This window comes from Phascolarctos cinereus, unplaced genomic scaffold (genome assembly GCF_003287225.1).
Source record: "Phascolarctos cinereus isolate Bilbo 61053 unplaced genomic scaffold, phaCin_HiC Scaffold_726;HRSCAF=1367, whole genome shotgun sequence".
NCBI classification, from domain to species: Eukaryota; Metazoa; Chordata; class Mammalia; order Diprotodontia; family Phascolarctidae; genus Phascolarctos; species Phascolarctos cinereus.
Genome location: NW_027556098.1, coordinates 380,019,844 through 380,091,932, shown reverse-complemented (window position 1 = coordinate 380,091,932; position 72,089 = coordinate 380,019,844). Strand labels below are relative to the sequence as shown.

The 72,089-nt window shown below is 41.2% G+C and overlaps 1 protein-coding gene and 1 pseudogene across 1 annotated transcript; one reads left to right on the top strand and one right to left on the bottom strand.

The window, feature by feature from the left end:
• Positions 1–41,362: 41,362 nt before the first annotated feature.
• CDA (cytidine deaminase) lies at positions 41,363–67,578 on the top strand. The gene is given in 5 exon segments (XM_020973163.2): positions 41,363–41,464; positions 41,467–41,701; positions 51,335–51,446; positions 57,567–57,624; positions 65,310–67,578. Coding segments are annotated over 5 exon segments (606 nt in total). The 5' UTR covers positions 41,363–41,377; the 3' UTR covers positions 65,424–67,578.
• On the bottom strand, positions 61,583–61,982 carry LOC110198724 (small nuclear ribonucleoprotein G pseudogene; annotated as a pseudogene).
• Positions 67,579–72,089: the final 4,511 nt, after the last annotated feature.

The following is a 72,089-nucleotide window of genomic DNA, read 5'->3' as shown; positions in this document are numbered from 1 at the left end:
ATATGGCCTCTGTAATATTATTCTTTAAATTAATCAATTTATTTTTAGTTTTCAACATTCACTTCCATAAGCTTTTGAGTTTTAAATTTTCTCCACCTCTTCCCCACCAAGACAGCATGCAATCTGATATAAGCTCTACATATACATTCCTATTAAACATGTTTTCACGTTAGTCATGTTGCAAAGAAGAATTAGAACTAATGGGAAGAACCACCAGAAAAAAGAAACAAAACAGAAGAAAAAAAGAGCAAATAGTATGCTTTGATCTACATTCAAACGCCTTAGTTCTTTCTCTGGATGGCCTCTGTATTATTAAAGGGAATATGCACATTGATGAGATCACAGATCCAGAGAGAGAGACAGGAATGTATTATATTATACTTGAAATAATTCTATATGCAATTTTTCATAGTGGTCAGATAGTCAAGTCTTAATAATAGTCATATTTACACAGACCTTTCTATGTGCCAGGCCCTGTACTAAATGATTTATAATTATCATCTCCTTTAATCCTCAAAACAACTCTGGGAGATAGGTACTATTAATATCCCCCTTTTATAGATGAGGAAACTGAGGCAGGCAAATATTAAGTGACTTGCCCAGAGTCCCATAACTAGTAAGTGTCTGAGGTCAGATTTGAACTCAGGTTTCCAGACTCCAGTTCTGATAATCTATCTCCAGCACCACCTAGAGGTATTGAAATCAAGAAAACAGAAGTTCAAGTCCCAGACCTGACACATACGGACTCTGGACCGGCCATTTACCCTTCAGGTGTCCTACAAAACTCTTTAAAACTAAAAAGTTGCTGATCTTCAGTGATAGAGGGAGTTTTTTCACTCTGGTCCCTAAATTAATGAAATCACAGGTTCTGACCTGTATATAAATGTGTGCATACATACGTCCGCATATATGTGTATATGTATATATGTAGACACATTGTCTACCATATATCTATACAATATATGTGAGCATATACATATGTGTGCACATATATGTATATATTAGGCACACACATACTGAGTCTCTATGGCTAAAGAATTCCAAAGTGTCCAAACTGATGGTGACAGGTTTTTTTCTACGTAGTCAGGCTAATGCTCCAAAAGCAGGGGATCAATCATGCAGAAGGACTGAGAGAAAACTGAGCAGCTAAGTAGCACAGTGGGTAAAGCACTGGATGTGAGCTCAGATCCTGCCTCAAGCACTTCCAAGATATGTCATCAGGTAAACTCTTTTTTTGCCTCAGTCGCCCCATCTGCAAAATGGGTATAATAATGTCACCTACCTTCCAGGGTTGTGGTGAGGATGAAATAAGATAATATTTGTACAGCATTCTGTGAACCTTAGAGTGTTATGTAAGTGGTAGCTATTATTATTATTATTATAACTAATGGATCACCAGTATTCTTATACTATCAAGGGATTCAAAGAAAATCTCCACCATCCTCTGCCCTGCTCCGCCGGTTGGCTGGACCCCCATGGGAGATAGGAAATGTAGGCACGAGTCTTCCTAGAGGAGAAGGCACATCATCTGTTTAGTTGAATCTACTCAGGAGATACAGTGTTCACAAATAAGACTATTACAGCATGATTGGAGGACAGAAAGAATACGGGGAGGAACGAAAAAGACTTCTCATAAATGGTGAACTCTGAACTCAGTCTTAAATAAAGATAAAGGAAGGGAATAAACATTTACATAATGTCAACCATGTGCCAGGCGCTATGCTCAGTGCTTTTTTTTAGGCAGTTGGGGTTAAGTGATTTGCCCAGGGTCACACAGCTAATAAGTGTCAAGTGTTTGGTCTGAGGCCAGATCTGAGCTCAGGTTCTCCTGACTTCAGAGTTGGTGCTCTATCCACTTCGCCACCTAGCTGCCCCTATGCTCAGTGCTTTTTTGCAAATATTATCTCATTTCAATCCTCACAACACCCCTACAAGGTAGGTGTTATTATTATCCCTATTTTACAGTTGAGGAAACTGATGCAGCAGAGGGTAAGTGCCTTGCCCAAGGTCAGAGAGCTTGTAAGTGTTTGAGGCCGAATTTGAACTCAGGTCTTCCTGACTCCAGACCCAGGGCTCTATCCACTATGTCACCAGCTAAGAATACTAGAAGGCAAAAATCAAACAGGAGTGACTTCCAAGCATAGGAGACAGTTTATGCCAGGGGTGGGGAGCCTGTGGCTCCGAGGCCACCCGTGGCCATGGATGGCCACACAAGTCACAAGTTCTCCACCGTTTGTTTATGCAAACAAATGCTTGAAGGTGGAAGACGTATTGCTGACTTGGGAGAGTAAGTAAGAGTCCAGTTTGGCTGAAATGCAGAGGTTATGAAGGGAGTCGTGAAATAAGGCTGGAAAGATAGGTAGAAGCCAGATGGCAGAAGGCCTTGAGTGACAGATTTGTGTTTTATCCTCAGGCACCAGGGAGCTCACTTGAAAAATTTCATAATCATTAACTAAAGATACATTTAAATCGACAAACCTTGCAAAAAAAATAATTTATGTGCAATAAAGGATGTGGGGTTTCGGCAAGATACTCTAACCAAAGATCCTGCAGGAGCGATAAGCCTCCCTGAGACTACCCTGGTGTTCTTGATGAGGATATTCATGGTACCCTAGGGGTTAAGAAGAATTAGGGTTGCTTTTCCAGTACTTTGTGAGGCCCCTCCTGGGGAGAGGAGGGCAGCTCATTCTGTAACTTGAGAGCATCCTAAAGTCCCTTATCTTGAAATACCATAAAACTTCTCCCTAACTTGTACCGAAAGAATTGCTTTTGTCTCCCTTACCCTGTGCTCCCCCTGTCTTTGATCTGACCTGCGTCCTCCCCCACTGCCCTGTCCTTAATCTTTAACCAACCATAAAATCCTAAAAACCTTCTTGTCCTTAATCTTTAACCAACACAAGACCCTAAAAATCTATAGACTGTATAGCTTTCTGTCTATATAAGCCTAGTCCCCCCTTCCAAATATCAGTACCTTTACTCAGCCATGTTGTTACAGTAAAAGTCTGTGTGCTTTCATGTTAAATAAAGCTCCTGATGGCTGAAAGAGAAGTGTAAGTGAATTCTTTCACAACCAAACTGCTCTCCCAACTCTGACCTCAAAATTCCCACATCAGACCAGAATGAGAGATGAGACCCCATCATCTCTCATCTGCCTAAACAAGAAGGCCACGTCTGACTGGAAAATCAGACCTCCAGACCCTTCTTCTTGCTGCCCTGTTCAGATCATTTTACCTGCTGGCTCGTGCGCCCTCCAGCGGCCCATATCCACATGTGTCCTTGACCCCTCTTCCCTGATCATCTTCTTACCCCTGGATGTCTCAAATTGAGCCATAATCCGTCCCTCATGTGAATTAAACCATCACGAGTAAAAATATATTTCTTTTAGCATTTATTGGCCAGTCTGATTCTTCCAGGAAGCCTCCAAGGACCAAAAAAGAATTGTAATTGAATAAGAGTCTATGATTCTAAAAGTATCAGGGATGTCAAACTCAGGTTTTCACCCAAGACTACAACCTCAGAGTCACTCCTTAAGGTTACTTTTTATGTGCAACCCCAGTTCCAAAGTCCATTTTTATGAGACTCTCATTAATGGAACTCAATGCCCCACCCTCACACAACCACTTATAAAGTATATGATGGTGTAAATTCCTTTGATGAATGGGTAGGACCAGATAGCCTCAGAGATCCTTTTAATTCCCCATTTCTGTTATTCTCTGACTATGGTTTTCCTGCACCAAGTCCCTCTCCTCTCTAATCTGTCCTGCACTCAGAAGCTGAACTGATATTCCTAAAGTGTCTGGGGTACGTGGCAGTTCTATTCAGTCCAGGATATTCAGAGCCAAAGGCTAGGCTTGAGGTAGCCCCCTCTCTGTTGAGCATCCTTTTAAGGTCTCACCAGAGGAAGAAGATCCCATCTCTGCCCTAGTAACCCAATCGTCTCTAAGATTGAAGACAAACTCCCCTGGCATTTGAAGCCTTCCACATTTTGTCTCCAACCTGCCTCCCCAGACCGCTAACATATTACTCACCCTCTGATAACCCTACTTTCCAGCCAAATGTGCATATCATCTCCTGTTGTACAGCATCTCCCACGCCTGGAATGCTCTTCCTCCTCACCTCCACTAGGCTGCTTCCTCATCTACAAAATTAAGTAAATCGGACTAAATGCCCTCTAAGATCCCTTCCACCTCTAAATCTACAACACTGTATACTGTCCTGTTTGGAATGGGTTTTTCCCCTTTTCCTGTCCAACTTATCAGTCTGGTATAACTGATAATTATGATATTTTATTCTTAAATCAAAACAACTCCATTTAAAGATTGAAAGGGTGCCATTAAATGGTGCAGCTATAGATATGCACACCACTGGCTATTTCTGTGTTTTAGATGACCTTGAAGGTCACTTCCAGATTGAAATCCATGATTTAATATGACCCAGGGGAAGAGAAGACTTTTTGCTTGGATTAGCCTTCAGGTGCCTTATCCTTATATTAGATTTTCTTTTTTAAAAATTAAACTTTATAAGTAACTTTTGTTGTTACATCACCTAAAATTTCCCCTGCATAACTCCCTCTTTCTTCTTCCAGGAAGCCATCCTATAAAACAAGAATTCTTAAAATAAAAAAGAGAAAGAAGAGGGAGAAAAAATCAAAGTTGATCAGTACATCAAAAAAAAATCTGAATGCATATGCAATGTTCCATATTCATGGGCCTGCCACTTGTGCAGGAGGAAGAAGAGAAGGTCTCTTCTTTGGAGTCATGTATGTTCTTTGTAATTTTCCAACATTATTTTAAAAACTATTTTGTGGATTTTGTTCTTTACATGTACATTGTTTCAGCCATTATAGATACAGTCTCCTTCACGCTGCTTATTTTATTAAGTTCAAGTAAGTTCTTGTAAGTTCTTTCATGTAAGACTTTCCACACTTCTCTGTATTAATTATAGTCATTGTTTCTTAAAGCATAGTAATACGTTCAGGTACCACAATTTTTGCTTAGTCATTTCCCAAGGGATTGGCATCTACTTTGTTTCTAGTCCTTTGCTATTGCAAAAAGTGCTGCTGTAAATATGTTGGTGTATATGGGGACTTTCTTTTTATCAATCACCTTGTAGGGTATAAGACTAGGAGTGGAATTTCTTGGTCTAGGGGCATGGACATTTTAGTTACTTTATTTACACAATTCCAAATTGCTTTCCAAAAGAGCTGTATTAATTCATAGCTGCACCATTTACCCTTCTTTCCACAACCTCTCCAACACTGACTGATAACCATCTTTTGTGATCTTGGCCAAAGTGCTAAGTACGGGATAAAACCTCCATTTGATTTTCAATTTCCTCAGGGCCCAGACCAGAGGTAACCTAAACTATGTATATGCTTTTTTGTTTGTTTGTTTGTTTTGTTTTGTTTTTGGTAAGGCAATTGGGGTTAAGTGACTTGCCCAGGGTCACACAGCTAGTAAATGTCAAGTGTTTGGTCTGAGGTCGAATTTGAACTCAGGTCCTCCTGACTTCAGGGCTGTTGTTCTATCCTCTGCACCACCTAGCTGCCACCTAGCTGCCCCCTATGTATATTCTTTCGCCTGTAGTGCATGGGTCAGTCGTTCACCTTGAGGGCACTTGATAAGATCTAAATCACAGGAACTAGAAGGAAAAGAGATCATTTGTCCAATACTTTCTCATTTTACAAATGAGGAAACTGAAGTCTGGCATGGGGGGTGGGAGGAGAGGCAGGGATCTGGGAGTCAAGGTCTAACACCTAGTAAGCAGCATACTTAAGTGCCTACGGGTACCTCCTTAACTAATTACCTAAGTATCTAATTGACTGTGTAAGGTTCCTATTGGGAAAAAGTCATAAAATACAATAAGTGAAAAGCCACAAAAACATAAACTCTGTGAAAGGCAGAAGCCCAAACATGGTGACCTCTTAACAATCATAACTTAGATACCTAATTATATTTTAGACACTGAGTCATAACTTAAGATACTATGATCTATGAAAGCCATAACAAGAATATTGTGACATATATGTGACCAGTATATGATCGATACACAAACTTAGGTTTGGACATGACATTAGCTTACCTCCCAAGCTCATTACTAAGCCAAAAACCAAAAATATCCACCAATCAGTAGTGATGCACTTTGTAGCTCCTCCTCCCTTTGTCTGTTTTCTATAGTTCCCAAGGGGATTTGGGGGGATCCTAAGCAGGGATTCACTGATTGATCCGGCTGCTACCCCAGACGGAGGATGATTAATATCTTGGGAGGGATACATCATACTGCCCCAAATGTAAGTAACCCAAATTAATTAAACTACTACCTACAATCATCCTGGAGATACTTGGCCTCTTCCTTTGGTATCAAAAGAACACCCCACAGCTACGGCGGAGGTACAGTGTTCCCCAGCCAGAGGAATTCCAGATCTTACAACAAGCGAGTGAAGGGGACAGAAATGATAAATGTAATGGGGATAGTCTCCTGCCCTTCATCAGTGGCTGCTTGAATGATGGAACTTGAAGGCCTGTCTATCCTTTCTCTACTTTCTCCTTTAAATATTATTTTGTTGTGAGTGTGCCAAATACTTTTTTCCCAAACTCAGATAAAACCAGTCTCTCAGATTAATATAGGGTGAACCCTCCAAAAATGCACATCTCAACCTTTCTGTACTAGAGCAGAGACATCTTTATGAGTTGATGGGAACTCCAACCCTCTCTCCAAATCTCCTGAGAGTCAAACTTCTAATGATGAGCTGCTTAGCACTTAGTGAGGTTGGCCCTTAGGTGGCACACCTAGGAGTGGAACCCTTATAGCTTGGTAGGCACTTCCAGAGCTTGAGTGCCCCTAGCTGAGTGTTTGAGGGCTCAAGGTCACCTCCAGACCCCAGTAAAGCAATCCAGGAGAATAAAAGTGGAGGACACTTAAAGTACAGGTCAAGTCAGGTTACAATGAACATCAAAGTCAGCCTTGAAGAAGGCAAAGTAGAATGACAAAAAGAAGTCAGAAGGCCTGGTGCAAAAACCCAGCTCTGCTACTCACAGGATCAGAGCTCTAGAGTCATAAAGGACATTCACAGGGGTGAGCTATTAAGTATTTAACAACCAGCCCCCTGGGGAAAAAAATGTAGGCAGGCTGCACTTGTAAATTTAGTCCACATTATTAACATTCCCCTCCATCACTTTATTAAGCCTAGACAATCAATAAAACGATCAATCACACCCTGATTTGAAGCATTGGCTGATTTCCAAGGTGTGAATGCTGAAAATTTAACAGTCGCTCTCAAGAGGATCTAAGTCCATTCCAGCACACCCTGAGACCTTAGGGCCCATCTCATCCAATGCCCTCATTTGCAAAGATGGGGAAACTGAGGCCTGAACTGAAAAGTTTAAGATTGGACAATGCACAAGTTGCTTCCTCTCTCTAGACCTCAATTTCCTCCTCTGTCAAATCAAATCAGAGTATTGGACTGGCCAAGAGTTCTTAACCTGAGGTCCATAAACTTTTAAAAAGTTGCTAAATGATGGGGCAGCTAGGTAGTACAATGGATAGAGCTCCGGCCTTCGAGTCAGAAGGACTTGAGTTCAAATTTGGCCTCAGACATATAACACTAGCTGTGTGATTCTGGGCAAGTCACTTAACCCCAATTGTGTCATATTAAAAAAAAGAATAAAAAAACTTTTAAAAAATTGCTAAATGCATTTAAATATAATTGGATTCCTTTGTTATTCAATTTGTCATGTCAATTTGTAATTGTATTTTGCTTTATGCATTTAAAACCATGATTCAGAGAAGGGGTCCCTAGGCTTCACTAGATGCTGCCCAAGGGATCCAGCACTAAAACAAGGTTAAGAAACCCTGTACTAGGTGATCTTTAAGGTTTCTTCTGTCCTTGGGGCCTAAGATACTTGAAATCACCAAAGGACAGCTTTGGGGGGAGAGGGCACAGTTATGGCGTCTGGAGTGGGGAGAAGCCTAACATTGATGAGGAAGGGTAGGTAATAGGAGGGAGAAGAGCAGGAATTATGTTAATACTTTAATGGAAGCTTATCTTATCAATGTGGATATTCCCTCCTTAACCAAACCCCCCCCCCAGGCCTTCTCACCTAAAAATCAGGGCTTATTGCTTAATGGACCAAGCCTGTGTTTTTATCTCCTTTTTTTTTTGGCCCATGTTTTTATTTCTTTTTGTCCATAGGCTTTTACAAAGGACACCCTTCCCCCTCCCCAGTATCCTAGGGGTCTTTCTGTAGATCTTTTGACATTTTAGGGGCACCATGAGAATATTCAGGCTGTCACTCATGACAAGGGACCACACCCTCTGCCAATTATAGCTGGTTTTTTAGATTAACTATTTACTTTTACTATTTTTGCACAGATGTCAAGCATTGTACAAAAGAACAGTTAGTCAAAAGCATGGCAAGTACTATTTAAATTAGATTGGTGCAAAAAATTAACTCTCCCACCACCACCACCTTCTCCTCTTTGAGCCCTGGCTCTCCTTAGGAATACTAATAATTGCATCACCTGCATTACAAGGTTTCAAAGCAAGTACCATATAAAGGTGAATTGTATTATAGTCATCTCATCCATGTCAGTGATGGAGATCACTGATTTTCCTGCTGTATAGCTGTTCTGGGGCTTACGACATTGAGAGAGACAGGCAGCCATGCCTTGCCGAAGAGGATTTAGACCCAGACCAAGCTCCCAAGCTGGTCAGGTGATCTTCATTAACCTAGCTGTTTCCTGAATATTTGCATTTAGGATTACAGGTTTCCTAAATTGGATTGTGGACATTTAAACACACGACAAATGAAATGTGTGATTAGGGCGGCCAAGGTTTGGAGGAGGCAGGAGAAAACGAGTATTTGCTCTGAATTTTGTATTAATATTTATTTGAACTGATCCTATGGGAAGGGAAGGTTAATGGGTACTGTAGTCTGCTAAAAGATAAGCAACTATGCAAAGAGGTACAGAATTATGGGCCTCCCATATCTTTCCCCAGTGGTCTCCCTGATGCCATTCTGGAGCTGAGATCACTCATGGAAATAGGCTGCAGTTTATTTGTACTCAGCATTCATTCACCTTTCCACTGTCCTTTGGTTCAACCGCACCTTTAGTGGTTAGACGAAATGACCTATAAGGTCCCCACCAAATATGAATCTGCGATGCTGTGATTTCATTGTTCCAAGACTCTCCCTCATAGAGCATCACTGGGGACACAAATGTTGAAAAACTAGGTTTTTGTGCCATGAAACAGCTTTGAGTCTTCAGTGTCTGTCCCAAATATTTGTACCTGAGACATTAATTCATTGGACTAGCCTTCCAGTTACACGTCATGATATAGACAACAAACATTTTTCACACACTTCATTTTTCCTCTACGGATTGTTAGGCTAACCTCTTGAAAATTCATGGCTCTTTCTGAGGAATCTCTAATGTGCTCCTGGACTTGATGCAATCAGCAAATCTGATTCACACAGAGAAGCAGCTGGAGGAGCTGGTCATCTATAAAGAATCTTTTTTTCTGTTTGGGATCTTAGCGAGACAGCCTCCTTCGTGGGGGAGGAGAAACACCTTTGCCAAGCAAACATCATCCTGTTTTAGCCTTTCCCAGGCATGAATAATCAAAGTTTCCTACATATATGCCCTCTCTCATGCATATTTTCTGATCATATAGGTTCCCTCTCCCATCACTGGTGTGGAAATCTGAGAGACAGCATATCCTTTTTTCCTTCTTAAAATATTATTTTTTTATTCTAAACATTCCTTTCTTTTTAGATTTTGAGTTCCAAATTCTCTCCCTCCCTCTCACTCTCCTACCAACTGAAAAGGCAAGCCGTATGATAGCAATCATACATGAAAAGTCATGCAAACTATATTTCCATAATAGCCATATTCCCCCTCAAAAAAAATAAAAATAAGGAGAATGAGAAAATTTTGCTGTAATTGACACTGAGTTCATCGGTTCCCTGTCTGGAAATGGATAGCGTTTTTCCAACATGAGTCTTTTGGAACTGTCTTGGATCATTGTATTGAAGAGAGCAGCCAAGTCTTCCACAGTTAACTGACCATCATTACAACATTGCTGTTACTGTGCACAATGATCTCCTGGTTCTTCTCACTTCACTTTGCATCAGTTCATATAGCTCTTGCCATGTTTTTTTCTGAAACCATTCCCTTGTCATTTCCCACAGCACAATAGTTTTCCACCACAATCATATCCCATAACTTGCTCAGCTGTTCCCCAATTGATGAGCATACCCTCAATTTCCAATTCTTTGCCACCACAAAAAGCTTTGCTATAAATATTTTTGTACTTATAGTCCTTTTCCTTTCCCTTCTATCTCTTTGGGATACAGACGTAGCAGTGGTATTGCTGAGTCAAAGTGTATGCAGAGTTTTATAGCCCTTTGGGCCTTAATTCCAAATCATTCTCCAGAATGGTTGGACCAGTTCACTACTCCACCAACATTTCCTTAATGTACCTGTTTTCCCCTCATCCCATCCAGCATTTGTCCTTTCTGATAGGTGTGAGTGGTACCTCTGGAGTTGTTTTAATTTGGCTTTCTCTAATCAGTGGTGATTTAGAGCATTTTTCACATCACTATTGATAGCTTTGATTTCTTCTACTGAAAACTGCCTGTTTGTATCCTTTGACTATCAATTGGGAAATGGTTCTTATTTTTATAAATTTTACTAAGTCCTATACTCAGTATATATTTGAAAAATGAGGCCTTTATTCGAGAAATTTGCTGTAAAATTTTTTTATTTTACTTCATTGTCTATGGTACCTTTTAGCAAAATGTAGTTTCCCTGATTATCTCTTTTGATTAGGTCTGCTTTTGCTTTTGCTTTGTCAAGGATTGTGATTGCTACCCTTACCTTTTTTAACTTGAGCTGAAGTATATTAGATTCTGCTCCAGCCCTTTATTTTAACTCTTGCTAGATTCCGATTTCTAATCCATCCTGCTACTGACTTTTGTTTTAGGGTAAGCTTATCCCATTCACATTCACAGTTATGATTACTAATGTGTATTTTCCTGTATCCCATTTTATTCTGTTTCTTCCCTTTCTCTTTTTATCCTGTCCCTCTTCAGTAAATCTATTTTGCTTCTGACTACTGCCTCTCCTAATCTGCCCTTCCTTTTGTCATTCCTTACCCTTTCTCTTATCCCTTTCCCCTCCTGTTTCTCTAAAGTTACATTTTTATACACAACTGAGCATGTGTGTGTGTGTGTGTGTGTGTGTGTGTATATATATATATATATATATATACATATATATAATATATATGTACATATGTATATATTCCCTCTTCAAACCAATTCCAATGAAAGTGAGGTTCAAGCACTGCCTGCCACCATCACCACCCCATTTTCCCCTCCACTATAAAATACATACCTCTTTTACATGAGAAAAATTTCTCACTTTTACCTCTCCCTTCCCCCTTGTCCCGGTGCATCCCTCTTTCTCACCTCTCCATTTTTTTTGAAGATCATTCCAACATAATCAACTCACATCCATGCCCTCTGTTTATGTAAACTCTTTTTAACTGCTCTAATAATGATAAACTTCTTAGGATACACACACACACACACACACATATAAGAACATATATATATATATATATATATATATATATGTTACATATATAAGGACTTATATATAAGGACTAATACGTACATATTTATACACATAAAATCTACCCATATAGGAATATAAATGTTTTATATGTTTTATACATTATATATTTATATTTTTAAAATGAGTATTATAATTTTTAAAATATTTATATATTTTAAATGTTTTATATGTATATAATATATGTATTAGATATATAGATATATATATATATCATCTACCCATATCAGAATATAAAAACTTTATTGAGACTCTTATGATTACTCTTTCATGTTTACCTTTTTATGCTTTGAATTTTCTCTTCAGCTCTGGTCTTTCCATCAGGAATGCTTGAAAGCTGTCTATTTTGTTAAATATTCATTTTTTTTACCCTGAAGGATCATACTCAGATTTGCTGAATAGGTTATTCTTAGTTGTAATCGTAGATCCTTTGCCTTCTGGAATATTACATTCCAAGCCCTCCACTCCTTTTACATAGAAACTATTAAATCTTGTATAATCCTGACTGTGGCTTGACAATATTTGAATTGTTTCCTTCATGTTTTCTTCTATTTTTTTCATCCTTTTGACTTTGTTTTATTGTTCCTTGACCCCCAGTTCTAATTTTTTAGAAATTATTTTCTTTAGCAAGCTTTTGTAACTCTTTTTCCATTTGGCGCATTCTACTTTTTAAGGAATTTTCTTCAGTATTTTTGTGCCTCTTTTACCAAGCTAATACTTCTCTTTTCATACTCTTCTTACATCATTCTCATTTCTTTTCCAAATTTTTCCTCTACCACTCATCTCTTTTTTTAACTCTTCCAGGAATTCTTATTGGGCTTGTGTGCAATTAGCATTTTTCTTTTAAGCTTTGTTTGTAGCTGTTTTCGCATTCTTGTCTTCTTCTGAGTTTATGTCTTGGTCTTCCCTGCCACCATAGTAGCCTTTGATGATAAAATTCTTTTGTTGTTGTTGTTGTTTGCTCATTTTTCCAGCCTATTTCTTGACTCTTAACTTTACGATGAAGTTGGATTCTGCTCACCTTGGGGCGGGGAAGCACTGTCCCAAGTTTCAGACTTTTTCCTGTTGCTATTTTCAGAGCCAGTTCTGGAGGTCTGCAAGTTTTTGGTGCTTCCAAAGTGGTGTGATCCAGAGAGACATATAGTCATTGCTCACCTGGTTTGTGCTCTGGTCTTTACCCAGAGGGATCCTCCTTCCCTGTAGCTGCAAGCACTGCTGCTCCTCTCTGCCCTGGAACTGCAAGCAGGGGCCCTGCCCCCCTTGTGACCAACTCTCAGCACTCTTCTCTATCCTGAAACCATGACCCAGAACGACATATGGGCAATAGAGTTACCAATCAGCACCAGCTGTATCCAGTGCCAGCAAAGGGTCCCCTGTGATCTCTATCTGACCAGTGGTTGACCCCTTACCATCTCAGGACTGAGAGCTCCCATATGTGTGGACTCTAATCAGGACTCTACCCCAGCATCACAAACTTTTTTCTGCCAATCTCCTAAGTTTTCTTAGGCAGAAAAATGTCTCACTCCAACCTTTTGTTGGCTCTACCACTCCAAAATTTGACTTGAGGTGTTATTTTAAAGTTGTTCAGAGGGGAATGTTGAGAGAATTCAGCTGAGTTGCCTCTAATCTGCCATCTTGACTCTGGCCCATCTCAGCATATCATTTATTTCTCATCATTTATTTTGCTATGTTGTTGTTATTGTTGGCCAGCATAGATAGGCATATGCCTCAGTAATTACTAACATTTTCTCAATCACTATTTAGGGGTAATACCATCACCTGTGATTTCTCTGTTCTTTTTACTTTCTTACTCTTCCTAAGATATTTTTTAAAGAGATCTCTCAACATTCTCAAGATGAGGTCAACCCTATTATGGGTATGATATTATATAGTTGGTTCAGCTTTTTTCCCCAAAAACACCATTTCTATTTCTTACCATCGCATTTTGGGGATGGAAATGATAGTGTTCAAATATGGTGGCTCCTCTGTGATTAAAATAGATCATTATAGAAAGTGACACGTGTTCCATTTTACCAGATAGAGATAGGAACTAGACCTGTAATTTCGCTACTATAGGGAATCCCAAGTGAAGAAACACCTTGTACCCATGCAAGTCCCCCAGTGTGCAGAGGTTAAGGACATTCCCTAGAGTCCACACAGCCAGTATGTGCCAGAGGCAAGATTTGAACCCAGGTCTTTCTGGCTTCAAGGCCACCTCTCTATTCACTATACCACGTTACTCTAGTTGCAGTTTATCTCTTGTCCTACTGCCAGATTCAACGATCTGTGCTCTTAAGATCTGATGGCTCCATTTACTCCACTGCTTTTCCCTGCAAGCTTATCCAGCTAATAATCCTCTACCATCCCATGATGTATTGTTATAACTGAAGCTATATTTTAAATCTATTTTGCCCTTAGCTGCCATCTCTCACTGCTTGACAAAAAGAATGAAGTATTTGCAAGAGAAAGTGATTGCTGGGCTATTTTGTCCTTCTGGCGACTAATTCACATCTTTGAAATGTTTGAAGGAAATGGTGATAAATGAAGTCAATTACTTTTGTCTCCTCCCATTTCTCATATGGAAGGCTCATTTAAATAGGTCAAATGGAAGCTTTGCAATTGTTTTTAATGTCTCTCATCTTTAGCCTTCCTTTTTTTTTTCCTTTTTTTAGGCAATTGGGGTTAAGTGAGTTGCCAAGGATCACACAGCTGGTAAGTATCTGAGGCCAGATTTGAACTCAGGTCCTCCTAACTCCAGAGCCAGTGCTCTATCCACTGGGCCACCTAACTGCTCCCTAGCCTTTCTTTTAATGCTTTAATGATTTAATGTTGATTTTTGACCTTGCTCTAACATGGCAGGACTGCAACATGTCTTCCTATTTGTAAAGATAGTTTGATGTTACGTGATACTGTTTAGTTCTCTCCATGTTTCACACTTTCCAACTCTCTTCTATTTATGTATTTTTAAAACTGGGTCTTGAAGGAGGTGGTGATAGAAAAGAGGACAGATTGGAGAAGGGGGTAGTCAGAAGCAAAACACTTTTGAATAGGAACAGGGTGAAAGGAGAGAGAGAATAGAATAAATGGGAGTGGGGGAATAAGATGGAGGAAAATACGGTAAGCAATAGTAAGTGTGAAAAAAATTTTTGAAGTAGATTTCTCTGATAAAGGCCTCATTTCTCAAACATAGAAAACTGAGTCAAATTTATGAAAATGAGAGCGATTCCCCAAGTGATAAATCATCAAAAGATATGAACAATTTTCAGATGAAGTAATCAAAGCTATCTATGGCCATATGAAAAAACTGCCCTAACTCACTACTGATTGGAGAAACGCAAATTAAAACAATTCTAAGATGTTACCTCATACTTATTAGGTTGGCTAATAGGACAGAAAAGGAAAATGAAAAATGTTGGAGGGCATGTGGGAAAAGTGGGACATTAATACACTGTTGGTGGAATTGTGAACTGATTCAACCATTCTGTAGAACAATCTGGAACAATGCCCAAAAGGCTATAAAACCACGCATACCATTTGAGCTTGCAATACCACTACTAGGTCTGTATCCCAAAGAGAAAGAAAAAAGGAAAAGGAAAAGGACCTACATGTACAAAAATAACCCTCTTTTCCAGGGGCAAAGAACTGGAAACTGAGGGGATGCCCATCAATTGAGCAATGGATGGTGGTGCATGTTTATGATGGAATACTATCGTGCCATAAGAAAAGACAAGCAGGATGCTCTCAGAAAAAACCTGAGGGGCAGCTAGGTGGTGCAGTGGATAGAGTACCGGCCCTGAAGTCAGGAGGACCTGAGTTCAAATCCAGCCTCAGACCAAACACTTGACACTTACTAGCTGTGTGACCCTGGGCAAGTCACTTAACCCCAATTGCCTAAAAAAAAAGAAAAAGAAAAAAAAGGAAAACCTGGAAAGACTTACATGAGCTGATGCAAAGTGTAATGCACTGTGTACAAAGTAACAGCAATATAGTAAGAGGACCAGCTATGAATGACTTAGCTATTCTCAGCAGTAAAATGATGCAAGACAACTCTGAAGGACTTATGATGAAAAATGCTATCCATCCCCAGAGAAAGAACTGATGGTGTCTGAATACAGATTGAAGCATGCTTTTTTTAAACTTTCTTTGTTTTTCTTGAGTTTTTTCTTTTTCTTTTTCTTTTTATGTTTGGTCTATGTTTTCTTTCACAACATGACTGCTATGGAAATGTTTTGCATGACTACATATGTATAACCTATATCAAATTGTTTGCCTTCTCAATGGAAGGGGTGGGGAGGAAGGAAGAGAGAGAATTTGGAACTCAAATTTTTAAAAACAAATGTTAAAAATTGTTTTTACATGTAACTGGGGGAAAATAAAATACTAAATATTTTTAAATTATTAACAGCAAAAGAAAAAAACAACTGGGTCTCCCTATCTTGCCAAAGTTGGAAATGCAAGAGCTACTTACTCTGACTGGCACCAGAGCTTTGACCTCCATTTTTCTTGTTTGGTTGTTTTGTTTGGAGGCATTTGGGTTTAAGTGACTTGCCCAGGGTCACACAGCTTGTAAGTGTTATGTGCCTGAGGTCGGATTTGAACTCAGGTCCTCCTGAATCCAGGGCTGGTGCCCTATCCACTGCACCACTTAGCTGTCCCTAACTAACCTCCATTTTTCTACCCAGGCTGATATACCCCTCCTTATGCAACCTGGTGCCCCACCTCCTTTCCAGAGGCTCACCATATTAATGCCAGTCTTAGGCAGATACCCTTTCCTTTGGCCTACTGCAGCTCAGAACTTCTGAGCTCGAGTTACACCAGCCTCGGCCTCGTTAGCAGCAGGGATTACAGATGTGTAGCAACATGCACACTTTCCCAACTCTCTTCTAACAATAATAATAATAGATAACATTTATATAAAACTTTACCTATTGCATATCATTTGATCCTCACAACAACCTCGTGAGGTAGGTACTGTTATTATCCCCATTTTACAGATGAGGAAGCTGAGGCTGAGTGTTTAAGTGACTTGCTCAGAGTCAGTAGAATTAGAGCTCAGGACTTGTGACTCCAAGTTCAGTACTCTATCCACTGTCACCTAACTGCCTTTTCTAGGAGAAAGTGGTTATTATATGTACATGTGAGTCATCTAAGTTGTCTACAATTTCCTGGTCTCTTTCAATTCCCAATCCTAAATCATATTTTCCAATATATTTCCAACATATATCACTTCCCTCCCCAGTGCTCACTTTTGCATTGAAGTTAAGTATATGTCAGCTCATTGAGAAGATTGCATCACATTCTTCAAATAATTCCTCCTGGGCAACGGAGGCTCAGAAGCTGTTACTTATCTTTATATTGATCTTTTTGCTTATGCTTCTTATGAACACTTCAAGGAGAGATGACTAATTGTCTCATGAAATGGCGCCTTTGGGATAACACCTTTGCTTGCATCACCAAGGAGTACCTGTGAGTGAGTCATCCTGCCAGTTAGCCATGACTTCCTTTTGTCTTCTAGTTTCATTTATTACAAGAATATGGATGTTGATGGACAACTAGGTGGGGCAGTGGATAGAGTGGCAGAGGTGGAGTCGGGAAGACTCCTCTTTGTGAGTTCAAATCTGGCCTCAGACACTTATTGCTGTGTGACTCTGGGCAAGTCTCTTAACCCTGTTTGCCTCAGTTTTTCTCCTCTGTAGAATGGGCTGAAGAAAGAAATGGCAAACCACTCCAATATCTTTGCCAAGAAAACCCCAAATGGGATCACGAAGAGTCAAACACAACTGAAGCAACAACAAATGAATGTTGATCTGATTGTGCTCTCCCAACTGTGTGTCAAGTTAGAAAAAGATTGACCTACAGTAATACAGTGGCTAGAAAGTGGGACTTGGAGTCAGGAAGACCTGGGCTCAAATTTGGTGTCGGAGAGAAACTGCTTGACTCTGAGCAAGTTATTTAACCTTTCTGTGCCTCAGTTTCCTCATATGCACCTATCTCACAGCATTGTTGTGAAGGTCCAATGTGATAATATATAAAAGACTCTTGGCAAACTTTAAATGACTGATAAATGTTAATTATATGATGAGGATTTGGAGTCCTTGCCATTATAGAATCATCAAAATCCCAGAATCCCAGAATGGGAAGGGCTCTCAAACACCCTCTAACTCAATCCATGCCTGATCCCCTCTACAACTAACCTAACAAGTAGTCAGGTAACCAATTGTTATTGAGTCATTTTTCAGTTGTGTCTGACGCTTCATGATCCCATTGCAGGTTTTCTTGGCAGAGATACTGGAAGGATTTGCCATTTCCTTCTCCAGCTCATTTTACAAATGAGGAAACTGAGGCAATCTGAGTGAAGTGACTTGCCCAGAGTCACACAGCTAGGAAGTGTCTGAGGCCACATTTGAACTCGGGGAGATCAGTCTTCCTGACCGATAGGTAATTAATTAATTAATGACAGGTAATAAATACTCATTGATTTATTAATTCAACAGTTGTTCAGCCTCTGCTTGAAGACCTCAAGTGGGAGCAGCTAGGTGGCACAGTGGATAGAGCACCGGCCCAGCATTTACTAGCTGTGTGACTCTGGGCAAGTCACTTAACCCTAATTGCCTAAAAAAAAAAATGACCTCAAGTGAAAAGGAAGCCAATGTCTCCTGAGTTACCCCATTCTACTTTTAGCATCTCTAACTGGCAGGCATCAATGTGTTCCCTTCCAACTTCTACCCATTGCTTCTGGTTCAAGCAGAACACATCGAGTTCTTCATAGCTGATGCTTAATAAATGTTGGATTGCTTGATTCTACAGCCCTTCGAATACTCGGAGACAACTGTTAGATGTTTCTGAAGTCTTCTCTTCTGCAAGGCTAAACATCCCCAGCTCCTTCAACTGATCCGTGTATGATAGAATCAAAAAGTCGTTCCCATCCTTGTAATTCTCTCCTGGACGCTCTTCAGCTTGTCAGAGTCGTTGTTGTTGAATCATTTTTCAGTGGCGTCTAATTCTTTGTGACCCCATTTGGGGTTTTCTTGGCAGAGACAGTGGAGAGGTTTGCCATTTCCTTCTCCAGCCCATTTCACAGATGAGGAAACACAGGTCACTCAGCTAGTAAGTGCCTGAGGCCAAATTTGAACTCAGGAAAATGAGTCTGTCTATCTCCAGGCCTGGCGCTCTGCGCACTATGGCACCAGCTAGGGACGCCTACTAAGCACTGTATTTGAGATGCGGCTCCCATCAACACTCGAATCAAATATAGAGACCTCTTTGGGGTGTTTAAAGCTCTTTTTAACCTGACTCCTTCCTACTTTTCCAGTATCCTTGTGCTCTTCTCCCCTCTATGCATTCTACAATCCAGCTATGCTGTCTAATTGCTGTTCCTAATTGCATCTCCCATCCCTGTGCTTTTGTGTTCACTTTCCGCGCATACCTGGAATGTTTTCCCTCCTCACATCCACCTCTTAATGTTCCTGGCTTCCTTCAACACTCAGATGAAATCTCACCTTCTGTAAGAGGCCTTTCCTGTCCCTTCTCCTGTCAACCAGCTGCTAGCACCTTCCCAAGATAGCCTTCCATCTTCTCTACCTGAATCTTTTTCTCATTCACTTTGCCTCCCTGTCTATTTCTCTCCCCATGTTTCTCTGCGTGTGTGTCTCTTACTCTATCTCTCTTTCTCCCTCCATCTCTTTCTCTCCCTCTTTTTTCTTTTTGTTTTTCTGTCTCTCATTCTGTCTCTGTCTGTCTCTCTCTATATACATATGTATGTTTATATATAACTATCCCACTTTACAGAGGAAAAATAATAGCTATAAATATAGATATATAAATATTATATGTACCTAGTTCTTTACACATTGTCTCTCCTATTAGAATATAATCCTTTTCATGGTTTCAGAAAAACCTGGGAAGACTTATATGAAACGATGCAAAACAAAGTAAGTAGAACGTAAAGAACATTGTACATGGTAACAGCAATATTATACAATGATCAGCTGTGAAACACTTAGCTGCTCTGATCAATACAGTAATCCATGACAATTCCAAAGGACTCATGATGAAAAAAGCTATTCTCCTCCAGAGAGAGAGTCGATGAATTCTGAGTGCAGATTGATGTGTATTTTTTTATCTTCTTTATTTTTCTTGCTTTTTCCCCCCACGTAGCTTATATGGAAATATGTTTTACGTGACTTCCCATGTATAATGGAGATCATATTGCTTTCTTTCTCAAAGGGTGGGGGAGGGCTGGAAGGAGGAAGAGAATTTGTAACTCAAAATTAAGAAATAAATGTAAAAAACTTAAAAGCTTGAAAAGAAAAAAAGAAAATGGAAAAATAGAGGAATTTGAAAAACTAAAATAAAGAGGAGGAGGAGGAGGAGGTAAGGCCAGAGACTACTTCATCTTTGTCTCTTGCCTTTGAACTTCCAGTGCATAATATGCCTGGCACACGGTACTTAATAAATGCTTGTTGCCTCACTGACTTCAGCAACCAGCCCACTCAGCTCTGCTTCTTCTGTCCCAGGCTTCACCTGACAGAGCCTCCGTGAAGGACCAATTCACCTCTGAGGCGTCAGCTCTTTTCTTTTGGGGGAGGAGACTGGCACCTATTACTTATGTATAACAAAGCTCCCTGGGGACCCTGCTCCCCAATTTGGAGTGTGTAGAGATATTCTACGAATGGTTCCAGTCTTCTACCATGTAGTGAAGAGACAGGTTGCTGTTTGGCTGCTCAGACAGAACTGAAACGTAACTTGCCCACAGAGCGGCTCTTTTCTGCCTGGCTGCATTTGAGTGAGAGAAACATACTGTAAGTCGCCAGAAGGGAGAGGCACCTGGAGCAGACCTGCGGCCTGTGAATAAGGGCCTCTATTCTTTAACTCTTTGTTCTTTCTTGCATGTAGGTGAAGGAAATGTTGGAGACAGTTATAGCCTTGTGAACTTCAAAAGGGCAGAAGGGAGACGCACCAGAGAAAGGGAGCTGGAGTCCATGCCTGATTTTGCAGCCAGACAAGAGAGTGAGGAGGGAAGCCCCAAGCAATTTGTTTGACCCAGCATAGGTCTAATGCAGACAAGTGGAAGCTGTGGCAATTCATCTATCAGCTCTGCCAAATTTGGAAGTAAACCTGGTGGAATGAATGCTATTTAGAAACTGTTTTAAGTCTAAACCCACACTCCCTAGGGATTACGAGGGTTTAAGAAAGAGTGTGCCCCCCAGGTATTGGAGGGAAAAGTTTATACTCCGGTTTTGCTATATCTTCTCAGTAAATGTCCTTTTGTTAAAGCTAATTAACCTTAATTGTCAAATGATACTGGGGTGCTAATCACTGGCAATTGCTACTGGAAAGAACTCCACTGCAAAGGGGGTTTGAGCTGATAGCATCAAAGAAATAAACCCTTAAGGGTACCACTAAAACCCTGAGGATGAGAACCTTACTCTGGGAACTTGACTTAGTGTACCTACAGATTGGGGGAGTAAATTCAGAGTCTCACTAGTTCCAAGTATTCTTCCTTTTTTTTTTTTTGTACGGTATTCCTCCACCCTCCTACCTGCTGACAGAGGTCAATGAGTCAACAAATACTTCTTAAGTTCCATACTGTGACAGACACTGTGCCGGGTGACAGAGATACCAAAGATCAGAAACAAAAACAAAACCATCCCACCAATTCCTGCCCTCAAGGAGCTTACATTCTACTAATGTTCCATATGAAATGATGAGCAGGTGGATTTCAGAAAAACCTCAAAAGACTTACATGAACTGATGCTGAGTAAAGTGAGCAGAACCAGGAGAGCCTTGTACACAGTACCAGGAACATTAGGTGACGACCAACTTTAATAGACTTACCCCTTCTCAACAACACAATGATCAAAGACAATTCCAAAAGTCTCATGATGGAAAATGCTATTCACATCTAGAGAAAGAACTATGGAGTCTGAATGCAGATCGAAGCAGATTATTTTATCTTTTTTTCTTTGTTTTTTTCTTTCTCATGATTTTTCCCTTCTGATTCTTCTTTCACAACATAACTAATGTGGAAATATGTTTAATACAATCGTACATGTATAGCCTATGTCAGATTGTACACTGTCTTGGGGAGGGGAGGAAGGAGGGGGAGAAAATTTGGAACTCAAAATCTTATAGAAGTGAATGTTAAAAACTAAAAATTAATTCATTAATTTAAAAAAATTTTTAAAGGAGCTTACGCTCTTTTGGGGGAGAATCATTCTATCAAAAGGTTGAGATTTACTTCACCTCTTCAGATCCTTTACTTCTTTCTTTTCGCATTAATTTAATGTTTACAGTCAGTCTAAGAAGTATGATTCTTAGCACTCTCTGCCTCCTTGGCACAGGATATAGAGCACTGGACCAGAAGCCAGGAAGACTCGAGTTCAAATTTGACCTCAGACACTAACTGTGTTGCCCCAGACAAGTCACTTAAGCTCTGTCTGTCTCAGTTTTCCCACCTGAAAAATGGGGATCATAATAGCATCTACTTTCCAGGGTTCTTGTAAGAATCAAATAAGACAATATTTTAAAGTACTTTCCAAACTTTAAAGCAAAATATATGTTGGTTGTTATTATTACTATTATTTACCACACCATCACCAAGATGTGGACAAGCCAAGGGGGTCATGCAGAACTGATCTCCCTTATTTATGTTTCTTTGATTTTCATGTTGCTATGGCCAAAGACTTTCCTCTCCCTAAGGGCCAAGGTGCCACAACCTCTCTGTGGCTATGTTCTATACTGTGTGCATACTATCCTATACACCACTATCTACTGTAGGCTTGATAAATAGAGTGTAGTCAGCCAGAAGGGTCCTCAGGCAGCAGGTCTAGTCTGGAGCAGACCATACCTGAACACCTTCACACAGTGGTCCAGCATTGGACTTCTGTGGCAGAATCTTCCAGAGCCCAGGGTGTGATATCCAGAGCAGTGAGGTATTGAGGGGGACCTTGTGGACACTTGGTGTTATGGCTATATGTATCAAAAATAATTTACCTTTTCAAATATATGTGGGGTTTATTTTGTTTTACTTAGTCTATCATCAAGGAAGCTCCTTGGCAAGGAAACTCCCTCTAGCCAAGCTGATGTACAATTTAAATCTCAAAGAGTGGTCCAGGGCCATGGAGAGGTTAAAAATTTTTGCCAGTGTAAAAGTCAGTATATGCCAGCGGCTGCACTAGAATCCGGGTTACTCTGACTCAGAGGCTGCCTCTCTCCTTTGTATGGTCATTTAATGTTTACAAAGCCCAGGAGGCAGATGGACGGTGTGCCTATGAGCCTCAGGTCCTGGGGAATCAGTTGGGGAGGTCCCCTCCTTTTCCTTCTCCCTCTCTGAGTCACCAACCGTTTGTCACTCATTGCTGTCTGGCAGGGCTCACTGAATGCTTTACTTCACATATACACAGGATAAAGGAGGATACAGGGCCACACTGCGGTCGGGGTGCATTGTGGGACTCATGCAATCTCCAGTTCCCTATGGAGAGCCTTAGACAAAACCCAGGGGTGCCTCGGGGAGTCAGACTGTCTCCTAGCTGACTCCCAAATGGACCTGTCCCCATCCTTGCAGATTAATCTTTAATGGGGCACCAAGAGAGGGAGTCCAAAGGGCTCTGATTTCCACCCTGTCTTTATAACTTTCACTCCCTTCTAGAGGTTACTGAGGCCAGCCCTGGAGGGAGCTGGACCAGGACTCTAAGAGCAGGCTGGCCAGTGAAGGCAACTGAACCAAACCCCACTATCCCACCTCTGCCACTTATTTTGTGACCTCAAGCCAGTCCCCTCTCTGTGCCTCAGTTTTCCTATCTCAATAATGAAGAGTTGGAGCCAAATGACCTCTGAAGACCCTTCCAGTTCTGTAAACCTCTGTTCACTACAACCTTGTGGTTAAAAACAATAGCAGCAAACAATCCATGACACATAGAAAGTTAGTACAGAGCAGAAGCCTCTTTTCCATTCTTCCTCATGTAGTGAATTGTTCATGTTTGTTAAGTCCCTGATAAAAGAGAAATTAAAAACAAAAACAAATTAAAGTTAGACACCCAGTGAAGAAGGCAGAAAATCATTAGGGAAGAAAACACAATGTTGAAAGCACCATGCTTGTCTATATAGAGAACTTGGGAGGTGGGCATGGTCGATACGCAAGGAGTTGGGATCTCTTCAAGGGCAGATGCTCCTGAGCATCTGTGACCTTCAGTCTTAACAAGCCGCCTGAGGTTCAGAGGGGTGATTTGTGCCAGTAGAAGTGTCAGAGGGAGGATTAGAACTCAGGTCTCCTCGACTCCAAGTCCAACATCTAGAAATAAAGTGAGTTAACACCTGTATACAATCACTGACAATCTTCTGGGTTTCTCCACTTCTTAGTTTCAGCTTTCGTGTTCATTTTTCTTATTTTCTACTCTTCTGCTCTTGTTCATATAATTGAGTAATATTATATGTCAATATAAGTATAAATAAAATTTGTGTTAAAGAGAGAGATGGGGGGGAGACTGGGAGGGATATGAGGGTATTTGTCCTCCCCCCCGAAAAAAAAAAGATTCCTTGGATAATATTTGTTAAAGAGGTAAAATTTATCTTCAGTGTCCTTTTCTTTCTTTCTGAGTCCCCCAATGCCTGGTGCTCTCTCTAGATAACTCAAGAAGAAAGTAAGCAGATCAGGTTGTTCAAAGGTCTTAGGAATTTAAGACAATCCAGAGCGGGCAGAAATAGCACTGATTAGACTCAGAAACAACAGCTGTCTAGGTTTGATGTGTGACTTTAGTCATGTCACTTCTTCCCTAGGGGACTAAGTGTCCTCCTCTACAAAATAAGGCAGTTGGATTAATAATAGTTAATATTTGTATAGCACTTAAAGGTTTACTAAGTGCTTTACAAATATTATCTCATTTAATCATCACAACACCTCTGGGAGGGAGGAAATGTTATTATTATCAACCTGATTATCACACAACTAGTAAGCATCTGAGGATGGATTTGAACTCAGATCTTCCTGAACTCAGGACTAGTGTGTTACTCACTGCACCACCTAGTGTGGAACATTGCATGTACTTTCAAGCTTAAATAAAGCATTGACTAGTTTTGTTGACATGTCTCCTCCTGGGGGAGGGATATATTTTGAAAGAAAGCAATGTAAAAAGTAGGCAGGACCAGGAGAACATTGTACACAGTAACAGTATCATTGTGCACTGATAAATTTAGCTCTTCTCAGAAATGAAATAATCTAAGACAATTACAAAAGAGTCATGATGGAAAATGGTATCCACATCCAGAGAAAGAACTATGGAGTCTGAATGCAGATCAAAGCATACTATTTTCTCTCTCTCTTTCTCTGTTTCTTCTTTCTCATGGTTTTTCCTTTTGGTTCTAATTCTTCTTTACAACATGACTAATATGGAAATAGGTTTAATATGATTGCACATGCATAGTCTATATCAGATTACATGTTGTCTTGGGGAGGTGGAAGGAGGGGAAGAAAATTTAAAATGCACAATCTTATAAAAATGAATATTGAAAACTAAAAAGTAATTAATTAGTTAAAAAAGAAACCAATGTAAAAATTAAAGGAGCAAGAGTTGTTTTGTTTTGTTTTAAGAAAATAAGTAAATAGAATTTTCCTGGTAGGGGTTTGGGAAACATTGGAAGTGTGGAAGAGGATAAAAGATGAAGAGGAGCTATGTCAGGGGGTTAGTTTAGCTTGGCGTCAGTTTACCTGGTCTCTGAAATGAGAAGCATAAGAGAAATGGCCATCTGCTTGTACAATAGTTGTGGTTACAGGTAAACCCATTTATTAGTACCTGGCGTTGAAGGGCTTTGAAGAGCCCAAAGGTGATAATTAGCCTGGCTCAGCCACAGGTCCAAAGGCTAGTCATTGTCCTGATCAGATTGTCAGTAATTAATGGGAGATGCTGCTCTGCATTTTCATCTCAGTCTCTGTGGGACAAACAGGCACTGCGCCGTAGCTGGCTAGGGACAGTAAGGGATGTGGGCTTGGGGGGGCCTGGGTGCCTTAATGACATTTTCTACCTCTCTGACTTTCAATTTTCCCTTTGTAAAATGACGAAATGAGTCTAGAACAAGGTTTTGTAACCTTTTTCACATCATAGACAGCTTGGACAGCCTAATGAAGCCTATGAACCTCTTGTTGGAATAATGTTTTTAAATGAATAGAATTAAACACATAGGATTATAAAAGAAACCAATTATATTGAAATACAGTTACAAAATTTTTTTTAAAAATAGAAGTTCATGAGTCAGGTTAAGAGATCCTGGGATGCATTGTCTTCAAAGTACCTTCCAGTTCTGATATCCTATGTTCTAAGGTCCCTTCCAGCTCAGTCATTCTAACATATTCTGTCCTAAGGCCCCTTTCAGCTCTAATCTTCTATGTTCCAAGTTCATATAACCTGCCGTTCTAAGTTTGTAGGGATGAGATTCAATCAGGGATGGGCTGGGGTATTTCACTCCAAAATTTTTCGTATTGTATCATACTGCCATCCCCTGGGAAGAGATGTCTAATTCTCCACAAAAAAAAAAAGGTGAAAAGGTCTTCAGTTACTATGCAAGCACTCAGGCTAACACAATATGAAAGAGAGGACAGGTTTTACTTATCACAAAACAGAAAAGACTCCTCCTAAGCCCATGAGAAGGAGCCAACTGAGAGCTGACTCCTTTCTCTGTGATGCACATTCTGCATAACTCACAGAACCCATAGAGATCAAGGCTCAGGCTTGTTTCTCCACATGATGACTCTATATCACACTACTCATCAGCTCCACTTCCTGCTTGGTTTGTGAACTTCCTCGGCTTGTTCCTTGAACTTGGCATTGTCTCCTAACTCTCCAGGAGAAAGTTTTGGAATTTCAGTATGATCCAGGAAGGCTTCCTCTTCTCCCAAGAGTCTTAGGCCAGGAACCATTCCAGGTGACTCCCTCCTTAGTGTCTAGGAGGCCTAGTCCTGGAATTTCTCCATTTGTCCGGAAGCTCATTGCAACTCTACTGCTGCTTACTCCAATCCCTGCAGTGCCTGGACTGACCCAAGAACTCCCCTCAACTCACTGTCATCACTTCCAGCCACTGCGGCCTCTGGGCCCTGTGACTCCCTGGAAGGTCTCAGAGATGTACGGGCTTCTCCTCTAGAGGCATGAGCAGAAGTCTCCATGTGTCATCCCTTCCTCTCTGCCCTGATTCTCTATCTCTCTGTCTTTGGTCTCTTTTTGAAAAATGAAGCCCAAGGGTGTGGCTCAGGCACATGATTAGCCATGGATCAATTTATGTTTGCAGGGAAATTTACTCCTTATGTATGGAGTCATTATCTATGTCAAGACAAAGTCCCCATCAATGGAGAGCAATGAGGAGCCTTAGCAGACATCTGTCCCCTCATAGTCTCTTTAATGTCTGATCCTCTGAGTTTTGAACTCCCTTCCAATTCCAATGGTCTGTGTTCTAAGGCCCCTCCCAGCTCTGACATCTTGGAGACTGAGGCCCCTCCCAGCACTGACATCCTGTGTTCTGAGGGCCCTCCCAGCTCTGACATTGTAAGTCCCAAGGCCACTCCCAGCTCTAATATTCTTTTGTTCTATGTTTTCTCCCAGCCCTAATATTCTAGGTTCTGAGGTTCTTCCTACCCTCTTGCAAGTTCTATAATCCTTCAGTACTGGCTCTTTCTCAGCCTCCAGGCAGCACTGCTAGGCAGTCTGGTTGTGTCATCCAGCTGAAGGAGGAAACTTATTTTCACACTAAACCATAATGCACTTAGTACACAGGCTTTCCCCTGGTGATCTGCACTTTCAACTGGGAATATGGGAAGCTCAATGCTTTACCTCAATGGATTAATGGCAACTTTTCAGATACTGGGTGAGGGTGAGGGTGGGGGAAGTTATTCTGGGGGTGAAGGAGCCTTCCTGGAGCTCCTATAGCTATACTAAGGAGACACCTGTCTACCCCTGTCTCCACCACCCAGGAGTTATATGGCCCAGGGCAAGCCAATCTCACATTCCTTGGGTGTTCACTTTCTTATCTGTCAAATGCAGGTAATAATTCCGCCCTCCCTCTCTCAAGGGCAGAGCCTATGAGGATTAAGTGACATACCAGATGAGAAAACGCTATGAAAAGTATGCAAATTATAACCTGTACTTCTGAGTACTTCAAGGTTTGCCCTTTCTTCGTGACAATACTGGTAAGTAGGTAGGAGACGGAGAGGTCCAGTGATTGTCCACGGGCACGAAGCTAATATGCATCCCCTGGGTTTGTTGGTTTGTTTTTTAAACATTTGATGGGTGCCATTAGTGCAGTATTGGACTATCTGTTCTTTCTCCTTCACTCTCCCTACATGAAGGGCTCACATATTTTTGTGATCATTTCTAGAACGTGTGAAAGCTCAGGAGCAGGAAGGGCTCTAGGCAGCTAGCTGATCTAGAACCTGTAACTGCACAAGAATCCTCTCCTCATCTTGGGCATCACAAATTAAAAGCAAGAAGATGCCTTAGAGATCATTTAATCCAATTCCCTCACTTTAAAGAGGAGGAAACAGACCTCTGGCTAGTTTTCTCCTTAGGATAGCCTAAAACTGTAAAGGAGGGAATCAAGGACATGGGTTCTTTCCCCCAGGGAGAGAATTCCTCCTGAGTGGGTTCTGTTTACATGATAAACAGGAATCTCCCAATTGGGTGGGAAACTTAATTTACAAGCATTTGCCTAGGGGGCCGCAAGTAAGCCCTTCAGAGACTGACCTTTTCTGGAGTGGGGTCTTGACAAATAGGAGGAAAAGGACGGATCACAAATTAATAATTACTTGTTAATATAATAGTATACTACTAATTTCTTTCATATGATAAGACAAGGACTGGATCGGTGATTTCATTGCTGCAGGGAATTCTCAGATGAAGAAATTCCCTCCACCTTCTCAATAACTTACAGCGTTAAAGGGCTGCCTAGAGCAAAGATGTCAGACTCAGGGGCTGAACCAGATTAAAATGTAATTAAGAAATATTTAACAAATAAATAAAACTGCAATAAACATAGATAATGTTGCAGTTTAAAACTAAGTCAATAAGCAGCCACAGGGATTGTTATGTATGGAGTAGTGGCCCCCATTTCTATTTGAGTTTGAATCTAGAGCCTTAGAGAGGCTAAGTGACTGCCCCAGGTACACAGGCTGTAGGCATGAGAAGGCAGACTTCGAACCCAGACCTTCACAAAAAAAGTTTCTGTCCACCAACACTGTACTTGCTCCCTTTGGATCACAATGAGAGTTAATAAAAGGTTTGCAAAACATTTTATTGACCTAATTATATCATTTGATCCTTACAAAAATTCTGTGAGGGTGGTGTTATTATGCTAATTTTACAGATGAGGAAATTGAGGCTGAAAAAGGAAGTTAATTGACTTGTCTCTAGTCACACTGATAGTCAGTGTCTAAACCAGAATTGAAACTCAGGCCTCCCTCTAAGTTGGAACACGAGGTTGCTTCCTTATCCAGTACTATAGCTTTGGGGGGAACTTTCTGTTCACTCAATATTAATCACTGGCAAAACAGGTATCTGATATTCTCAGGGGTAAGAAACTTGGTATGATAATATCTCATATTTATATAGTATTTGAATAACCAGTAAACCATGCAGCCTCTCTGACATGAAGGTCAAGTACAGCATAATGAATGGCCTCCCATTCCTACCACTGCCCCATAACCGAACCTTTCTTCTGAATGGTATGTCCCAGTGAAGACTTCTCAGTGTAATTAAGGTAATGAGTTCAGAAGGTAGTGTGAGAAATGAACTCTCAGAAGTGAAGGCTCCTCAAATAATTCTTGATTATGACTTTCAAAATTCTCCCCCACTCAGACCCTGTTTTTAAGCACTTAACAGAAAGAATAAGCCCTGCCTCATCCCCAACCTGAGACGTTTGCCCTTGGCAACCAGGCCTCTTTCCTTGTCTTTGAATTTCTCGACTAGAATGTAAGCCCCACCTCCCAGTTAAGGGGGTTAGGGATAGTGGTGGGTGGAGATTTGTTTGGGTAGTGGGTGGAGACTTTGCGTGGTGGGCGGAGAATTGCTTTTATGGGGGTCTCTCTCTCCATGTGTATCAGAGGAGCAGACAGCCATCTCAGGAGATTGTAATTTGCTTTCTACCTTGAGGAATCTCTGAGTTTAATTTGGGTTGGGGTCACTGTCCCACACAGCTCTGGAGATTCCACCGAGACTTTTCGCCCATCTGTGAGGCAGACTACCTTCTGGATCCTGGGGGTCAGGGTGCCCTTGGAGATTTCTCCAATAGCCCTCAGACCAGATTTAGGGAGCTTCCCTCCGTTTGGGTAAAGTCTCGAAGAGAGACGCTCAAAGCGGGAAAGCAAAGGCAGGGCAGCTATAAGATTGTGTGAAGCCGGCCGGCCACGGGTGAATAGAGTGAAATAGAGTGAAGAATCGGATCAGTCACTTGAGTTGTATGCATACAGCACGACAAAAGCAGCTCTCAAATGTCCCCTTTATTCGTTAGGTCCCTGACCTGGAAGGAAGGCAAGGACCCTCAGCTAAATTAACTAATTGCTAAGTCTCTGACTTGGGGCTGGGGGTGATCCCACCCGGCTAAATTCCAGGGACACTGAGAAAGCATTCAGGTGACTGTAAGGGGGGAGGATGACCTCTTCTGTTAATCCATTGAGTCACTGACTCGGAGAGAAGAGCAATCTCTCTCAGCCAAATTCATTTGTGTAATTGCATATAGGTAAGAAAATTATGGGTAAACCACAGTCTGAAATACTATACCAGAAGCTGCCATTTGATATTCCGGAAGATAGTCTTTTAGGGAGTAGACTCCAAGATTGGAACAAACTACCAAAATAAAAAGGGAAAGATGAAAAAAAATTTTTTTTTGATTAAATATGACGTGAGGACTCTGCAGCAATTTGTCGTATGTCTGTTTTGTGTTCCTGTTTGTATCGGTGGTGTGAATGAGAGTGAATAGAAGGTTTGAGAGTAAAAGGTTTGGAAACTTTTGGAATAAAAAAATAAATAAATAATTTTTGGAGGGTAAGACCAGTGAATTGTTCAGAATGCACAGTGAGGTTGTAAAAGCAGTCCAGGAAGAGAGAGGGAGGGCCCTATTCAATTATCTATAGAGGGTTATGTCTCGTTCAAAGTGCTGAAGCCTGACATTTTCAGGAGGGAGGTTCCATCTGATGAGCCTCTAAGGAGCAGAGGGGACTTTTTTCTTAGTTCCCTTAAGGAAGTAGGAAAGAAAAGGAGGCTTTAGAGCAGGAATTGTGTCTTTTCACGTGTCTTTTCAAGGGAATATATAAGTTTGTGGAGGATATTTCCTTTTAAAGGGCCAAGAGTATTGGATTTAAAACAAAAATGTTTTTAATTGTTTATTATTAATGATTATAAATTCGGATCTGATTGGATTTAAGTTTACTGTTAAAAAATGGTTGTTATGAGATGTGGTATTATTAGTTAATGTAATTGTTGAAAGTACTAAGAATAATAAGATTGATAATTTTCTACTTGTGATAATCTGGAAATGCAACTAACTGATGTTATCTGAAGTTTATTGTTTAAGTTATTACTATGTTTCTAAATTGTACTGTATTTCTAAAACTCTTAGATTGTAAAATGTGAGGAACCACTGTGAGGTAGAAATGGTGTTTAGGTAACTCTTGAATGGGTCTTTTAGTGATAAAGATGAGATAATTTAAAACTGTTAAATACCAAGTGAGGTATATTTGATCATAAGACTGATAGGAGATTTTCATTTAAAATCTTGACTATTATAAAAATATATATATATATATATATATGGTGGTTTAAAGTTATAGTTTCAACATATTAATGATGAGATGAATTATTCTCTCTTCAAAGTGATTGGGAGTGCATACATCTAAATTGATAATGGGTTATTTCAATGTTTATTACAATTTTGGGAATAATTTTATAATGTATGCCCTGTGATACAAACATATTTTATTGTTAAAAAAAAAACCTTATTGACATGTATTTGGAATTAATGAGGTATTCTCTCATATTAGGACCTCAATTAGAAATTGGAAAAATAAAAATGTGTGTGTGTGTGTGTGTGTGTGTGTGTGTGTGTGTGTATACATATTTGGTTTTCAAGCCAGGCCTTCTTTAGGCCAACTATTGGGTTTGTTGAGGGATGGGCCATGTGGGCCAGACTCAAGGCAGGGACTAGTAGGCCTGGGGGAAATCCGGGCTACCAGCCACCAAATTCCTGACTGGGAGTGTCGTTGTGGTTGAATCAGGATGTGGCCCAAGGATATCGGACCAGTAAAAAGACAATGATGGGCTAGCAAAGATAATAAAGAAAAGCCAGTCTAGTGGGGTGGGAGTGGTCCCAGGAGACTGAACCTGGTGAAAGAATTCAGAAAGAAAGAAAGATCTTTATTGGATCTGTTCTAAGTTTTTGATATACTGCTTACATATTTCTGAATGTGATGTAATCTAGTAAGTAATTGTATTAGTTACATTGTTGGAAGGGCAATCTATTTTATAACCCAGAATGTTAAATTAAGAATTGTGCCTTCAGAGGGGTAGCTAGGTGGTGCAGTGGATAGAGCACTGGCCATGGATTCAGGAGGACCTGAGTTCAAATCTGGCCTTAGACACATAACACTTAGCTGTGTGACCCTGGGAAAGTCACTTAACCCCATTGCCTAGCCAAAAAAAAAAAAAAAGGAATGAATTGGGGCATTCTGTATGGTCCTGTTTTGTAACATTTCCTTTTAAGTATTGTAATTTAAGAAATGAGAACCCCCAAGTTTTGTCTCTGTTTAAAGGGAAGTTTTAGCTGGAATTATCTGGCTTTCACTTATGAAGCTTAAAATTGTTAACTAAGCTATTTGGAGTTATTGTTTAAGCCAAGCACTGGTAAAAGTATTTTGTGTGTGTGAAAAGAAACTTGACAATTATGCAAACAAAAACAAAAACAAAAAAAACCCAATTTTGTCAAATCTCATAATTCTCATACAGACACCTTTTAACTAGAGAATTTAGGTAACTAGGAATTTTATGGTAATTAGAAAATTGTAAGCTGTTTTTGAGAAAGGGAGATACTATTACAAAAAAAAAGTTTTGAAATCTTTGATACTCTTTTTAGAGAGCCTACTAAATTTCTGTTTGCAAGGAAATTATGTCCAAACCTACTATGAACTTAGAGTTTCGTTCCTGGGTTTGTTGGACTTAACTGGGTGCTTTTAGAGAAATGGTTTCAATGGGAGCAATGTCAGAGATCTAAAGCTAGTGATTAATACTAAAGCATCTAAATTTCTGTAATCCATTATTTAAAGGAATTATGAGAGCAGTAGTATTTGTCTGTGATCAGTCTCTTACTGTTACCAATGTGAGATTAAATTCTTATTATCTAGCATATGTGATTTTGTGGGACAGAAATTTGCTATTGTTTTGAGCTTTGATTACCAGGATAATTGTCTGAGTTGTCATGAAGCCAATAGTAGAATGTCATGTGCTGCAGGCTGAGAACTGATAAAGGTGGATGTCTGTGCCTGGGAAGAGTTTTGAGGACGACTTTGGACACAGCCTAGGTAGGATCTTCCTGACTCTATTTCCCAATTGTGCTATTTCCTTTCTGAAAAGGAAAATTCCCACCTGATTAATCCTAAGCCCTGCTTTTAACATCCAGTGACTGCAAGATTGGCTATCAGATATGACTCATGCCTGGAATCAAAGAAGGAAGTTCTTTCCTTCTGATGTGATATATGACCTTGTCCCTCTGGAACACCTCTGAGTTATCATAATACGATGCAAGTATGAATAGCTTACAATTTTAATTTACGTTCATGGACAAATAATAATATAGGGATAACATCCTCCTAGAGAGGAAATATTAAGACAAAATAATAAGACAAAGGTGTAATGTGATAGATGTCTAATTAAATAGGATAGCAAATTTTGAGAAAAGCAACAGGATTAGACTGATTCCTCTAAGAATTATATACAGATGTATATGATTGGCTTCCAAAATGTATCTGTCATGGAAATCCAAGCTTTAAGCATGTTTAGGTAAGAGATCACAGATTTGGATTTTTACACTAAGCCAGAGAAGTAGAGCTCCCTTTTTGAGCTGCCTATAAATTAAACCTATTGTACATGAGCAAGGAACTTAATGTTAGTTAACATTGGTAATACTGATTGAATTGATTTGTATGGCTCATGTTTAAGGTTTTCTTTGTTATCTTGATTACATATAAATCTCTCTTCTCAAAACTAGTCTATTGTGAGCTCTCTGATTAGTTTAATCTGTACCTGACTTAATGTAATTATGCAATTTTGCGAATTATGAGAAAACTTTGTTGTATTGTTTGGACCTAGTCCTGTGTGACCGGGAAAATGGAACCATCTCTACGTGCCTTAACTAAAGACTTATGAGGGATTCTGTGATAACTAGGAATTCAGTTTCCTTAATAATACTCTGGAATTTGTGTTATTTAAGAACTTTTACACCAATTTAGTAAGATTTTATGAACACGAGTTGAAATGCATGCAAGCTACTTAGGGCTCATTTTAGAGATGTTCCTTAGGCAATGTGAGATTATGTAACATCTTAGGTTACTATAGAACTGAGACTAGTGTTCCTGTGTGTGTTCCCATATGAGTTAGGCTTCTTTACAATTAGGTCAGGGGTTTGTGAGAATGTTATTTTGTTATTTGGATAATATCATACTTATTTAAAGTTTTGTTACAATTAAGAATGTTAAAAGGAGAACGGCTTGTGGTTTATTTTGTAAATGTCATCAGAGAAATATGGCATGACTGAAATTTAAGATCCTTTTGTACTGTGTTAAAATGGATTATTTAATATATCTATGTATGTACTGGAGCCTGTGGATTAATGTAAAGTATGAGACACTGGGTTCTGATGTGAATTTCTTGAACATGACAATTGGCAATAATTTCAATTTTGAGTTTAAAAAAAAAGAAATGAAATGAGTGATCAAGGTTATAAGGATTAGAAATAGTAACTTAAAATTGTGCTAAGATAACTTTTATAGGAGAATGGACAGAAAGCTGGTTCCTACAAGAAGATAAGAAGAAGATGCTGAGATGCTGTGCTGAAGATGGCTGGAACGAATACCAAGGACCAGAGGACTTCGTTGACGATGTTCCCTGCCAGATAGCTGTATAAGAAAAGACTTTTTGAATCTGAAAGGGACAATTGCATTATTATTGTTTTCTTTTGGGTCTCTGTATCTGTATTATGAAGGGGCTGCCCCTTTGATTTGTCAATGCCTATATTTACTTAAAGGGGTGATAGTTGGAGAGAGAGGAAAGAGAGCTGAGAAGAATTTGAATTCAGATTTAATGTGAAAGGTGCTATTATAAGAATGATAATTTCTATATGCGATTATGTGGAAATGCAATTGATGTTAAGTTTATTGCTAGTATTACAAAAGTTATTACTATTTCTAAATTGTATTGTGTTTCTAAAACACTTAGATTGTAACATTTGAAGAGAATTATCCTACTCCCACTGTGTCTCCCCTTTATGTAGAACTCCTTGTCCCATTTTGGTTAAGATAGAAGGGAAAGAAATCAGGCTGATGGTTCTGAAGAGTCAGGGTTGAGTGCCAGTTTGAGACCACCCTGATGGTTACTAAGATTTGGTGGGATGTGAGAAGTCTTCAGATAGTATAGAACAAGAGGAGGGATTGAAGGGGATGTCCCAGTGAAGACTTCTCAGTGTAATTAAGGTAATGAGTTCAGAAGGTAGTGTGAGAAATGAACTCTCAGAAGTGAAGGCTCCTCAAAGAGTCAAATAATTCTTGATTACGACTTTCAAAATCTTCCCCCTCTCAGACCCTGTTTTTAAGCACTTAACAGAAAGAATAAGCCCTGCCTCATCCCCAACCTGAGACGTTTGCCCTTGGCAACCAGGCCTCTTTCCTTGTCTTTGAATTTTGCACCTAGAATGTAAGCCCCACCTCCCAGTTAAGGGGATAGGAAGAAACTTTCCAGCTTAGAATGTAAGCCCCACCTCCCAGTTAAGAGGATAGGAAGAAACTTTCCAGCTTAGAATGTAAGCCCCACCTCCCAGTTAGAATGTAAGCCCACCCCCAGTTAAGGGGGTAAGGGATAGTGGTGGGTGGAGACTTGTTTGCGTAGTGGGTGGAGACTTTGTGTGGTGGGCAGAGAATTGCTTTTATGGGGTCTCTCTCTCTCTGCCTGTATCGGAGGAGCAGACAGCCATCTCGCCAGATTGTAATAAAGGTAACCTTTGCTTTCCATCTTGAGAAGTCTCTGAGTTTAATTTGGGTTGGGGTCGCTATCCCACACACTTCCCCCCAAAATTCATGTCCTCAAATAGAATAGAATAAGAATCTTAACAGAAATTAAGTTCACTGAATCGAAGGAATGCCCATCAATTGAAGAATGGCTAAACAAGCTGTGTTTGTATGATTGTGTTGGAATATTAGCGTGCTACAAGAAATGATGAGCAGGCAGATTTCAGAAAAACCTGGAAAGACTTAGACGAACTGATGCAAAGTGAAGTGAGCAGAACCAGAACATTGTACACAGTAAAAGCAATGTTGTTTGATGAAGAACTGTGAATAACTTAGCTGTTCTCAGTAATGCCATGATCCAAGACAATCCCAAAGGACTAATGATGAAGTATACCATCTGCCCCTGGAGAAAGAACTGACATTATTTAAATACAGACTGAAGAATGCCATTTTTTACTTTCTTTCATTCTTTTTCTTTTATTCAAATATTCTTGTACAAAATGACTAATATGGAAATGTTTTACATAATTGTACATGCATAACCTATATCTGATTGTTTACCATCTCAGGGAGAGGGGGAAAGGGGGAGGGAGGGATGGAATTTGGATATCAAAACTTTTAAAAATTGTTTTAAAATGATTTTAACATGTAATTGGGGGAGATAAAATATATATTTTTAAAAAAGAAAAAGAAATTAAATTCACTGGTCAGGTCTTCCTATTTTCAAAATGGAAAGGAGGAGGGGCCAAGAGAGACCTTTCAACCAATACTTTTAACCTGTGCTTTGAAATGTAACTAATTCGGGGTGGGGGAGGGGTGTGGAGAGGAGGCAGCCAAGAACAAGTTGACAAATGAGTGTGTTCCCACGTTTCCTTTCCCTGCTGACTACATAGTGACCCACCTGGTTACAAGAACAGGTAGCCAGCTATTGACCACAGCTGGAAGCTAGCCCCAGCTCTTGAGCTAGAAGGGACCTATGGGAGCAGCGAGGCGGCACATTCACACCAAACTGTGACGTTATCAAAACAACCTTGGCAAAGTCTGAGGGTTCTAGTCTTCACTCTATCACTGATGGGCTGTTGCACCTTGGACAAGTAATCTACTTCCTCAGGGTCTCAGTTTCCACATCTATAAAATGAGCTCTAGAATCCTTTGTTTCTGAAGTCTCTTCCAGCTCTGAGTTTCTGTATTTTGGAGGATTCTTTGACACTACTTTCTCTTCTCCTCCTCTCCTCCCAGGCTTGTAAGGGAAAGATCTAGATTAGGAATCAGAGAAGCTGGATTTGAACCCTGTATCCACCACTCACCACCCAGATGACTTTTTTAAGGAAATTATTCCTTTTTCTGGGCCTCAGTTTCCTAATTCACAAAATGACGGGCGTGGCTTCCAAGGTCTCTGAGAGCTCCTCATAGTCTATGGGGTTTGGTTTGGTTGTGTTGTGTTTGGGTTTTTTGGTGAGGTGAGGTGATTGGGGTTAAGTGACTTGCCCAGGGTCACACAGCTAGTAAGTGTCAAGGTTTGGTCTGAGGCTGGATTTGAACTCAGATCTTCCTCACTTCAGGGCAGGTGATCTATCCACTGTGCCACCTCGCTGCCCCCATAGTCTATGTTTTAAGGTTCCTTCTAGCTCTAAATTCAAGAGACAACATGACACAGTGGATAGAGATCCAGTCAGGAAGGTCTGGGTTTGAGTCTCACATTTGACTAGTCATATGTTATCGTTGGTGTGACCCTGGACAAGCCATTTAATTTCTTATTGCTCTAGGCAACTCCCTAAAATAGTGTGTCTTAACCTGGAGTCTGTGGGAGGGGGGGAAATATATATATCTCTTTGCTTCTTTTTAATAGTATTGTATTTCTTTCCAATTACATATAAAGACTATTTTTGACATTTTTAATAAAATTTTTAGTTCCAAATTTTGTAAATATACTTTTAATCAATTACTATATTTCAATATAATTGATTTCAGTTGTAATACTATGCATTTTCATTCCTTTATTGTTTGTTTGTTTTCTGACATTTTGAGTCCCACATTGTCTCTCTCCCAATCCTGCATTAGAGAAGACCAACATCATACTTATACACACATACATACATACACACACACACACATACACACACACACACACGCACATGAATATATATAGAGAGAGAGAGAGACAGACAGACAGACAGACAGGCAGACAGCTAGCTGGCTCAGTGGAGGGCAACAGCCCTGAAGTAAGGAGGACCTGAGTTTAAATCTGGCCTCAGACCAAACACTTGACACTTACTATCTGTGAAACCCTGGGCAAGTCACTTAACCCCAGTTGCTGAGAGAGAGAGAGATGGAATACATGCATCCATATATCAGTTCTTTCTCTGAAGGTACATGGCATTTTCCTTCATAAGCCCTTCCTAATTGACTTGAATGATCATATTACTCAGAATAGCTTAGTTATTCACAGTTATTCTTCAAATAATATTGCTGTTATGGTATACAGTGTTCTCTTGATTCTGCTCACTTCACTCAGCATTATTTTATGCAGGTCTTTCCAAGTTTTTCTAAAACCAACCTGCTTGTCACTTCTTACAGCATAATAGTATTCCATTATATTCATATACTACAATTTATTCAGCCATTCCACAACTGATGGGCATCCCCTCAATTTCCAGTTCTTTGCCACCACAAAGAGCACTTCTATAAATCTTTTAAAATGTATAAGTTCTTTTCCTTTTTCCCTAATAGTATTATTAATTGTAGTATTTCTGGTCAAAGGATATACACAGTTTTGTAAGTCTTTGGGTGTAATTCCAAATTGCTCTCCAAGATGGTTGGATCAGTTCATAATCCTACCAACAGTGTATCAGTGTCTCAATTTTTCCATATTCCCTCCAGCATTTGTCATTTTCCACCTCTATCATTTTAGTAAACCTGATTGGTATGAGGTAGTACATCAGAGTTATTTTAATTTGCATTTCTCTAATCAAAAATTATTTAGATAATTTTATATAACTATATTTAGCTTTGATTTTTTTCTTCCAAAAACTGTCTGATCATATCTTTTGACCATTTATTAATTGGAGAATGACTCACATTTTTATAAATTGATTCAGCTCTATATATTTGAGATATGAAGCCTTTATCTGAGAAACTGGCTATAAATCATTTCCCTCAACTTTATGCTTTCCTTCTAATCTTGGTTACATTGGTTCTATTTGTACAAAACCTTTTTAATTGAATAATCAGAATTGTCCAACTTTACATCCTACAGTGCTCTATCTCTTGTTTATTCATAAATTTTCTTATCCATAATTCTGATACGTAATATATTCTGTGCTCTCCTAATTTACTTATGCTATCTCCTAGGTCATGTATCCATTTTGACCTTATCTTGACAAACATGAAAAGATATTGGTCTATACCTAGTTTTGCCAGACTGCTTTCCAGTTTTCCCAGAATTGTAATCCTATACATTTTATTTTATTTTGTACATTTAAAAACATTGTTCTGGGAAGGGGTCCATGGGCTTCACCCAACTGGCAAAGGGGTTCAGGACACAAATCTGTTCAAAGTAGGAGTCCCTACTTTAAGACTATATGGAAATTACAGAGAAGGTGCTGATCTGCTTTGGTATTCCCTATACAAATTGAAACCCCAGTTCTAAAATCCTCAGAAGCCTTCCTTTCCAGAACCTCAGTGCCCCAGCCCCTCCTCCTTTCCATTGTTTTCCTCAGGAAAGTGTTTGGGATTTGAAATGTTGCTCTCTTTTAATGCTACTCTCTCTTACATTTAAAAGGGCTGGCTAAAAGAAAGGGATGTCTTGCTAATTTAGTCACTGTGGGTAAGAGTGGGAGATTAAAGAGAGAAAGGGACCTGAGAATTCCTGATCTTGAAGTCACCTTTGAATTTTTAAAAATTGTCAAAAAGCCTCTTATACACAGATTCTCCCAGTTCCCCACCCCTATTTGATTTCCTGAAAATAGAACTGGGGCACTTTTCCATCTTCACTTTCCTAGTATTGTGTCTCAAGCATTTTTTATTTTCCTGAACCGAATATCTGATTTCATTGGCGTGGGGAGCTCTCCAGCGAAGAACTCCCTTTAGCCAAACCCCAGCAGCTGCAATTTGTAGTCTTAAAGAGTTGCTCAGGGCATCGAGAGGGTAAATCACCCGCAGAGGGTTGAGCATCCCCTTAACTCAGAAGCAAAACTTGAACCCAGGTCTGACTCAGAAGCCAGCACTCTGACTGCCACACCATGTTTGTTACACAGAAGAGGCCATTGGCAAACATGACTTAAGCTGAATGAACAGGAGAGAAAGGTGGTTTAGCCCTAACCAAGAGTCCTGCAAGGACATGTGTAACTCCTACTCCCACCCGACCCCACCCCAGAGCAACTCACGTCCGCTCTCTAGGTCTCTATGTCCCCATTTGTAAAAGTAAAAGACCTCTAAGTTGCCTCTCACATCCCAATTGTGTCATTCCAAGATTCTAAGGCACAGTACCTTGCTCTGGTGGTGGGTGATTTATAGAATTGGGGGCATGAATGTAATGGAGTAGTTCTATACCATATGAAAAAAATGAATAAAAGGAATTCAGAGAAGCATGTCTAAACTGATGCTAAGTAAAGTAAGCAGAACCAGGGAAAACAAAGTATAAAATGACACAACCTAAACCAGAGATTCTTCACCTTTTTTGAGTTCTGGACCCCTTGGGCAATGTCTGGTCGTCTGTGAACCCCATCTCAGAATGATGTTTTTAAATGGATAAAATCAAATCTATTGGATTATGAAAGAAACTGATTATATTGAAAATAGTTGTCTTTTTTCTTTTTTTAAGTTCAGAGACCCGAGGTTAAGAATTCCTGGTGCAAAATGGAAAGAATGAAAATCCCAAGCCAACAGTTTTGTGTAATTAACATGACTGAGAAACTAGGCCCCGGGAGTTGAGAAAATGCACCTTCCTTTCACATTTGCTGAGAAAAGGGACAATGGGTATGGAATAACTGATATTCTGTTTCACTGAATTGATATGTTGTTGGTTTTGCTGAACCGTTTTTACCTCTTTTTTAAAAAATTCTATGTTACAAGAAATGACCCGGGCTAGGATAGGGGTATATTCAGAAATAAAGATGCTGTAAAAACAAAACTAGCAATAATATTTTTTAAATGTTTGTGAAATGGAGTTGGCTCCTTCTGTGTTTCAGAGTAGGAGATGTTGGTATTCTTCCAACTTTCCCCCTCCTCCTCTCATCTGGATGTCAGCAGATTCCCGACCCAGAGCACAAGGAAGAGAGGGGAACCTGGAGCCCACGGACCTGGGCTCAGAAGGGTAGTTCCCCTTTGGGGCCTGGGAGCACATAGTGAGTGTCCCCTTGCCCCCACTCCCCAGCCTATGGCTGGGAACTCCAACTTCTACCAGAACACACCCGTCGGACGTTACTCCTACTCTGCAAAGGCTTCTCCAGAGAGCAGAGGGCACACCCAAAAGGGGGAGGGGTTAGGGGTGGAGTCATGGCTCCACGCCCTGGCTCCAGTTGGTGGCTCCAGCCAACGTTTTGGTGCCTAGCTTCCGACCCCAGCCCGCTGCTGCTGCTGCTGCTGCTGCCTGCTCTCTGCCTACTGCTGACCTGAGAGAAGAGCTCCTCAGGGGCAAAGCCATGGCTCAAGCACCCGTTGTTCTGGCCCCGTGCCCAAGCGCCCTCGGGCCTTTAGATCCAGCTCAGATTGAGCAGCTCATTCGCAAGAGCCAAGAAGCCAAGGAGTTTGCCTACTGTCCCTACAGTAACTTCCCAGTGGGGGCAGCTCTCCTGACTCTGGACGGGAAGATTTTTTCAGGTAAGCCCGAAGTTCACTCCTCCCCCCATCCCCTGTCCTTAGGTACAGAAAAAGGCAACTAGAGAGCTAGACTTGGAGGGATGGAAACCTGTATTCAAATCCTGCCTTAAGACACGGAGCAAATAATTTCTCTGGGCCTCAGTTTTCTCATCTGTAAAATTAGAGGCTGGATGGCCTCTGAGATCTCTCCTAGCTTTAAATTTATAATTCTGTGAGCATTGCCTCCTCCAGGAGATGCTCCTGGTAACTTTTAAATCTTAGAAGACCAATTAAAATCAGCTTGTAAATAAAACTGCATTTCAATAGAACGCCTTTATGTTGTTAAAATATTAAATCATGGATTGAAAAATCAGCATTTTACTCTTTGAGGGTATGGTCTCACAGTCTTGGCATAGAGCATTCCAAAAGGCCTTTTTTTTTTTAAGCTTAAAAGTATTTTTTTTCCAATTGCATGTAAAGATAGTTTTCAACATTCACTTTTATAAGATTCCAAATTTTTTTTCTCCCTCCTTTCTCTTCCTCCTCCCCAAGACAGCATGCAATCCGATATAGGATATATATATATATATATATATATATATATATATATATATATATATATGTATATATATATATATATATACACACACACACACACACACACACACACAATTATATTAAACATATTTCCACATTAGTTGTGTTGTGAAAAAAGAATTGGAAACAAAAGGGAAAAACCACAGGAAAGAAAAAGAGAGAGAGAAAATAGTATGGTATCTGCATTCAGACTCTATAATTCTTTCTCTGGATGTAGATAGCATTTTCCATCATGAGCCTTTTGGAATTGTCTTCAATCAGTTGAGAAGAGCTACTTCTATCAAAGCTGGTCATCACACAGTATTGCTGTCACTGTGTACAAAGTCCTCTTGGTTCTGCTCACTTTACTCAGCATCAGCTCATATAAGTCTGTCCAGGTTTTTCTGAAATCCCCCTGTTCATCATTTCTTATAGCACAATAGTATTCCATTGCCTTCATATACCACAGCTTGTTCAGCCAGTCCCTAATTGATGGACATTTCAATTTCCAATTCTTTACCACCACAAAAAGCTGATATAAGCATTTGTGTACATCTGGGTCCTTTCCCCTTTTTTATGATCTCTTTGGGATACAGACCTAATAGTGGCATTGCTGGATCAAAGGATATGGACAGTTTTATAGCCCTTCCAAAGGGCCTTGAACCACCACTGTCCATCATCACCAAGGCAAAGTTGCCCCTCTCCCCTAAGTAGGGATGGCCAGTTTTTCTTGGTGTCTGGCTAGGGAGGAGTGGGCTTCATCCCAGGATCCAGGTATGTCATCCAGTGGGAGTTGAGGGTAGTAGAGGGAGGAAAGAGAAAGAATTTTGTGCTCATTTGAAAGACTGAAGATACTGGAGGGAGAACAAGTCCTCTTGGTGATTAGGATGGGATGAGACCTTTGAGGTGAAGACTCAGCATTTACCACTAGAAGGAACCTTAGACACCCTTTCTATTCCAATCAATTCATCTTACAGATGAGATGACTGAGGCCCAGAGAAAAGGAGTGACTTGCATAAGGGTTCCCAGGTAGTAAGCAGCAAAGCTATGATTTGAATCCAAGCCCTCTGACTCAACATCCAGATCTATTAACATTGTACCATGTGGTAAATTGCCATGTAAGGTGAAGAGGCAAATAGAGCCTAGCAGAGAAAACATGGCCTCATAGAAAGCAAACTAGTCCTGTAATCCACTGAACCCTGGTCTTAAATTCCACCTCTGTTACTTTCTAGTTGTGTGGGCCAGTCACTTCCTCTGTGCCTCAGTTTCCTTGTCTGCAAAATGGGGTTTGCAATGCTTCTAATTAAAAAAAAATCCAAAATTTTTGTGATCACAGACTTGCTTCAGGTCACACAGGTAGTAAGCATCAGAGGTAAGATTTGAACCCAGGACCTCTGACTCCAGAGCAGTGTTCTTTTTTTTTTTGAGGCAATTGGGGTTAAGAGGCTTGCCCAGAGTCACACAGCTAGTGTCAAGTGTTTGGTCTGAGGCCAGATTTGCAGTGTTCTTTTCACTGCACCATGCTGAATTCCCTGGCAAGGGAGATGGTGCATGCCAAATGCCCTATATAAATGTCAGTTGTTATTAATATCATCCAGAGCTTATATGACCTCATGGCCCCAGTGAGCACAGTTCTGAGAATTCCTCCATGATGGCCTCCATTGTTTGAGACCCTGAAGAGAAGCTGTGTACCCCTGTTAACCTGAGATCAGCAGGGATGCTGATGGGAGCCACACCATTGTGTTGTGGCTGGGTCATAACAACCATTTTCTCTATAACTCCTGTACTCTGACCCTCAAACATATGGGCCACACACCCAAGTAATTAATAACTACAATTAAATCCTCATTAGATTATACCTCATTGTATAGCATCTCTCTCCCAGGATTGTTGTGAGGATCAAATGATATAATGTTTATAAAATGCTTAGCACAGTGCCTGGCACATAGTAGGTGCTTAAGATGAGATAATAGTTGTAAAATGCATAGCACAGAGCCTGGCAAGTTCATTATCTCATCTGAGCCTCTCATTGACCCTGAGAGGGAAGTGCTATTATTCTGTTTTATTTTATTTATTCTGTTTGACAGAAGAGGAACCTGAAGATCACAGGCAGTAGGACTTGCCCATGGTCACAAAGCTGGCAAGTATGTGAGGCAGGATTCCATCAGTCAGTCAGTCTGCCAGTCAATATTAAGCACTTCCTGTGAGTCAGGCACTATGCAAAGCTCTGAGGATACAAAGAAAGTAGGAAATATGGTTCCTGAGACAAGGTGATAGGATTATGGATTGAGAGCTGGAAGTGACTCAGAGGTTATGTAGTGCAACAGTCTCATTTTATAGATAAAGTAACTAAAGCTAGGAAGCTAAAATGATTTGATAGAGGTAACACAGATAGTAAGTATCAGAAAAAGGACCTTATATTCCTACAGGAGAAACATGTAAATAACTAGGTGCATCCAAGATAGTGAAAGTATGTGAGAGGTAGTCTCAGATTCAAATTCAGGTCTTCCTGGCTTCAAGGTCAGTGTTATCCTTTATGCCACCTTTGTGCTCATCTAGTACTCAGAGGGAACTCAGAGGTTGCCTCATCCATCCCCTTCACTTTGTTTATTTGTTTGGTGAGGCAATTGGGGTCACACAGCTAGTGAGTGTTATGTGTCTGAGGCTGTATTTGAACTCAGGTCCTCCTAACTTGAGGGCTGATGCTCTACCCAATGTGCCACCTAGCTGCTCCCCCTCCCTTCACTTTACAGATGAAGAAACTGAGGTTTAGGGAGATGAAGTGACCTGCCCGGTATCACACAGTTAGTATCTGAGGGGGAATTCAAACCCAGGTCTCCCTGAAGTCCAATGCTGTAAACACTATGCCACACTGTCCTTCAGAGGAGATGCAGGTTTGAGTGCCTCTGGCCAAGTCGCTTCATCTTCCTGATCCTCAGTTTCCTACCAGTAGAATGAGATTCATCCTGCTGGTCATATACCTCCCTTCTAAGGTAGTTATGGATCAAGTGCTGTCCTTCATCAAATGTAAGGAACTCTGGGAAGTGGGCGCCATTGTTGCCCCAGCAAAAGAAAGAAGTGCATCAGGGGCATAAAACAGCAAGATAATTCAGGGTGTGGGATGGTCTTTTGGGAGAAGATTCCTGCCTCCCCCCAAAAAAAATCTGAGAAGAAATATGTAAGAAATAAAAAATGGCTCTTGCACTCAAGTAGCTTACAGTTGAGGAGAAGGCACAAATCGCTGTGATCAGAGTCCCAGGGCTGTCTCCAAACAAAACTCCCTAGATGGCGCTGGTTAGAACTTTGGGACACTGACACCCAAGAGATTAGGATTTCTTCAATCCTAACTTTCAGTGCATAGCCTTGTCCCTTTCACTTATTTCCAGGGATTGCAAGCATAGCACACGCTTAGTCAGCCATGTAGGATGGTGGGGTTGGGTTGGGGAGGGAAAGGGATTGCCTTTAATGGACCATCGGGGAGCATTTACTTGTCTGTATCTTACCACTGGACCCAGATGGCACCAGAGGAGAGAGTGAGGCTGGTGACTCTGCACAGCCCTATCTCACTTAAATCCAATTCACTTGCAATTCATGACATCACCTTTCTGATGTCAGGGTACTCTTCAAGAATGAAGGACAAACAACAATAATTTGGCTAGCTTATGGGGGACAAACTTGCAGCTGTGTGACCTTGAAAAAGTTACTTAAGCTTCCTGGGCCTCAGTTTCCTTCTCTGTAAAATGCTTGTTGATTATTTGTGTATACAAGTTAGCTGTCCAGATAGAATATTAGCTTCTTGAGGGAAAAGGTTTTATTTGTCCTTTTGTATTCCCAACCCTAGTAACATTTTATTGCTTTGGGGTTTTTTTTCTTTTCACCAGAATAGAGATTTCATTGCAGGGCAGATTTTTTTTATTGCCCACTACTATCAGTAAAACACTTGAGTCATGCCAGGAACACGTGTGTATTTCCTTATTTATAAATGATGTACAGATAATATTGTTTCAAAATATACATTATAAAATTTATACAAAATAGACATTTTAAAAAGGATGAGGAAAAGCATGAATTTTGGGTTTATATAGTTTCTCATATATGTAATATAGTGTGTGTGTGTGTGTGTGTGTGTGTGTGTTGTTCAGTCATTTTTTCAGTTGTGTCCACATTTGGTGTTTTCTTGGCAAAGACACTTGGGTAGTTTGACATTTCCTTCCCCAACTCATTTAATGAAGAAAACTGAAGGTTAAGTGACTTGCCCAAAGTCACACAGCTAGTAAGTGCCTGAGGTTACATTTAAACTCAAGTCTTACTGACTACAGGCCTAGTCCTCTATGTACTGCACCACTTAGCTGGCTGCATATAAATATGTGTGTGTGTGTGTGTGTGTGTGTGTGTACACACATATATGTACATATGCACACATGTATATAAAATATAGTATAGTTATAGTATTTGACCAGGAGGTAACAGGGAGCCACTGGAGTTCATTGAGCAGGGGGGTGACCTGGTCAGATCTGCACGTTAGGGAGATCACTTTGTTGGCTGAGTGGAGGATGAATTGGAATGGGGAGAAACTTGAGGCAGGCAGACCAGTTAGAAGGTTTATATGAGTAAGAGGTGATGAAAATCTGAACTAAGGTGGTGGCCGTGTCCATGGAGAGATGTTGTATGGGTAGAATTGACAAGACTAAACAAAAGATTGGTTCTGTGAGGTTCTGTGAGAGATGAGTTGAGGGCAGCCCCAAGGCTTTGAGCCTGAGTGACTGGGAGAAGTGTGGTGCCCATCAAGAGAAATAGAGAAGCTTGGAAAAGATCCAGAAAAGCTGATCAGACCCCATCTATGCCTGCCCCCCCAGACTCCCATGGTCCCACACAAATGGAAGGGGGAGCAGGAGGGGAGGGGAGTCTTCCTCATCAGCCATTGGTCTACAGCTGAGAGCCTGTCCTCAGCCTACTCCAGCCAGGAGGTAGAATAGGGGAGGGAGGGGATGTACTGAGAAGGGGGAGGTTAATGTTCTCCAGGGCACCTCGGACAGCTCCGCATGCTCTAGGTGATGGACAGTGGTTAGGTCAGAACTGCGCTGAGGGGCAGATACTCTACTCAGAAAGTGAGAGACAAGTGTGAAAATTTGTAGCTTTGAAGGGGGAAAGGTGTTGGGGAATGAGGACGATATGATTTTGTTGGCGCCAAACACCTCTAATCCCCTCTTAGTTTTTGCAGAGAAGATGGGGCCTTCCATTCTGTAGCAGAACACACCTCTTAACCTGCGTCTCTAAATCACTCATTGTGTCCCTGCCTGCTCTCCAGGGCATGAACACTGAGCTCAGGCACCCCTTGGTCAACTGTGGCTCTTCATTAAAAGCAGCTTCCTTACAGCCAGCCTTTACCTTTGATAACTTTGGACCTTCAGAGAAAAGGCTTATCATAGATCTCACATCAGCTGAAAAGGAATGGTAGCCCAAGTGTTGTTTAGTTGTATCTGACTCTTTGTGACTCCATTTCAGGTTTTCTTGGCAAAGATACTGGAGTGGTTTGCCATTTTCTTCTCCAAGAAAGAACTGAAGATGAGGAACTGAGGCAAACAAGGTTAAGTGACATGCCCAGGGTCACACAGCTAGTAAGTGCCAGAGCCTGGATTTGAACTCATGAAGATGAATCTTCCTGTCTCCAAACCCAGTGCTCTATGCAGAGTGAAAAAAAGACTTGAGGAGCAAAAAGACTTGTATTCTCCCTCCCCCCAAGCAATTGCCATTACCTAGCTGTATGACCTTGGGCAACAAACTTCCCTCTGGGCCTCAGTTTCCTCACCTGTAAAATAAGAGGATTATTGTTTTCTAGGATTCCATATGTAAAATAAGAGGATTGAGTTAGGTGCTCTAAAATTTCCTCCCTGCTCTAATATTCCATGTTCTGACATTCTGTGTCCTAAAAGATTCTGTCTATCCATTTTTAAAGCTTGATACTGAGCCAAAGACTTGGTTCTCCTAATTTTCACAAGTGACAGATTAGTCAAAGTAGACCAGCCTGGGGAAGTAGGACAGATAGGAGTGGGGTGCAAGGCAGTTGTTGGCAATAGCAAAGAATCAAAGGAGCATTCTGCTTAAAATTTTAAAAAAGACTACCTACTACCGTCCAGGTTCCTATTTGTCAAGACAACATATTAATTCTATAAATAATGATAATGCTAGCTCCCATTGTATGGTCCTTTACTGTTCCCAAAGCACTTTCCTAATAACATCCTTATGAGGTGCATAGTGCCAGGATTATTGTCCCCATTTTACAGAAGAGGAAACTGAGGCTCCCAGGATCACAAAGCTAATTAAACAGCCAAGCTGGAACTGAAACCCAGGGTTTCTGATTGCCAACCCAGGGAGGACTCTTTCCACCTCAATCTGCTGCCTCCAGATGTTCGAGTTTCAGTAAAAACTAGAGTGACACTAAGTATTTGGGGAGGATTCTGGGATTAGCTTTTTATAGAATACTGGTGTCCCAATGTCAGCTGGTCTAGGCTGAGTCGTAGCAGGGCTTAACTTGTGGTGCAGAAGGGTGTTTTTCATTTACTTCCTTCCCTTTGTGCAACCTTCCCCATCTGTAGGGAACTTTCTGTGTTTTGCAAGCCGTCCTGTTCCTTGTATGTTCTTGGAGCAATCCGTCAAAATGATGGTGTAATGATGAAACTATTTAAATATTATACTGTGGTTAGGAACTGCCCCAGTTTACTTATCCCTGTTTCTGCTGGGCCTAGCAGAGGGCTTTGCATAGAGTAAGTGAATGCTTATTAAAAGTTTAAGGAAGGAAGATAGCCAGCCTAAAATCTCTTATTTAAGGGGGGGAAACATTAATAAGAGGTCACTTCCTGTACACTTAACTTGAAACAAGAACACACTTAAGAAGCATTTTATTAAGCTCCTACTATGCGCCAGGCACTAGGGACACAAAGGCAAAAGTGAGACAAATCCTCACCCTCTGGGACCTTAACATTCCACTAAGACCAACTAAATATATATGTTTACAACTTCATGGAGTAGTGTTTGACAGGCCAGCTGTGGAATCAAGAAAACCCGGGTTTGAGTCCTGTCTCTGATATGCAAAAGTTATGTGATTGTTGGCAAGATAGTCAATTTCTCAGGGCTCCCAGTCAGCACTCACAAATTGTAAGATATCATAGGAGAGTTGTTGACATGTATCAGGGATGGAGTTTTCCACATGGGAAGTTCCCTACACCCTTGAAATCAGAAATTTGGACCCTCTCTACTCTACCTTCCCCATCCCCCACAAAATGAAAACTCAGAAAAACAACTCAATACATTCCTCCCAAAATAAAACAACTCAAGAAGACATTCAAAATAAAATTACACAAGAGCACAGTTCCATAGACAATGTCTTTTAACATATTGTCTTTTACCTATCGCTGTAGTCCCACAATGCATGGACATAGTAGGTGCTTAACACATTTTTATTGACAGACTAACAACTTGTTGGTTGTCCCCTCTGTGTCCTATTTTAAATTCTGTTTAACCACTCATCTCTGTATTGAGATTGATACAGTGCCTGCAATAAATACTTAATGAATGATAATGTCAGCTAGCATTCATATAGCACCTTAAAGTTTGCAAAGTTATGCATGTTATCTCATTTCATCCTCTCAAACAATCCTGGGAGGTAGATGCTGTTATTATCCCTATTTTACAGATGAAGAAACTGAGGCAAGCAGAAGTTAAGTGACATACTCAGAGTAACATAGCTAGTAAGTGATGTCAGATATGAACTCAAGTCTTCTTGACTTTATGCCTAATGCTCTATCCGCTGCCCCACCTAGCTGCCCTCTAATGAATAGTTGCTGACAGAATGACAGATAGTGCAGGTCAATGTACACATTTTGTGTATATAATTATCTCTTCACATACACTTAAGCATCTACTCTGTGTACAACACTGGGTTCAGTCAAGGAGACCACTGCCTAGTAAAGGGATCACAAAATCGTGGATTTAGGGCACCTTGGAGGTCATTGAGTCCAACCCCCTGCTTTTACAAATGAAAGAACAAAGGCTAGGGAAGTCCAGGGTCAAATAAGTAGTAAGTGGCAGGATTCATACTTAGGTTTTCCTATTGCAAATCCACCTGTCTTCCTACTACGTTATTCTTCCTTTCCAAGATACCATCCCAGGCAAATATTATACATCACATTGCATGTGAGGGCTTTAGAGACATGCACACCAAGTTCTCTAGGATGTCTGATCTGAGGAGCAGAGAAGGCTCTCTGGAGGAGCTGGCATTTGAGTGGGGCTTTAAGAGACGGGCAAGAATTCAACCAATGAAGAGAAAGAAGATATTTAAGGCATAGGGAATGGCGAGTCCAAGAGGCCACCCACTTTGGGTAGGCTCAAACCCAGCAGTGCCCTGCACCTGGAAATAGCTTCATCCTCTGACCACATAGCTCTTTATGCATTGTCTTCCCCCCACTACATTATAAGCTCCTTGAACACAGGAGGGATATTCTCCAATGTTATCACCGTCCCCCTCCATAAATTTGTATCGATTTTTTGCTTTACTTCCTTGGAGGTTTTGTTTCTTCCCTAAACAGTGGTGGTCCAGCCTTTCCTTGAAGACCTTCAATGACTTAAAAGAACTCTAATTCACCCACCCCATCTCCAGGCAGGCCATCCCATTTCTGGAGAGCTCCACTCCTTAGGAAGGCTTTCCTTACATCTCCAGCTGAAATCTGCCCCACCCCACCCCCCATTGTTCCTGACTGCCCTGTGGGGCCAAGCAGAGCGAGGCTAACCCCACAGTCCCATGACCCTGCTTCAGGTATCTGGAGAAAGCTATCACATATCCCCTATGTCTTGGTTTCTCCAGGTTAATCATCTTCAAATCCCTTGAACCTTTCTTTTTATGACATGATTTCTAGTCCCCTCAATATCCTGGCCCCCCTCTCTTGGTTTAACTCCAGGCTAATCCTTGTTGCCAAACCTGGGTGCTTTTGTATAGACCTAGAGAATCACCTTTCTGACTTGGGGGCTTTGTGAGATCTCTCCTGATCCAGCTATTTGGTCAATTGTATTCTCTATCCTCAGGATGCAACGTAGAAAATGCTTCCTACCCAGTAGGCACCTGTGCAGAACGCACTGCCATTCACAAGGCCATCTCAGAAGGATACAAAGAGTTCCGGGCCATTGCTGTTACCACGTGAGTGTCCAAGACTAATTCATGAAATGATAGGTAGGCAGCTAAAACTGGAAAGGACCTTGGAACGTAGAATGCCAGTGCTAGGAAGGGGCCTTACGATGCAGGCTGTTAAAACAGAATGATATATAGCTGGGAAAGGGCCTTAGAACACAGAATGTCATATACAATAAATTATTCTTATTTCTTCATTAGAGGAGACCTGACAAGACCCCAGTGATAATCTAAGCCACCATTACTAACAAGGACAAAGCGTAGACCGGTAGAAGTGAGAGGCCATATGGCATAGTAAGGAAACAAAGGAATGGATGCAGAGTCAGAAGACCTTGGTTTGAATCCCCACTCTGCTACTCGTTTAATTTTGGGCAGATCACTCAGGCTCCTTGGCTTCAGTTTCCCCATCTGTAAAAATAACAACAAACAATACAAGGAAAGGATTTAATTAAGTGAGGATTCAATGAGGATGGGGTCAGTATAATCAGGAAATGACTTTGATGTTTAAAAATACAAAAGGCACCAATTTTTTTTTTAATAAGGGAGAGGGAGAGGGAGCAAGTAAGGAAGGGAGGGAGGGAGGAGGGTAAAAGAAAGAGGAAGAGAAGGAAGGAAGGGAAAGAGGAAGAGGGAGAAAAGGAGAGAAGGAAGGGAGCAGAAGGAAAGGAGGGGAAAAGAAAGGAAGGGAGAAAGGAAAAGAAGGAAGGAGGAAGGCAGGGAGGGAAGAGTCATTCACTGGGAGTGAGGAGATGGGTTCTTGTCCTTGCTCTGCTACCAAGTAGCTATGTGACCTTAAACACGTCACTTCTCTGATCCTCGTTTTCCGTATCTGCAAAATAGAGATGGACAGGATGGTCTTTGAAGCCCCTTCCAAGCTTCCAAAAGACCAGGAATCTACATGTTTTTAAAGGAAAAAAATTTTCTTTCTTGAAAAGATTCCATAAGCCATGCTGGCCTTCTTCCACCCCCCATCATCGGCCCCCAACACCAGCAAATCCAGATCCAGGGAATCTTTTCCAGCAGATCCTGACCATCCGCAGCTACTTGAGAGAGTGGCTGGTGGGCATCTGGGTGTCCTGCTTCCCTCTCTGCTCTGGACACTTTTCCTAGGCCATACTGCTGTTTGTCTGCAGGTCCAGTGTAATTCAGGCCAGAGCAAATAATGACTTGCCAGGGACATTTTGTCCCAGCAAGCTGGAATCAGGATGCAAATTACATTTTGCAGAAGGTAGGAGAGTAGAGTAAAAAAAAATTTACAATTTCAGAACCAAATCCAAGAAATTAATCATATTTGGGAAAGTAAGTCCAGAGCCATGGAAAGAATAATGGTGTGACAGACTGAGTTGTTTACATCTCCCCCTCCCCTCCACCCACCCCTCCCCTCCCCATGGATGTTTGCTCCAGGTTATTATTGACATTCAAGAATGAGGTCCTAGCAATGATTAGCAAATCTGCCTTATTGAAACAAAGCCCACACACATCTCCAGGATCCAGCCATGCTGCTTATTATGTGCATTCAGGTGGCCCCTGCTTTCTAGAGCCAGAATTCAGCTCGATTGCTCTAATCATTTATTCCATTTTGACTTGCACATACAGCTAAGGGAATACACAATGCCCTCCTCCTTATTAGCATGCGCCTCTTTGGAATTTTGTGGAGCAGGGCACTGAAAGAAGTCTTGGCTTCAGAGTTGGAAAGCCTGCGTTCAAGATCTAGCGCTGCCACTTATTAGCAAGATGACTTTGCATTTTCCCCTGTATAAAGGGCTTCCAGTGAGGAAAGTCCCTCTACCAATGCAGATCACCACTTGCCCTGTATTGATAATTCAACCCAGTTGCCTGGGTTGCGGAGAGGAGTCTTGAGAGGTTAAGCAATAAGATTATAAATTTAGAGATTATAAAATCTAGCCCACTCATTTTACAGATAAGGAAACTGAGGCTGAAAGTGGTTAAGTGATTTGGTGAGGATCACAGAGCAGCCAAGTATCTGAGGTAGGATTTGAACTCAAGTCTTCCTGACTCCAAGCTCAGCATTCTTCATCTACCTTGCCATTTAGTAACCTACCCAGGGTCACACAGCCAGTTTTTGTCAGAGACAGGTCTTAAACTCAGGTCATCCTGACCCTGAAATCTCTATCCCCTCTGCCTTGATGCCTCTAATGCTACTGTCGTTCAGTCATTTCGGTCACGTCTCACTCTCTATGACCCCGTTTGGGGTTTTCTTGTCAAGGATACTGGAGCGGTTTGCCATTTCCTTCTCCAGCTCTTTTTACAGATGAGGAAGCTGAGACAAACAGGGTGAAGTGACTTGCCCAGGGTCACACAGCCAGTGTCAGAAGCCAGATTTGAACTCAGGAAGATGAGGCTCCCTGACTTCAGGCCCAGCGCTCTTACTCATTGTGCCACATAGCTATCCCAATGCCTCTCAAGACCTAGCAACATAAGCTGTCAAACAATATGCATTTATTAAGTGCCTACTATGTGGCAAGCACTTAAAATTAAAGAGTTCCTGCCCTTAAGGAGCTTAGATTCTGTGAGGGGAGACAGCAAGCACATACATCAGTATATGCAAGGTAATTGCAAGGGAAATTTTGGAGGAGCCTAAAGCAAGTCACTTCCTCTCTTTGACCCTCAGTTTTCCAGAAACACCATCCTATGCACAGACAGATAAATCAGTTTAACAATTCCGTGCACAGGCACCCCTAGTCTTTGAATTTTGCATACATACATGCATGCATATATGTATGTATCCATGCATGCATGTATGTGTATATATATATATATATATATATATATATATATATATATATGTACACACACACACACACACACAATGGCCTTTGGTTTCCCATGCCAAGAAATTTGTAGGTGTATATGCTCTTAAAATTTTATAAATGTGAGCGGTCTCAATAAGCTAATTCATTAAGAATATTCCTGTGCTAGTCAATCATCATTTTGTAGGAAATCACTAATAATAATAACGATGATAGTTTTACATTTACATAGCACCTTACTATGTGCCAGTCACTATGATAAGCACTTTACAATTATTATTTCATTTGAACTTCACAACAACCCTGGGAGGTAGTTGCTATTATTATCCCTATTTTATACATGAAGAGACAGTTTAAGTCGCTTGCCCGGGGGTCACACACCTAATAAGTATCTGTGGCTGGATTTGAACTCAGGTCTTCCTGACCCAAGGCCCAGTGTTCTATCCGTCATGTCTCCTCGCTTCTGTGCTAGGGTAAAAAGACAGTGAGACAGTCCTTGTCCTCAGGAAGCTTACATTCTATCGAGAGAAGCATGTATACAAAATAAATATGATGTAATTTTGGGAGAAAGGGCACTGAGAAGTTGTGGGGAGGGGATTAGGAAAGATTTCATGTGGAAACTAGCTTGAGTTATCTTGAAGGAAACTAGGGATTCCAAGAGGCAGAAATAATAAGAAAGGAGTTTATTCCAGGTGTGGTGGATAGCCAGTGCAAAGTCATGGAGATGGAAGATGGAATGTATGAGGAAGACAATAAAGTTTATTTGGCTGCATCATAAAGATCAGGAAGAGAAGTAATGTATGAAAAGCCTGGGAAGCGGGAAAGGGCTGGGTTATAAAAGGCTTTACAAGACAGAAGTTTATATTTGATCCTGGAGGTGACAGGGAGCTACTGGATTTTATTGAGTAGAGGAGAGGGATAGGCAGATATGTACTTAAGAAAAAAATCACTTAACATCTGTGTGGGGGATGGAGTGGAGAGGAGAGAGACTTGAGGCAGGGAGGCCAATTAGGAGGTTATTCTAATAGTTCAGACAAAACAAAAGGTGATGAAGTTATGAACTAGGGTGGTTGCCACATGAGTAGAGACCTTGCCTCTCTGGTTCATTCATATCATTATTAGAAAGTAGATCTGCAAGTTCATAGAATGTGAAAGGACGTTAGAAGAGCCCAAGACACCACTTATTCTAATCTGCAACTCCAGAATTGCCCCTACATCACTATAACAGCCCTTTGACATTTTCAGAATGCCTTATCCTCACTGGAAGAATACATTAATGCTGTGAGATGAATATTATACTTATCATTGTTCCCCTTTTATAGATGAGAAAACTGGAGCTCAGAGAGGTGAAGTGACTGGCCCAAGGCCACACAGATAGTAAATGTAGAATGTGGGATTAGAACTCAGATTGATGGGCCCAGATTTCTCATTGATATGCCATATCACTTTCAAAAGATACCTGACAAGTGGGCATCCAGACTTTGCTTGCTGACTTCCAGAAAGGGACAACTCACCACCTCCCAAGCATCCTATTGCACTTTGGACAGTTCTGATTGTTAGCAAGTTTTTCCTGACATCAAGCCTAGGTTTGCCTCTTTATTGGTTTGCCCACCATCTTCATCACTTGCTTGTGATTCATGAATTATCTAGCAGAGTGACTCACTTCCTTCTAAAAGAGTTTGGAAGTTATGACAAACTGGGTTATGTCCCATAATCTCATCCTTTAGAGACCTCAATTCCATCTCTTGACATCTTTCCTCTTCTTCAAAGTCCATCTCCCCTTGAAGTCACTCTCCCCTCCACCCCAAGAAGCCTTCCCTCTCAGCCTCAACTGGATTTAATCTCTCCTTAGGAGTAGTGGTTAGAAATTGCAAAGAGACATGTTTAAGTTTGACATCAAGATGCACTTGCTGACAATCAGAGATGATCCAAAGTAGCCAGGGAGGTCATCCTAACCAGGGCCTTCAAGCAGTGGCTTTTCTGACCACTTGTCAAGGAAGCTATAGAGAGTTTCTGCTCAGGTAGAGTCTGGCCTCAATGCCTTCTGAGGCCCCTTCTAGCCCTGAGATGCTGCAATTCTGCCTTCACAGCATTCTGTACTCTGCTTACATATGTATCACCATCCATTTTGTATTATTAGTTATTTGTGCCCGTATCTAATCTCCCGGGTGAGAGGCAGGCAGCTTATTAGAGTGGAAATCATACTGGTTTTGGAGTTAAAGGGCCTGGGTTCAAAGCCTGGCCTTGCCACTTCCTCCCTTTGTGACTTGGAACAAGTTATTTAACCTCTCTAAGCCCCAGATTCCTCATCTGTAAAGAGGGGGTTGGATTAAATGACTTCTGATCTCCCTTCCAGCTCTATACCTAGAATCCTATGGTTCAATTATACACTCTGCGAAGGCAAGGATGTCTTGCTTAATTTTTGTAACTCCTGGGCTGATCATAGAATAGAGGTTTAATTAACATTTGTTTATTTGATTCAACTAAATTCAGCAAGCAAGTCTCTTACCAGTGGTCCCTGGCTACTATGTTCCATGTGTGTTTTCCTTTTTCCATTGGTAGTGTGGGAATCTGAAGAGGATATATTCGTACATGCGTTTGGGAAGATTTCCCTTTGTTTATCTTGAGGTGCTATTTAATTGAATGGCTTTTGTCTGATCATTTAAAAAGCAAACATTTTATTAAGCACCTACTACGTACAAGACACTATGCTTGATGCTAGGAATACCACCCTCACCCCCTCAAAAAAGGAAATCATCTCTGCTGTTGCTTATACTCTAATGGGAGAGAGGGAGATACATGCCCATAAGTAGATCCAAAGTATATAATAGCTAACATTTATATAACGCTTATAATGTACCAGATACCGTGCTAACTGCTTTACAAATATTGTCTCATTTGACCTTCACAACAACCCTGAGAGGTAGGGGCTATTATTATCCCCATTTTACAGATGAGGAAACAGGTTAAGTGACTTGACCAGGGTCACACAGCTAGTAAGTGTCTGATCCTAATTTGAACTCAGATCTTCCTGACTACAGACCTGGTGTGCTATCCTCTGTGCCACCCAGCTGTCTCATGTACAAAAGTACTAATTACTGGCACTAAGGCCTTGTGGAGAAGGTGGTACATGAATTGTCCTTTAATTTTAGCTCAGGTCTCTGGTGGAAAGGGGAGAATGTCAAAGAAAGAACATTCTAAGCATTGAGGACCCCTTGTACAAAGGCATGAAGTTAAAAGATAGAATGACACGTGGGTAGCAGCACCTAGGCCAGTTTGTCTGGTTCAATGAACCATTAGTGAGTTGTGTCAATTAATTAATTAATTAGGTGATGGATTCTGTGCTTTGCTTTCCCAGTAATGTGAAAGATGACTTTGTCGCACCATGTGGAGCCTGTAGACAAGTGATGAGAGAGGTGAGTTTCACCTGTTCTTGAATCTTCCAGACTCTATGAACAGTAGCTCCTCTGCCTTCCAATTTGACAAGTTCAGTTCAATTCAGCAAACATTTATTGAGGATACACTATGGGCCAGGTGCTATTGCTAAACACTGGGGAGAGAAACACAAAGTACAACAGTCCTTGCCCTCAAGGAGCTTAGATTCCTGAAGCTTCTATTCTCCCCCATGGAGTCATGGCAGCTCAGAGTCACTAGCTATATAACATACCTGCTGTCTTTTTTTTTTAAATTTCATTTATTTATTTATTTTGGCTAGGCAATGGGGTCAAGTGACTTGCCCAGGGTCACACAGCTAGTAAGTGTTATGTGTCTGAGGCCGGATTTGAACTCAGGTCCTCCTGAATCCAGGGCCGGTGCTCTATCCACTGCGCCACCTAGCTGCCCCCCGACTCTCTTACTTAGGTAGCAGCAGCCTAGAAAGCCAGAGCTGAGAGCAAGGCATGAGGAAAAGTAATTATAATAACAGCAGCTGCTACTTTTATTAAAGCCTGGCACCATCTGGCACCATCCAACCTTCCCAGGTGTTCCCCATGCACCCTACATATGCTGTTCCCCAATGTGGCATTCTGTCTACTACCTTCATCTCTTCCATTGCACAGCCTGCCCCTATGCTTGGCAAGCACTCCCTCCTTACTTCCACTTTTTAGAAGCCTTGGGTTCATTCAAGGTTCAGCTCAGGTGCCTTCTCCTACAAGGAGCCCTTCCTGATCTTCCTCATTGTTACTGCCCCCCCCTTGAAATTATCTGGTATTTATCTAATTCACCTAATAATTAGCTTATCTGAGGCTCCAATAACCCTGTAATGTAGATACTATGTGTATTATTATCTTCATTTTGTAGACAAGAAAACTAAGGCTCAGAAAGTTTATGTTCCAGTCACACAATTATTGAATGTCAGAAGCAGGATTTGAGTTCATACCTCTCTTCAAGTCTAAATGAGGCAAGAAAGAAATACAATTAATGAGAAGTCCTCTCAGCTATGGGCAGGAGGAGAAAGGGAAATGGGGAAATAATGTTGAGTTGCCATGCAGTGGCTTCTGGAGAATAGCATGGTACTGTAGAAAAAGTCATGCAGTAATGGAGTCAGAGGACCTGAGTCCAATACTTTTGACCTGTGTGACCTTGGACAGGTCACTTAAACAACCATGGCCTCAGCTTTATCATCTGAATAGAGCACCCCCATCTGAGGCTTACTTCCCCAACTCACATTTATGGTTTGGGGCTCTGAGAGGGTTAGTTGATTCAGAATCTTAGGGCTGGTAGGATAACCATGACAGATTAGGTTTCTAGCCCTCTAACTCATGACTCCCTGCTGGTTTCCTTCCAATTGACATCAATCAGCTAAACTGTAATGAACTTTTAGAAAAGAGTATTTACCATGATAATACAGTAAGAACAGTTTGCCTAAAACATTTCCCCCCAAAGTCTGTTACTCATCCACAAATACCCACAGAACCCAGGGGAAAAGTAGGTTTAAACTCAAGGCGTGATACTATTAAGGCATACATCTTCCCTACACACACAGCAAGGTGGAAAACTCACAACTGCTGGTTATTGGAAGTTCTTTCATGAGTTTGTATCTAGTATTCTGTGGGTCAAGGGGTAATGCTTGAAACTACATCTTCCCTTGGATGGCTGCCTTTCTGCATCTATCTGTGTCCGTGTTTGTCCATACTTGTCCTGGGTGCGTGCCTCTCTGCTCCCAGAGGGATGCATCGTCAGAGGCAGCCATGTGTTCATGGCTGATGTGACCATGTGGGAGACTAGACAGCTTAGCTTCCCCTTTGACTCCTTCAGGACATCAGTCGTATGGATTGTCACCTCCAAGAGAGGAGGTGCAAGAACAAAGGTGCAGACTGGCCTCTCCTTTCTCGGGTGCCCATCTGTATGCCTTTGAGATGTCTCTCAGTTGGCAGCTATATGCCTGACCGCCGATTGGTCTCTTCTCTCCAGTGACATGGTAAAAGGAGAAGGGCATGGAAGAGAAACAGACAGAGAAAGAAACCTGTATCAAGAGTGATTCTCTCTTAGGGGCCTGAACCTGGAGTCCTTCACTGCTGGTCCACTGCTTGACCAGCCTATTTTTACACAAAGAAGCATGACGTGGTCTTCTCAACCAATCACAAGATGTTTCCTGTGTGGTGTTATCTGCCTTTCACGCAATGATCAAAAATCCCATGAAACTTTCAAACGACTTAAGGATTTGTCCACACGTTGTGATGAGGTTGTAGAGAAATTCTTCAATACCTAGCTTATTCTGTTGATTAGTTGATTCAATTAAGGTGTCTGTAACTTCAATAACTGAATTAATTGAGATGGAAGTAGAATCTCCATCTACACATGTAAATGATCTCTAAGGTCGCTTCCAGCTCTAAATGTATAGTCCTGTCACCTTTGTCCCTTAGGGTTTGGAAGCTAATTTTTAAAAAATTAGCCGTGGCAATCAAAATGCTTAATAGCATCTTAGTCAGTGTCCATGGAAGTCTACTGTCCAGAAGAAGGGAGGTGACAGTTCTACTGTCCACTACCCTGGCCAGACCCTATCTCGAGCACTGTGTTCAGGTCTGAGCACTACATTTTAGAAAGGGCACAGATAAACTGGATCAAATCCAGGGAAGGACAACCAGAATGGGGAAAGGACTCAACCATGTCCTGTGAGGATTGTTTGAAAGGTAGCTTGAAAAAGAGAAGAAGGTTTTGGGGCACGCAATCCCTATTTTCAAACTTGTGACATATAGTCAAGAAGAAGAGGAGTTCTGCTTTCCACAGATGATAGGACAGGAAGCAGTAAGTAGAGGTTGTCAGAGATGGATTTAGGGAGAAAATTCCTCATATTCAGAGCTGTGCAGAAATGGAATGACCTGGGTATGACCTGAAAGATTGCAGGTTACCCATCCCTAGAGATCTTCTAGGGGCAGCTAGGTGGCAATGGATAGAGTACCAGCCCTGGAGTCAAGAGGACCTGAGTTCAAATGTGGCCTCACACACTAGCTGTGTGACTCTGGGCAAATCACTTAACCCCAACTGCCTCCAAAAAAGAAAAGAAAGAGGGAAAAAGAGATCTTCAGACAGAGACAAGATGCTCACTTATCAGGAATGTTGTCTCAAGCTGAGGAACTCTTTTACCTTGGACAGAAAGAATTGGAGGTAGAGGAGGAGATGGCGTCAGCACAGGCTCAGAGGACAAATCTATCAAAGGAGCAGTCACATCCAGAAAGGAGTGGCCCTCACATATTCTCCCCTCCTCCCCACCCCCACTGGGAGTTGAAGGGTCCCAGGGAAGGGACACTATGGTGAGGGGATCCTGGAATGGGGTCAAGCAAGGGGCAAGGCTGGCAGTAGACAGAGAGGCATGAGGACAGTGGTCTTTCATACCTGGAAGGCATGGACCCCAAAACTAATCCCTCCAATGCTAACACCCTGGAGCAAAACCCTGCTCATGATCCCTCCCCATTTTCAGCTCTGTGTTCAGGTCAGGGTTGTTCTCAATGCCTTCTGAGGTTTCTTCTAGCACTTAGATTCTGTGATTCAAAAACCTTCAACACATGCAAACAAGATAAAGTGAACAGAATCCACCTGCTAGTTCTGTGAAGCAAAACCTTGGCATTTACTATGTCTTTGCAATTGAAAATAAACAATTTACACCTTGATGCCATTACCCCTTTTATTTTATTTTTTTTTCTGTCCAGTGTCTATTTTACCTGTATTAATGTAAATAGACTACAAAAGCCAAAATGGCCATAGTATTAATATTCTAAATAGTTTCATGGGTTTCAGTTTAACAGTGCTTTTAAATTTAAAGGAACTCTCTGATTATCTTTAACTTGTAGCATCAAACAAAACTGAAGAATTAAAGAAAAGGCATCGTTACTACGTGGTTTTGCTTTCAGGAGTACCCAAGAGAAAGAAAACATCTAAACATCTTACAAAAAGTTTATTTTCAAAAAGTTAAACAAAAAATATACAATGACTAATTTTATGTATCAAAAGAAAAAAAAAGAGGCTCTTGGAAATGAAAAGGATAAGTAGAGACCCAGGGCATCATCCATGCTTCATTCCTTATACTCGTTACAAGGCTTCTAACATAATGATACTGTTTCCTCAGATTACCACCATTCCAATATTGTTCTGTTGCCCACCTGGTGCCATCTCTACCCATTCATCAATCACAAGATTCATAAATGGATCAAACCCCCACAATATTCCTTGGACGTGCCTCCCACCATTTAATTTCAATGATAGCTTCTTGTCCATAAATTTTTTTAGCTCGGGCAGGTGCACTTTGCTCATTTTGTTTCAGTTGTGGCCTTTCACCTCCTCCCTGTGCAATCCTCGCGTTACCCCTTTTAAAGAGGAAGAAACTGAGACATAACAATGTCATGAGCTTGAGGTCATCATAGAAGCAGGTGCTATGAGCACTCCGAGTCCCCAGTGCTATTTATTCCAATTACTCTCTGTGTCCTCCAAACCCATTAGTTGCTGGCATAGGAGAAAGGTTCAGATGAATAAGCTTCAGGGAAAAAATACCACATTGGGAAAAAAAATAATTCAGATGTAAAACAAAGCCAGGGACTTGACATCTAAATCTTGGCTCTGGCTGGGTTTGGGCTTGGCCCTGGCTCTGGCTAGGCTTGGGTTTGGCCTTGGCTCTGGCCCTAGGGCACACAGCCTGCAAAGTGGAAAAATTCCCTTCCTGAAAGCAATTCATAAAAGCCCAGATGAGACATTTGGTCTGACAAGAATTCCATGATTTGGAGAGCAGCGTGTATGAAATGCTTACTGCAGATTGGAAATATATGTGCCCCTCTGTTGGTCCACAGGAGAGATGTGAACACTTGCCCTGAGATGCTACCAGGCAATTTAGGAGAAGAGAAATCTAGCATGAGAGAAAGCCCTCATTCTTTTTTAATGCCATGAGCTTAAGGTCACTTCCAGCTCTGACGTTCTGTGTCCTAAGGTCCCTTTTGGCCTTAATGTTCTGTGTTCCGAAGCCCCTTTCAGCTCAAATATCCTATGTTTTCATTCTAGCATCTAATGAGTATGATGGCTCCTCTTTGCCCCTGAAATTTTGTTCTCTGATTTGAATGAATCTGAGCGCTGAGATCAGAACAGCTGACATCTGTACATCAGTTCAGCTGACACTGAGATCAGGTCAGCCGAAACAAAGGAAAATCAGCATTTCCAGGAGGGGGTGGGGCTTACCGGGGTCCAAAAGCACAGTGGCTTCCTAAAGAAGATGTCCACATGGATGACTTCAGCTTTCTTATGGCTTCCTCACTTGCTGGGCCTGTAAGTGGGGAGGGCCACGTAGAGCTTGGGGGCAAAAAGAAATGTGCATACAGTATTAGTAATACTAATCATAGTGGTCATTTATCTAGCACACTAAGGTTTGCAAAGCACTTTGCATTTTTTTTTAAATTGAATTTGACACAAATTAAATCCTGAGATACAGTTTCTGGGTAATTAATAATCGATTTATTAATTAGGCTAGCCAGCAAGCAAGAAACTGATGGTCAGTGGTTTCTCTCTGTAACCAAAGACCTCAAGGGAGACCTTAAAATGCCTTAAATACCTTCTGAAAGGGGATTCTCCTGACAAGTGAAAAATCAACTTTGATTGGTGGACATTTAGAGGATGTGGATGAGGATCTCCGGCTCCCTCTGCTGAGAACGTGACTTGATCCTGAGCCTCGGCCAGCCGCAGCAGTCTGGGCTGGGGAATCCGTCTTCATCCAGGCCTCTCTGGCTGCCTTTCTCCTTCCTCAGCTGGTTCACTCTAATCTCTAATGGAGGGGACCAAGAACAGAGGTTCCTTCCCTCAGGGTAAGAGCTCTCCCAGAATGGATTTTATTTATAGACAGAAATTAGGTCTCCTAATTGGGTGGGGTCCCACCCCAAATTGACAGGCGTGTTCTTTGAGAGCCACACCCTGCAGAGACTGACTGACCTTCACAGGAGTTGGACCTTTATATTACAAAAAATAGAAGGGAAAAAAGGTGGATCACAATAATTAGTTATTAATGCAACAGTATAATATTAATTCTCAAATTTCATCTTATTAGAACCAGCCTAGTCTGTTAAGAGGGGCAGCTAGGTGGCGCCATAGTGGATAGGATGCCAGGTATGGAGTCAGGAAGGCTCATATTCCCGAGTTCAAATCTGGCCTCAGACACTTAATAGCTGTAGGACTCTGGCCAAGTCACTTCATCCTGTTTACCTCAGTTCTTCATCTGTAAAATGAGCTGGAGAAGGAAATAGCAAACTCCAATATCTTTGCCAAGAAAATCTTATCCGAGTCATGATAAGATTGTGAGACAGCACAGGGCCAATTAGAGAGGTTTAATGACCACTTGATGGGTATGCAGTGAAAGGGAGTCTTGTTCAGTCATGGATCATCTGTAAAATGGGTTGGACTAGATGACCTTGGAAGCCCCTTCCAACTCCAAGATTGTGACCACAGCTGTGACTGCTATGAGATATTGGAGGGCATTGTTCTGGGGTCACCCAGATGCATGTTGGAAGTCCATTACATTTTTAATGTTCTCACTAACTGCTTCTGGGACTACATTAGTATAAACTTCCCACATACAGCCCCATTCCTCTGGAAGAGGTGAATCCTATAACCTGCTATGGTAACCTGGAGAGCTTAGCAGAGCCACCAAAGTGAGGGAAGATAGTCATAGGATCATAGATTCAGAGCTAGAAGGGACCGTAAGACCATCTAGTCCAGGCCCTTCATTTTACAGCTAAGGAAACTGAGACCCAAAAAGCTGACATCAAAGATCACATAGCTAGTAAGTAGCAGAACCAGGATTTAACTTTAAATCCCAGGCTCTTTCCCCTATACCACTCGAGGGAAATGCTCCCTGAGTAATTGTGCCACCCCCCCATTCCTCCAATCAGAATCAGCATTTAGCTAGCTTATTTAAGGATGATGGAGGGTGGTTACTTCTGCCTGTTCTGTAGAGAAGAAAGGAACTCACCTACATCAGTCTTTGTCAGAACAGCTGTGCAGAGAGCCTAGAGTTTTCCCTTTCATAGGTATTCTGTGCATCTGTTCACTCTGTCAGTGTGCTGACCTGTTTGGAAGGGAATAGGAGGTGATGGAGGGCATAAGGGTGGAATTGTAGGGTATCTGTGTCTGCTGACCCCCAGGTCATACAATTATAGAGGCCATTGAGTCTAAACAGTTCACTTTATAGATGAAGCAACTGAGACATATGGGGCAGCTAGGTGGCACAGTCGATAGAGCACCGGCCCTGGATTCAGGAGGACCTGAGTTCAAATACGGCCTCAGACACATAACACTTACTAGCTGTGTGACCCTGGACAAGTTACTTAACCCTGATTGCCTCATCAAAAAAAAAAAAAACAAGAAAAGAAACTGAGACATAGTCAAGGATCACACAGCTAATGTCAGAGGTGGGGTACGTACTATGGCTCTGCATGGAACCCACTACCAATGTCGACTAAGTGAGAGGTTGAGTATGTGTGTGATCAGACACTCTATCCTATTACTCTAGGATCAGGTAAGCCCTTAATATTCCCCACCCTTTGGGTGAGGAGTAATCCCAAGGGATCAGATGTCATTTGTCTAAAACCTGTAGCAAGTGTTCATTTTCATTCTTCTGAATCTTTTTTAGTTTGGAAAACATTGGTATGTCTACTTAACAAAAGCAGATGGTACGTATCAAGTCAAGATGGTCCATGAACTACTGCCTGGATCGTTTGGACCGGAGGACCTGCAAAAGAACTAGTGAACCATGATGATGGAACTGTCCAACTGAGAGCCTTTTCAACCACCTGGGAGAAGATTCACTCTCAGTACTGTACAGTAGGATCATCCCCAGAGCATTCTTGATAGGAATCAACCCCAGTGCTTACAGGGTCCTAAGCATTGGCTGCTTCCGCATTTCCTGTTCAGTCTAGGGACCTCTTTGCCATTTATATTTGAAGTGCCTTGAACGTGCTATATAGTGATAATGGAAAGAACACCAGCCTGGGAGTCAAGAGACCTGTGTTGTATTCCCAGCTCTGCCTCTAACTTCTTGTGTGACTTTACAGTAGTCATTCGGCCTCTCTAGGCCTTTTTCCTTTTCTGTCAAATCAGAATGTTGGCCTAAATCAGGGGGTTTTAAACTTGTATATGTCCTGGACCCCTTGTATGTGTTAAGGTCCATCCTTTGTGTTACGGCTCAGCTCTAACATTCTATGTTCTCCAGTTTCTACTGTTCTCGGACCCTCCCTAGAAACTGTAGCCTTCATTGAAACCAGGTGCCAATCAGAAATCCAAGATCTTTCTCCCTGTCTCCACCTTCCATTGTGGATGGGGTTATGAAGTAATACAAAAGAATTATCCAGTTACTATATTAATTCTGCTTAGCTGGAACCAAAATAATCGCCCTTTGGTGGCCAACCTTCTGATGACTTTAGTTGGAACTATGGGGGCCAAAGTCACTGTGTATTCATGGCTTGAGTCCAGCTTCCTCTCTGGATGCTGTACCTCATATTCAATGAGGACCATCCCACTCACACCAAAGCCAAAACTAGAAGAAGGTGTGGCTCCTCCCCAATTGTCACTCAAACAACCCAAGATGTCACACAACAACATACAGCTCTGACACTTAGGTGACAAATGTCAGAGCTGTATGTCCTTTTTGGGTTGGGGTGTGTGTGTGTTATAATTTGCATTGTCTTACACTGGTCCCATCCAAGGCCAAGCTTGAGAGGAAGATGGTCCTCCATGGTCCTAGTAACAGTGCTACTGTGCTGACCTATCACTGCCTCAGTTTATCCTCTGGTTATCTTGACCTATCCTCTGCTGATTCTGCATTGTAGGGGGTTTTTTATGTCCATCTTCTTCCTGTAGCATCTGGCTAATTTCATGTACCAGCCCCAAGGACCAAGGACTACCTAACTTTTTCATCTGTCATTTCTTTTCCTGAATCCTTGGTATAATATACTTAGAGTGTTACATTCATAAAGTTAATGAATTACTGTAAATATCAGAGCGGCCTCCACCAGCCTCTGCTCATAACAGCCCATACCCAGTTTAACCACTTGGTCACCATAATACTCCCCCTCTCTTAACAAATCCAACAGAATAGAGATAATCAACAAGTAAGACAAGCCAGCAAGCCTTTATTAAGTGCCTACTATGTGCCAGGCACTGTGCTAAGGGCTGAGGATATAAAGAAAGACAAAAAACAATCCCTGCCTTCAAGGAGCTTCCAGTCTAAGGAAGGGGAGACAACATAGAATTATATACAATCAAGATAAGATGGGATAAATAGCTGGTAGTCTCAGTCTCATGGAGGACTAGGGTAGGGACCTGTGATTTCATTGCTATAGTGAACATTCAGATAAGGAAATTCCTTCTACCAAGGTAGGTCAGCCCTTTCTCTGCAACTTTATAGTGTCAGAGAGTAGTTGGGGCATTGAGGGGTTAAGGGATTTGCTCAGGCTTCCACCACCAGTATGTGTCAGAGACAAGCCTTAAATTCAGATCATCCTGGCTTCAAGGCTAGATCCCTATCAACTACACAGCTACATAGACTGTACACAAGAAACATAGTACATGGTCTTGAGTCCCGAACTGGTCATCAATTATTGGCCTGCATCACCTCCCAATGTAATATTTCACCTGTTTTTGAGAAGCAGTCAGAGTTAAGTGACTCATAGGGTCACACAGTTAAGTGCCTGAGGCTGGATTTGAACTCAAGGCCTCCTGACTCCAGTGCTGGTACTCTATTCACTGCTTCTTCTAGCTGCCCTCCTGCCAACTTCATATACTTTAGAGGAAGGGATGGGAGAGAGGGAGAAAAATTTGGAGCTCAGTATTTTGTAAAAATGAGTGTTAAAAATTTTCTTTACCTATAACTGGAAAAATAAAATACTATTTTAAAACAAAAAGTGTTGTTGGGTCCCTACTATTAGGTAAGTATATGTATGTTCTGGCCCCATGAACATGAGGGTATCACTGGCATTTCAGAGAGTACCTTGGCTGTTGGCTGTAGGACAATGATCTACAGAGTGCCCACCCAGGCCTTCCTCCCCTTCTGATAGTAGGTGTTTTGCATTTGTCTTGGTCAATAATACTGACCAAGTGTAAGCCCAACCCCTTCTGGACATTCTCCAGGAACTATTTGCACCAAAGGGGAATCCATCACTCACTTATCAGGGGATCCTAGAGTGAACTAGCAGGGGCTGCTCTGGGTAGAGCCTTTGAAACCATTCCACCACCAATCAGCCAGGCTACAGGTACTTTATAAACTCCAATAAGGCCTCTGATCCCTCACTCCATTTTGCAGTCCATTAACCTGGGGTCTGAGCTTTCACATGGACACAATGGAGCCCTGAACATGGGACTGGGGAAAACGGATCTACTCAGGTCTTAACCATAACAGCAGAGACTGCTCTCTAAGAGGCAGGTTTTCCTTTGGGGTCTCAGACATCAACCAAGTGCTACACCTCGGCCCAAAGCCATCTGGAAGCTTCAGGTATTCTACATTCCTGCCAAAATGCTACATGCTGATCTCCAAACTTAGCCTTTTATTATCCACCTCCAGCTCCTCTCTCCCTCTCTCTCTCTCTCTCTCTCTCTCTCTCTCTCTCTCTCTCTCTCTCTCTCTCTCTCTCTCTCTTTCTCTCTCTGTCTCTCTCCCCTCTCTCTGCCCCCCCCCGGTTATCATGCATGCTACGATCTGTTTACATATTGCCTGTCCCTGATCCTGGGGTTTTCAATGTCCTAGTCCCCTATGCCAGTCTGGTGAAACCTGTGGACCTATTCTCAGAAGAATGTCTTTAAATACGTGAAACAAAATACAAAGGCTCACAAAGGAAACAAATCATATTGAAATGCAATTATCAAAATATTGTTTTAAACACAAACATACCAATTCCAATCTAAGAACTCCTTCAGGCATAGTGGAACGTGAGCTCCCAGGACAGAGACTGGTTTGTGGTTATATCCCTAGCACTTAGCATGGGGCCTTGCACACTATGTGCATTTAATAAATGTGTGTTGGCCTGGATTGAGGCACAACATGCCCCAGGCAAACACAGGTGATGAAAGAGCCAAAAGTATCATTCCATACCTTTAGTGTTAAAGAGGATTTAATACAAAAGAATCATCTAAGAAGCTTTCTACTCATGTTCTCCCCCAAGAGGGCAACAACCTGGCTGTGGACCCCACACCCAGTTAACATAATAAACTGTTGGCAACCATGGACAATGCTGAGCTAAAGCATTAGGCTGCTCAAGTGGCATTTTAACGGGGGCCTTCTGGAGACACAATGCTTCAACCCAATGAAACAACTCTCGGTGAAGATATTCTTTTAACTTTGGCCTGTTGATGAGGGCGACATATTTGAGGGTAAGGAAGGGATGGTGAGGAAAAGGACCAACCATTCCCTTTCAATCATGCTTACTCTAGCTCATGTGTTCCCTCCTACAGGAAGCCTTACCTGATCTCCCTAGTTGTGTTTTCTTATCTGTATCCTCATGTGCTCTCCTGCTTATATCATGACTCCCAGTAGAATATAAGATCCTTGAGGGTAGGGCCTGATTTTTGTTCTGTTTTTGTTTTCACTATACCTTGCATAGATCAGGGCTTAATGAATGCTTATTGAATCTGATTAATGCAACCATGATTCCAGAAGAGTAATGATGAAAAAATGCTCCCTACCACCTACTAGAGAGGTGATGGACACAAGATGCAGGATGAGACATACATTTTTGGACCTGGACAATAGGAGAATGTGTTTTGTTTGACTATACTTATTTGTTCAAGGTGTTTTGTTTTTCTTTCTTTCCAAGGAAGGGAGAATAAATGCTTAATAATTGAAGAAAATTAATTTAAAAAATCAATCCTTATTGAATGAGTTTAATTTAATCCACCTCAATTCAGTTCAATTGAAACTGAGCAAGGCTGGGTTCCGACACTCAAGAGGGAACATACAAACTGACTAGCAATCTCCTTGTCCCATTTCTATAGCTGGGAACCCATAGAAGGAGCTTATTGGGGGACAGTCTCCCAGTTGGATGTATGGTTGTTGTTGTTGTTGTTATTCAATCATTTCAGTCATGTCCAACTCTTCATGGGAAATGAGATAGAGAAGGAAATGGCAAACCACTCCAATATTTTTACCAAGAAAACTTCAAATAGATCTATAGTGTCCACACCTGATTTCATTGAGCGAAGAGCTGGTGGGCGGAGAGCAGGTACTATGAGGGCCAGCCAAAGGTCATCTAAAGGATTCATTTCCACCCCATTGCACTTGATGGGCTATTAGGCTTCAGGAAGTTCATTTGAACTTCAGCATTTGGGTGAGTTTTCTGGCCGTAGTAGGATGGAAAGAAGGCTTCCAACCTGACTCTACCACCCGCAGAATTCTAAGCAACAAAACCATTTAGTGAGAACTCAGCAAAGAGTCTCTACATCTCCACTGGCTATCAAGATTGATTACCAGCTACAAGAGTCCACTATTATCCGCTATTTCCATTTTGAAGGAGGGCACCATTCAATCTGTATCCTTTCCCAAGGGTTCGATTACTCGCCCCCAATCCCAACTCCAGCTCCATGGACCACTCAACCATCCAGGGGCAACCGGCCAACTATGTTCTTTAGCAAGAAGTGACAGCATATGTCTTTCCCTACAAAGCCAAAGAACATATGCCCATCTCTAGGCAGGGGAGGTGCTCCAGTCCAGTAGATCAATGGGTTCCCCAATCCCCTGGTAGAATAAAAACCTCAAACAGTCCAGGTTCAAGTGAAAGCTAAGTGGACATGTGTTGAGTATGTTGTAAAGAGAAGATATTGGTAAGACTATATAAGTTCTGGTGTTCCTTTCATCAATGAGATATTGTCTCCGTGACCTATGACAACACTGGGATATTTCAGATCATTGCTATATTTGGAGACGCTCAGGCCCAAGCTGGAAATTCCTTACATCTTTAATGTTTTCCATAACTATTTTAGGGTTCTATTAGTACAGAATTCCCCATGGGGAATACTAATACACAATGGGGTAGTGAACCGGTCCCACCATTCTGGAAAGTAATTTGGAATTTGTTTGTTGTTGTTCAGTTGCTTTGGTCATATCTGACTTTCCATGACCCCATTTGGGGTTTTCTTGGCAAAGATACTGGTGTGGTTCACCATTGTCTTTTCCAGCTCAATTTACAGAGGAGAAAACTGAGGTAAATAGGGTTAAGTGAGTTGCCCACAATCACACAGCTATTAAATGTCTAAAGCCTAATTTGAACTCAGGTTTTCCCGACTCCAGGACCAGAACTCTATTCCCTGGACCACCTGGTTTCCCAACTTGGAAGCAATTTAGAATCGTGCCCTCGAAGTTACTAAACTGTGTATATGCTTTGAGCCAGAGATGGCACAATAGGTTTATACCCCAAGGAGATCAAAGAAAGAGGAAAGGGACCTATATGTACAAAAATATTTGTAACAGCTCTTTTTCTGGTGGCAAAGGCTTAGAAGCTGAAAGGGTATCCATCAATTGGAGAATGGATGAACTAATTATTGCATATGAATGTGATTTCATACTATTATGTTATAAGAAATGATAAAGGGGATGGTTTCAGAAAAACCTGGGAAGACTTGTATGAACTGACGTAGAATAAAGTGAGGAGAACCAGAATAACAATTTATCCTATAACAACTATCTTGTAAAGACAAGCTACTTTGCAAGACTTAAGAGCTCTGATCAACACAATGACCACCCATGTCTCCAGGGGAATGATGATGAAGCCTGCTACCCACTCTGTAACAGAGAGGTGATGGACTTGGACTCCAGACTGAGATAAATTTTTTTGTTTTGTTTTGTTTCTTTGTTTGTTTGTTTTCTTAAATAAGACCAATTCAGGACTTTGTTTTGCTTAACCATGCATATTTTTTTTCCTTAATAGCATTTTATTTTTTTCCAATTACATGAAAAGATAGTTTTCAACATTTATTTTTGTAAAATTTTAGGTTCCAAATTTTTCTCCCTCATTCCCTTTCCTCCCTTCTCCCCAGGACAGCAAGCAATCTGATATAGGTTATACATGTACAAACATGTTAAGCATATCCTCCCTTCTCCCCAGGACAGCAAGCAATCTGATATAGGTTATACATGTACAAACATGTTAAGCATATCCTCCCTTCTCCCCAGGACAGCAAGCAATCTGATATAAGTTATACATGTACAAACATGTTAAGCATATTTCCACATTAGTCATGTTGTGAAAGAATAATCAGAACAAAAAGGAAAAACCATGAGAAAGAAAAAAACAAAAAACAAAAAAAGGGACAAGAATATGCTTCGATCTGATGCATATTTATTATAAGGGTACTGTATTTTTTTTTCCAGTGGGAGGAAGAGATGGGTGGGAGAGAGGAAGATTTTCATTAATTGAAGAAAATGAAA